The sequence below is a fragment of the Juglans microcarpa x Juglans regia genome, chromosome 2D (genome assembly GCF_004785595.1).
Source record: "Juglans microcarpa x Juglans regia isolate MS1-56 chromosome 2D, Jm3101_v1.0, whole genome shotgun sequence".
In the NCBI taxonomy this organism is placed as follows: Eukaryota; Viridiplantae; Streptophyta; class Magnoliopsida; order Fagales; family Juglandaceae; genus Juglans; species Juglans microcarpa x Juglans regia.
The window spans coordinates 26,588,274-26,660,362 of record NC_054596.1 but is presented as its reverse complement, the minus strand read 5'-3'; the positions used below and the strand labels follow the sequence as shown (position 1 = coordinate 26,660,362).

General features: G+C 39.3%; 2 protein-coding genes across 2 annotated transcripts; one reads left to right on the top strand and one right to left on the bottom strand.

The window, feature by feature from the left end:
- Nucleotides 1–38,221: 38,221 nt before the first annotated feature.
- On the top strand, nt 38,222–41,290 carry LOC121250410 (pentatricopeptide repeat-containing protein At4g21065-like). Its single transcript, XM_041149537.1, has one exon. The coding sequence runs from the start codon at nt 38,498–38,500 to the stop codon at nt 40,790–40,792; it is 2,295 nt and encodes a 764-aa protein (XP_041005471.1). The 5' UTR covers nt 38,222–38,497; the 3' UTR covers nt 40,793–41,290.
- A 10,790-nt stretch (nt 41,291–52,080) lies between these two features.
- Nucleotides 52,081–60,795, bottom strand: LOC121250411 (mitogen-activated protein kinase 20). The gene is made up of 10 exons (XM_041149538.1): nt 60,247–60,795; nt 58,100–58,508; nt 57,770–57,897; nt 57,548–57,607; nt 56,742–56,891; nt 56,461–56,616; nt 56,078–56,289; nt 55,879–55,980; nt 52,866–53,035; nt 52,081–52,769 (listed from the first exon to the last, which is right to left on the bottom strand). The coding sequence occupies exons 1-10, from the start codon at nt 60,268–60,270 to the stop codon at nt 52,318–52,320; spliced, it is 1,863 nt and encodes a 620-aa protein (XP_041005472.1). The 5' UTR covers nt 60,271–60,795; the 3' UTR covers nt 52,081–52,317.
- Nucleotides 60,796–72,089: the final 11,294 nt, after the last annotated feature.

Genomic DNA, 72,089 nt, shown 5'->3' with positions numbered 1-72,089 from the left:
TTCCTCCCCTCAATTTTCTCCCTCACGCCACACACTTCCCCTCTATGTTTTCTTCCCTTGGGTTTTATTTTCAATCCCTTTTCTCTTCCCACCCACTTCTCTTCCTTCATTTCTCTCCCTTGCGCCGCACACAGTCGTCTTTGTTTTCTCTTCCCTCCTCTTTTTGCCTCGCCCAGTTCAAAGAAAAGATGAAAAAACCTCCCCTCACATCTCTCCCTCGCGCCACACACAACCTCATAGCCCCCCTCTCTCTTTTTTCCCCTCCATTCTTTGCATCGCCAACCTCTGCTTTCTCTAGGGTTTTCTCATCTTTTCCTCTGTCCCTCCCTTGTGCTGCATATAACCTCACAACCCATCTCTCTCTCTTCTCTCCCCTCCCTTCTCTACCTCGCATAACCGAGAACCTCACAACCACCGTAGATCAGATGAAATATTAATGGAAAGACAAAGTTCGATGACGAACATCGTTGCTACAGAAGCAGACAGGTGTGAATAGGTGATGGATGGAACGGTAGGTTAACTCTATTTGTAGAAGATGGTTGGGGTTTCTAGGTGTGAATAGTGTCACAATCTCCGAATATTAAAGGACATGGACTATGGGCCTTGGGGCAGTTTCATTTACAATTTCAATTCAGCATGCATTTGGACTACAAGATAGTGGGCCTTGGGCCTTAGTTTTATTTTCCTATTTGTTTTAGTGTTAGCTTGGGCCCATATAGGGTTCACCTCCTTTATGTATGAGCCAAGGGCTCTAGGGTTTGATCATCCAGAAAGTTAATGCAAATGTTATTTCCTTTTCTCTTATCATCTTCTTCCTTTCTTCAATGGAGGTGCTCCCTTCAAAGTGAGCAATTTTTATGTATTTCTCCTTAAGTAACTTGAGGTGTGTTACAAGTGGTATCCAGAGCCAGTCTTTCCTTGGCATCGACTTTATCAATCAATGAGAATGGAAAACATCATCTCATCCTTGCTAAATATCAAAGAGTTAACAGAAGACAATCTTCAACTCTTCGATGTTGTTCAACAATATTTGAAGGATATGCGGGAGAGTCACAACAAAATGCACCAAGTATTTCAACAGTCCCTTGACGATTTTGCTAGCAACTTTCAGGAAAGCCTCAACCAATTAGAAGATCAAATCTGTGGAATACAAGAGGAAGATGTAGTTGCTGTGGAAAAAAAAGAGGCAGTCAATCCCGCTCATATTCCTCTTTCTCATATTTCCAGAAATCAAGTTAGTCATCAGAAATCAATTTCTTCATTCTCAGAACTCTCTCTCCAGCTATCGTTTCCTTCCTTTCCTTTAAAAATTTATTTTCCCTTTCCCTCATTTCTGTTGGTCGTTCCTAGCAACAAACACTTACTAATTGTAAGAATAGAAAGCCTAGCCATCATATGGAAATTTGATCCCGGTGGCGTCGATTTTCAGTTTCTCTACTCCTCATCTTTTCAAGCAATTTCCTCACGTATCTTCTTCTTTAACCTCTAATTCTATCGATTTCGCTTTATATCTAAAAACCCAACAATTTTTCTTCCACTCCTTACTCTCTTTCCCTTGTTTATTTCCTTTCTACCACTGTATTTCCAATAAAAAAAACCCCTCCTAGCACTGCCTATTCTCGGCAAGAAGTGGTCCACATCGGCTTGCAAACAGCATCTTTACCTCCTTGTCCGCTACAACTGGCTTGCTCAGCAAGCCCTCATATGGCCCTCTCTCTCTACTCATGTCACCGCTGTATTACTCAGCTCTATACAACGCCGTGTTGTCTCGGATGGAACTCAAGGCTATAATGGTGTAGGTGGATCTTCTAGAACTTTTGCGCTATCTTCCTCTTTTGTGTTGGAAGAAAAGGTCTTTGAAGTCCCCAAGGGAGTCAATGGTAGTGACGAAACTGTTGGTTCGGTTCCTATAAAATTGGGGAAAAAGAAGGTTGTGAAGAGGGAAAGGAGGGTGCTCACCATTGCCCATTCCGTGATTTGGCAAGGAGTATCACAAGTTGAAATCGGGGATCTACGTGCACCTCAAGATGTCGTGGCTGTTGTGGGTTACCCAATTGGGGAAGGCACAATTTCTGTCACAAGTGGCATTGTTTCACGATTAGAGATCTTATCTTATATCCATGGTTCCACTAAGCTCTTTGGTTTACAAATAGATGTTGTTATAAATTTTGGAAATTGTGGTGGGCCTGCTTGTAATGTTAAGGGAAATCTTGTGATGCATAGGAACTTTAAGCCTAAGCTCAATAATGGTAAAATCAAGTGGATATCTTGCTGCCTTGAGGAATTTGTTATCCCTAAAAGAAAACTCTTATGCAAGGAAGACTATGACAATGTTTGCAGGGAGATTTAGATGTGGGACGTGTTTGAAGGAAAAGGTTGCTTTGGGCCTAACTTGTTTGAAAAAAATGCCAAAGAAAATACCTGAAACTAATGCACGACTCACAGAGGCTACGAAAGTTGGAATGGGATCTCGAAGAGAGACTGGCTTCCTTCATTTCGCCAAGTACCGCATCCCTTGATATTTTATACTTTGTTTACCTTTGGAGCCCAAAATTAGTGAAGAGATGAGAAAAGGAAGCATTGGTGGCAGTGGAGTCGACAACCGTGACACATACTTGAAGCTATTTATTACTGTTTTTGCTACCTTATGTCGTGTGCTTGAAATTGCTTCTTTAGAAGATATGAATATGAAGATTTCACTAATACTAGAGATAATGTCGAAGGATTCATGCTTATCTGTGCTTGAAGAATGCTATGAATTTCTCTACCTAGTATCAACTACTCGTGAAGATGGAGCCTTGACATTGTATGAGTTTGGAGGCATGAAAGTGTTGGCTTCTCGAATATCTACCTTTTCAAATGATTCTAATCTAATGGAGATAGCTACAAAACTTGTGGTGTTGATACTAAGCAAGCTGTCTTTGGATGTCATTGCTAATGAATACTTATTTGAGCTCTCGGTGATTGTGTCAACAATGGCGAGGCCACTTGCAATATTGCAGAATTCCTTGAAATTTGAGTTGCTCCACCTACTCTGCACCTTCATATCTTTGAAATATTTGGCACCACTACAGGATGCCCTTTATGTAATGCCAAATGGAAGTTGGTCATATTATTTGCATGATGGAATTGCAGAGGGAAAAGCAGTTCTTAGGCTTGCTCTAGTGAAGGTGACAAGCTAGGCATATGCTATTTTGTATGCACATTCATCAACTTTCTTTACAAAGCAAGGGGCTACTATGAACAGAAAGGTTGCACCAAGCTTTGAGAGAATTGGAACAAGGATGGTTTTATCTGCAATTTCCATGAAAGTTGTAGCTGTAGTTGAGACAATTATGAAGGAAGTTGAGAATTTGTTAGCAAATGATGTTGGAAGGCTTCAAGAAGCATATACGATTGCCAAGTTTATGGAAGATGGCAAGGATGAGTCTGCAAAAGAGGTTTTTGACCAAATGTCCTCCCCATATGTTGTTTCTTTCAAGGCTAGTTGCATGGGCCTTGCAGGACATGGTGTAAAAGATGGAAATTATGATTGGATCACTGATGATGAGCTAGAAGTTAATAATTTCCAGTTACAAAGGAAGCGTGGCAGCCAAACCGCACCTTGTGGATAAGGTGCTTCTATGGGGGATGGTTTGTCACAATCCTCGAATATTGAAGGACATGGGCTATGGGCCTTGGGCTAGTTTATTTACAATTTCAATTCAACATGTATTTAGACTACAAGATAGCTAGTGAGCATTGGGCCTTAGTTTTATTTTCCTATTTTTTTTAGTGTTAGCCTGGGCCCATGTAGGGTTCATCTCCTTTATGTATGAGCCAAGGGCTCTACGGTTTGATCATCTAGAAAGTTGATGCAATGTTATTTCCTTTTCTCTTATCATCTTCTTCCTTTCTCTAATGGAGGTGCTCCCCTTGAAGTGAGCTATTTCTATGTATTTCTCCTTAAGTAACTTGAGGTGTGTTACAAATAGGCAACTTTAGGTGTGTTCATGAGATATTGAATGGGTTTTTGCACTCTATTTCGTTTAGTGTAAATGGCTATAAATGCCTTTGTGAATTTCTACAAATCTGAAGGGGTATTTGTTCGAATATGTGTTTGTAGGATTTTGTGCATTTCGAAAAATTTCATCTCATTTTTGGGTCTTTCATGAATGTTATATTATCTGTGTCCCTCTTGTAAAGTTTGCAGCCTGTGTCCCTTTTGTTAATTTTGCCATCCGATGGGTTCTTCTGATCTAATTTTTTCATTCTTTGGATGTATGCCTTTGAAGTAATCCAAAAACATAGAAATTGAACCTAGTCTCGGTTTGGTTGGTACAAAAATCTATAGGCCTAGTTACATAGTCCATAAATCATCCAAACGATAGAAAGAGTCACTTACCAAAATCCTAGCAACTGAAGAACACACAATGGTTTCACAGAGCAGAGGGAGAAGAATAGAAGGCAGAAACGTGATTTACAAAAAGTGACTAAGGCGGTGGAAGTCTTTGAACCTCCAGAAAGTAAGGCAATGGACGAAATTACTAAAACAACAAGGGTAAAACAAGAACAAAAAGAAAGGCGAAAAAATACTATTCTTTTTAACATTGACACTTTTAATATAGAATAGATATAACAAGGTTTCATTTTTAACATGAACCAAAGGAAAATATGAATATATATATATATATATATATATATTCATTCTTTATTTTTTATTTGAATAGATTTAAGTGTAAGGAATTCAAATACCCATGAAGGTCCTCCAACTCGTTTTGAGAGGAATGTGGATCTCGTATGTAATCCGCATTTGCATCAAAATTTCTTGAAATGGGAAAAGATATTTTTTAACTTTTTTAATCACATATACTCTATTTATATATAAATGTAGCATGGTGAGAGCCAAGCAAATAGCATGCCAGGTTTTTCCCCCACCAAAAGCATTTAGGCTATTCATTCGAGAAAGGCAAGAAAAGGCTAGGCTATGGGAGAAAGAACAATGAGCCGAGGAGGAACATCAACGCGAGATGGCCAAGATTGAGAGCCATCGCAACTATGACACACCGCTTAATTAACCATTAGATTAACCCCTAAGCACTCTAGATTAGACTTTTAATTTTGTGTTATTACTTACATTAATGTTGATAGTGAGGTTGGTCTTAATCTTGGCACTTAATACCATTAAGCTAAGGATTAGAGAAGCAAGCCCATTAGTGAATTTGGTGAGGCTTTTAGGACCTTAGAGCATTCATGGGCCTAACCCAAGAAGCCTTGAAACCAAGCCCATAGGGAATTCATGACTTGGTAGCTAGCCTTGCCCAAGCTTAAGGAAGACACATGATCTTTGGGCCAAACTTGGTGTAGAATGGACCCATTGCCCAATTAGGCCAAGTCAAACATTTTCAAGCCCATCTTAGTGGATCTTGAAATCTCTTTTCAATCCTAAAAATCTGGAAATGAGGCTATCATTCAAACCCAAGAGCCCATAAGCCATGAACCTACACACTTAACCCTTTTAAAGCCCTCAAGGCCCAAAACCATATTTGGGTTTATTTCACTATTCAAGACCAAAAGTCCAACACACCATACCATTGGTTTTCTTAAGCCCAAATCATTTCCTAAGTACCCAAATTAAGTTTTGAAAATTGGCTAAGACCATTAACCATCATACTTGAGGTTAGTGAACTTTAAGTCATGCTTTGAAACTTAATTTTGTTTAATCTTTTCTTAAACCTTTTAATTCGAATTTTCTTGAATTACTACTTCATTACATCATCATTAGACCTTTATAATACCCTAGCTAAACCTCCCCACATGTCATCAAGGAAAATGACACATTAAACCCCAACCTTAAATCAATCGGCTTTGTGTATTGTCCTTTTTATGCTTGGACTATTTTGCACTTAGGCCCAACATTTTTGTGGTTTTTCCCTAAGGTTAATATGGTCTTTAAACACCTCATAAGATCCCTTCAAACCCATTTTGAGCCTTGGAAGAAATTGGTTACGCAAACCAACTCAAATGACCAAACTGAGTGCACCTTGGTATAATTTGTATAGGAATCGATTGGGTTGGAATTTGACCAACCATCTGCCATAGTTGAGCCACCATCTCATGCCACCTCCTTCACCACCCAATCCCCAAGAAGTCACATGACCATCATGAAGAAATTGACTCAGTTTTTCCCACCCAAAACTATCCAAATCCAAAGTCCAAAATCTACCAAATAAAACTACCTGAATCCGCCAGTTTACAAGGGTGGTTTGAGTGATTTTCTACCACCTGAATGATGCCCCACAACTTGAATATCTCTACAGGACCAATGTAGCTACAGTGAAGATAGAATCATGGTGGTTTCAGGCCACTATTCCACCTGCACAAGGTGACATAAGCCCATGGAAGCAATCTGGAAAATTTCCAGACTTGTGCAGCTCCCACTTCACCCAATCACCTTGCACCAAGGCCAACATCTCCAACCCTCTTGAACCCTATAAATACCTCTCTCACCTCCTCATTTCCTCCATACCTCAACTCTGAGCTTCCTTTTGAGCCTTGAGAGCACTTCTCCCTCTTAGAGATCAAAAGAGTGAAACAGAGTGAATTCATGGTGAGTTCTTGAGTATTTTTGTGCAAGGCTGTCTTGAGTTCTTGGAAGGCCACAAAATTTGTAAGTTTTCTTACTTTTGATCTTAGTTAGCATGTTAAGTTTTGTTTCCAAGTGTTGGTACGAAATTTGGTTGAGTTTTGACAAGGTTATGATGCTTAGTTCAAAATTGGGTCAATTAAGAGATGATTTGAATGATTAAATAATTTTAAGTGAGAATTTAGCTATGGCATCTCTTAAGCATGATTTGATATGATTTACCATTGTCTTAACATGATTATGAAAGGTTTAAATTGTGGTTAGAAGCATGCCATGATGGATTTTAGATCTATCCTGTTTTGATCATCAAGTATGAATTGATTTTGAATAAATTGGAGATTAAGGATATCTTAGCCATGATTAAGTATTGGGATTGTTGAAGTCGTGTTTCGCAGCCCGAGTAGTTCCATAAAGCCCAAGTTTCACGTCGCCAGCAACTAGGAAGGAAGGGAGGCTTTGGTGACTTCCTGGGTCACTACGATGTCTAAGTTAGTGGGGCCAAGAAGAGAGAAATACAGAGCATGGTAAGATTATTAGACAGATTGAGTCGAGAGCCCCTAGTAGAAGGGTTCTTTCTTATTTATACCTGATTTGGGCTCTTCTGTTGAGGGATATTGTAGCGTGTCAGGCGTCAGGCCTACCACCACTCATTCTTTGTCACTCCAGTAGGTGTCAATTTGTGGCCTGGTGGGAGATCGTGTCGTGTCAGTCATGTTCGGTCTGTCTGACTGCCACTTCCCTGCCATGCCAGTGTGCGTCAGATCACAGGTGAACCATCCTTCGTTCGTGGGACGTGTCTTTTCATGCCGTCACCTCCCTACCACGCAGGTGTGCGCCAAATCGTGGGTGTGCTATCCTTTGTACGCGGAATGTGTTGTCGCGCGCCGGATTCTCTAACACTGGCATGGGTTCTTTCGTGCCTTGGGTCCGTGACCTTGGGACCGAGCGCGTGCTGCTGTCTATATGTAGGTGTGCATATGGCCCAACAATTGGCCTTGTTAATTCACCGACCCTCGGGACGTTCCCTTTGGCACTCCCGAGCCCTATGTTGACAAGCCACCCCATGTTGGTTTGCACTCGATTCCCGATCCTCTCGCCCCGAGTTCCCTACTTCCTCCCTTAGGCCGGTAATTCCGTATCTTGGCCCTTAAGGAACGTGTTGCGCGCTTGGTCTTTGATTCTGCGGCCCAGGATCTTTAGCTCCCTCTTTTCGGCCCGGGCTCCGTGGTTGGGCTTTCCTAGGTTTGGGCCCTTCCGGGATGGGTCTTCTTTCACAGTACCTCACAAATTCCTACAATGGTCACAGGGTGGGAATTCCATTCTTTCTCATTATGGTTCCGCCCCTTTGGCTTCCATCACTCTAGGTTTCTCGAAGCCCTCCTCCCCCACTTTTAATTCTCCCGCTTCGATTCCTGTCGGTTCGACTTCCTGAGGCTCCTCACCTGCTCAATAAATGCATTTTCTCGTTCCTAGCGATGGTCCCGTTTCTCAAATGATATGAACCCGCGAGAATGGAGTCCCTTGAACCCACAATCAATTTGAAAACTCACCCAAGAAAGTCAAAATCAAGTCAATGGATGGAGAACCTAGACCTATTGAGAACTCGTTTCAAGAACCTAGATTATATTAAAATCTAGACCCATTGAATAACTTGTCTCAAGAACCCAGATTACAAGGAGGAACACCACAAAAGTTGTGATTTACCTTTAATAAGTTCAAAGTTCAATCAAGAACAAGAGGGGTAAACTCAACTCACAATGAATAAATTCATCAAATTTCATAAACTTCTTAACATGAGACAACAAAGAGTATTTAAAGCAAAACCTAATCAAGCCCTAGCCAAAATAAATCCACATCTTCCAAAAATGCCCCTGGATGAACAGTGTCGCGGCTACAATACCTGTCCTAAAGTAACTTGCTACAGTACCTCTTTAAACCCTAGTTCCTAAAAGTAACTTTCCAAATATGCCCTTGGCCAAAATACAAGGCTTTCCCAAAAATTCTAGTTCGTAAGAAATAAGACATATGTGGGCCAAGCATACTCAAACCCAATTATTTTAGACTAATTCCTATAACTAATAAAATAAGCCCCTTTAATGAAATAAATAAGTTGAAAGCCTTCAAGTGCCCAAAGCCTTTAAATCGTGTTGTTGCCCTCTTCCATAACTTATCAAATGAATAAAAACTGGATCTTCATCCTTCAACTCATCTTGAATGTTGGGCTCTTGCTAAACTCGTCTCAAGTGGGTTGCATCAATTCTTACATTGCCTCACTGATCTTCTTGGCTCTTGATCTTGTAATTGACCCATCTGGAAGTTGCAAAGGATTTTTAAGACTAGGCTCACCATGGTTCCTATCATTCCCCCTCACCTCAAAAGGATTCGATCTCGAATCTCCACCTGGATCAAAGGGAAAATGGTTAGTAACATTGAAAATAGCATAAACATGATACTTACTTGGAAGATCCATTTGATATGCATTATCATTAATTTGTTCAAGAATTTGGAAAAGTCCATCCAAGCTACTCCTGTCATCAACAGGTAAAGGCATTAAATCTGAAGGAGTAAATGGATTAAGTCTATAAACAATTTCAAATTCTATAAATGGCAAACAACCCTCCCAAGTTTTTAAATTCTTATGAACAACAATGCGTAAAAGCTGAGTTAAAGTCCTATTAACTACTTCAGTCTGACCATCAGCCTGCGGATGACAAGTAGTGGAAAATAAGAGCTTAGTACCAATTTTCTCCACAACAACTTCCAAAAGAAGTTAAGGAATTTAAGATCCCTATCAGAAACAATACTCCTAGGTACACTATAGAGTTGCACTATCTCCCTGAAAAACAAGTCAGCTATGTTTTTGGCATCATTTGTTTTATGGCATGGAATGAAATGTGCCATCTTACTAAATCTATCTACAACCACAAAAATAGAATCTCTACCCCTTTTTGTCCTTGGCAGCCCCAAAACAAAGTCCATAGATATGTCTGCCCATAGCTCACTAGGAACGGGTAAGGGTGTATACAACCCATGTGGTAAAAGCTTAAATTTGGCCTTTCTGCATGTAATGCACCTACCACAAATGCGATTGACATCTCTATTCATCTTAGACCAAAAGAAAGGTTTATGCAAAATGTCTAAAGTTTTCTTCACACCAAAATGACCACTTCAATTATATGCAAATTCAATAAAAGGCAAATGATAGTCTCGCAAGCGTTCATGCAACAAGTCAATATATGGCAAATAATACTCCCACAAACGTTTATGTAACACGTTTAAAATCTTCTTTACACTAAAATAACCACTCCAATTATATGCAAACTCATTAAAAGGCAAATGATAGTCCTGTAAACGTTCATGCAACAAGTCAATGAATGGCAAATGATACTCCCACAAACGTTCATGCAACACGTCTAAAATCCTTTTTACACCATAATGACCCAACAAACCACATTCATGCACTAGCATCTCACGCATAACACTAGTAGGCTCACAAAGTTTATTCTCTTTAAACAAATACCAATCTAGTCTATAGAACTTACCAAACGACGCCTTCTCACATGCTCCATACACACTAGCAAAGTCATCATCATTAGTATGCAAATCCTTATCATATTCAAATCTCAATAATTTTGCATATAAAATGAAAATAAGGATATACCTTCTTGGTAAAATATCAACCACAAAATTTTCCTTACCTTGTGTGTATTTGATTACATGAGAGAAAGTCTCAATACAGTCCTCCCACTTAGCATGCATTCTAGTCAACAACTTACCTTGTCCCTTCAAGTGTGTCAAGGACTCTTGTTCTTCAAAGAAAGGTCGATTAAGAATTGTCGCACCTGGCACAAAATTAATGTAGTGCTCTATCTCCCTAATAGGTGGTAATCTACTAAATACACCGCTAGAAAACACGACCTCATATCCCTACAACAAAGAGACAACAATACTAGATAAAGATAGGTCAAGTTTGTTAGTATTAAGACTCGCCTTAGCATAAAAACTCACTTTTCTCTTTGTTTTTCTCTCACTTTCTTCACTCTCTCTTTTCTTTCCACTCACTTTTTTCTGTTTCACTCACTTTTTCCCTTTCACTCTCTTTTTTTCTATCACTCTTTTTTTCTTCATCTTTTTTTGTACTCTCAACCTCACAATTATTTTCCAAGTCATTCTCTCTTTTTCTTGAGGTCTCAGCCTCAGCCTCTTCTTTTTTCTCTGTCATTTTTTTCTTTTTCTCCTTTTCGACCTCACTATTTATATTTTTCTCAATCTCACCTTCACTCTTACTTTTAAGCTCAATCTCTTTTTCACTTTTTCTTTTTGATCACTCTCACTTTCACTCTTTCTTTTCTGATCACTCTCATTTTCACTCTTTCTTTTTTAAGCAACCTCACTTTTTAGTTTCAATTGGCCCCCATGGACTTGTGTTGGAGTTAAACGAGCAAGTTTGATTGTTTTTCCATCCTTTTCAAAACTGTATATGTTCCTTAACCCATCATGGATCACCTTCCTATCATACTGTCACGGTTTTCCCAACAAAATATGGCCAGTATGAATAGGCACTACATCACAAAGGACCATATCCTGGTATTTTTCAATTGAAAAAGAAACTAGCACTTGTTCATTTACCCTAACCTCCCCACAATTACTCAACGACTGCAACATGTATGGTCTAGCTTGTTTTAAGGTAGGTAAATTCAATTTCTCAACTAAAGTAGTGCTAGCCAAATTAATATAACTCCTCAAATCAATGATCATATTACATACCCTGTTGTTGATGTGGCATCTAGTATGAAAAATGTTCTCGCTTTGCTGCTCTGTATGGTCCATCTTAATTTGTGTATTGAGAGCACATCTGGCAATAAGAGACTCACCATACTCTTCATTCTTACACTTATGTTCAATACTAGGCTCACGCCTCCTCCTATCTCTTATGCCTTTTAGATTTCTAATTACCGCTTCTTGATGATCCATCATATCCCTCACTTCACCCAACACCAAGTTCAACTGCTCAAACTGTTGTTGCATGGCTTGCAAGACAAATGATGCGTTATCTGCCATCTCCTTTGGTGATGAGTCACAAATATGAGACATTGTAATGTGCTGCACAAAAAGAATGTTTGTGAAAAACCTCACACACTCCCTTACGTGTTTACACTCGAACAATGGCACTCCACTCGTGTTTCACTCTTAATTGATTTTTTTCCAGATAATAGTCTCACACTCTCTTACCTTTTACCTCAATAGTTTCCCCACTCAAGTTCTTTAAGAACTAGTTAAACTAAATCAAGACAATACAACCTTGTATTATTCCAACCAGCAGCAATAGGTTCAAGAAACAAGAATAAGAAACAATGAAGGAATAAAATGACACGAAACTCAAGAAATTTATATGAGGGAAAGAGTAATTATAAAACAAGACACAAACTAGAAAGATGAATTCAGCCCCTTAGATGATAAGGCTCAAGAAAAGTTTTGGTTTTTTTTCTTTTTTTTTTTTTTTTGGACAATTTGTTTTTCTTTTTTTCTGGACGATTTTCTTTTCTTGCCTTTTCACCAACTGATTTGATCACAATCAAGAATAAGCAATTGAGAAAACCCTAACAATAACTCAAAAATCTTAGCATAAGTGTGATATACGGCAGCTCCTAGAACAAGAGATTTCAGCCAACACAAACCCTAGAACAATGAAATTTGGCAGCCCTAAGAATAGTGTAGAAATTCAGCAGCCACCTCATCTTTTTTTTTTTTTTTGTAATCCTAGAACAGTGAAGCCCTAGAATCAAAATTAAAGATGCAAGAATAAAATGATAGAATCATACCTAATTGGAAACCTTGCTCTGAATACCAAATGATATGAACCTGCAGGAATGGAATCCTTTGAACGCACAATCAATTTGAAAACTCACCAAAGAAAGTCAAAATCAAGTCAATGGATGGAGAACCTAGACCGGTTGAGAACTCGTTTCAAGAACCTAGATTATATCAAATCTAGACTTCTTGAAGAACTTGTCTCAAGAACCCAGATTACAAGGACGAACGCCACAAAGGTTGTGATTTACATTTGATAAGTTCAAAGTTCAATCAAGAACAAGAACAGTAAACTCAACTCACGATAATAAATTCATCAACTTTCATAAACTTCTTAACATGAGCCAACAAAGAGTATTTAAAGCAAAACCTAATCAAACCCTAGCCAAAATAAATCCACATCTTCCAAAAATGCCCCTGGATGAACAATGTCTCGGCTACAGTACTGGTGCTACAATAACTCACTACAGTTCCTCTTTAAACCCTAGTTCCTAAAAGTAACTTTCCAAATACGCCCTTGGCCAAAATACAAGGTGTTCCCAAAAATTCTAGTTCATAAGAAATAAGACATATGTGGGCCAAACATCCTCAAACCCAATTATTCTAGACTAATTCTTATAACTAATAAAATAAGCTCCTTTAATGAAATAAACAAGTTGAAAGCCTTCAAGTGCCCAAAGTCTTTCAGTCGTGTTGTTGCCCTCTTTCGTAGCTTATCAAATGAATCAAAACTGGATCTTCATCTTTCAAGCCCATCTTGAATGTTGGGCTCTTGCTAAACTAGTCCTAAGTGGGTTGTATCAATTCTTGCATTGCCTCACTGATCTTTTTGGCTCTTGATCTTGTAATTGGCCCATCTGGAAGTTACAAAGGATCTTGTAATTGGCCCATCTGGCATTTCACTGGTGCGTGCCGCACATTCCTCCGTCTCAATGGCTGATATTCGTGCCGTTATTTTGGCTATTGGTGTCGCCTGGCACTCACTGATGTCACTGGCCCTAGCGTCGTTTCACTTCCCGAGCCTCCTCTTACCTCTTTCCTTTCCTATTTAAGTCATTCTCCTCCCTCTTTTTCTTCTTCCACCTTTTTCTGCCTTTCCTGACTATTATTCGTTTTTCCCAATTCTTTCTTCCTCTTTTACTTTTGTTCTCAATTTCCTAGCAACTATTTCCTTCCCCTTTTCTCTCATTCGACAGTTCTTCATTCACCCTTCGTTCTTTATCTCCTTCACCCTTTTTCATTTGCCATTTCTTCATCCTTTCTCGTTCGCCACTTCTTTACTCTTTTTCGTTCGCAACTTCTCCACCCTTTCGATGGCTCCCACCGACGTCGCTACTTAGTTCTTCGGGGGAAACGCTGGGTTTCCTTTGTCATTGGTGCCGACCTTAAAGTGTTTCGCTCCAAGTACAGGATTCCCCCCCCCCCTTGGTGATTCTGGAGATACCATAGAGCGAACACGCCGTGAGCCCTGACGGCACTGCAACGAGGGTCGCTCTCTTCCAGCTCATGTTCGCCAACGGTCTTCGCCTCCCGTTCTACCGCTCGGTTCGAAAAGTTTTGAATTACCATGGGTTGGCCTCCTCGTAGCTCCATCCTAACGCGTGGCGCCTCTTGATCTCCAGTTGTTTTATCTATAGGATGGTTCTGAGCAAGACCGCCGAAGAGTACCTAGATTTGATACCGCGGGAGTTCTTCTATGTGTATCGGCTCGTCTATCACTCAGGCAACATTGTCAACTTCCAGGCCCAGTCCTCTGCTCGCAAGATTGTTTTGCTCGAGCAGCGTCACTCGAGCATTAAAGAATGGTCCCACAAGTTCATCTTCATGTCCGGCCTAAGCTGGGAATACCTCGAAGGGGAGGCCCTCCATAAAGAGTTCCTCATTCAGGTGTGTTGGGGGTATCCTCCATTAGCTGAGAGTCTGGAGCTTACCCTCAACCTGAGGGAGGAGGCTCAACATGAGTTGGTCACGGCCTGGGTGCGGGCTCACCCTGGAAACTAGAACACCGACGTCATTCTCTCAGATGAAAATATTTGTGACTTTGACTGCTCCCGATCACTTGTACACCGTGGGAAGAACTTTCCTGGGCAGCGTCCCCCCTTTCGAGACCCGCTCCTCTAGTCGCAAGTGAGCGGCGCATCCTTTTAACAGTCAGGCTAAACGACCGAGGGTGCGTTATGACTCTCCCCCGCCGAGCGGTGTCTCCAAGGGCTCTACCCCTTCTGGGGGTCAGGTTGGAGAGTCCGGAAGTCACCCCCGATCATCTCACAGCTAGGTGTCCATTCACTCGGAGGTTCCAAGGGACATCCTTTCCGAGTGGTTCCGGTCCTACTGCTGGCCCTTCTGCTTCAACCAGTTCCCGACCCACCGAATCCTTCCAATGCTCGTTGCCTCCTTTCGAAGAAGAATTGGGAGCTTGCAATCTCTAGGCAGCATTTTTCACCTCGCTGGCGCACCCTTTCTCCTAGGACCCTAGCTTGTTCCCAACCTTCTCCTCATTTGACAACACTCTTCAGGAGGAGACCACCACCGGGTTCCCTTGGGCAAGTTCGCTGACCGGGCTCCAGAATGTTGAGCTACCACCCTTTCGAGATTCAACCCACAGAGAGACCAAAGATGAGCGAGGCAAGGTGATCCCAGGGTCCGGGTCTCAGAAGGAAGAGCGGAGCCCTTCCCTAGCCTCCGCTTCTGGGGATAGTGAGTCAACCCCTGCGCCAAGTCCCCCTCGAGTCCCTGCTCAGACAAACATTCCTAAGGGTGCAATGGGTGACGAAGGCAACTCAATTCCCAAACCCGAGCCACACGAGACAAAGCCTGGCCCCTCTAGGGCCAGAAGCCCAGAAGGGGGGCACATGGGTTCACCTTTCGGCGCGAGGAAGAATGGAGTACAAGAAGCGAGGGGCCAAGGATTCGACTCCCAATGCCTCTCCTATGCGGCGTAGAGCTTGGCGAATGACCCTCCCCATGTTATCTACCTGAGCAATGATGATGATTCCGGGGCTTCGACTCCCGTGGCGCATGTGCCATGTGACCAGACTTGGGAGTCTCTCCCCAAATTTTCTTGGCAATTGGTGAATGCTGGTCCTTCATCCTCCTCAGGGGTAGAGGGTGCACCGCCGCCAACCTCGACTCTGGATAAAGCCCAGGCCCATGCTTCCGAGTGCGTAGGCTACATGTTGAGACCCCTGTTCGCCCAGGTATGCTCACCCTTTCCAGACTTGCTTCTTTCTTGTTTGTGACTAATATTGTTACTGACCGAACCCCCCCTCTCTTTTCTCTCTTTCTGACCTTGTAGGCTACAGACCAACTGGTCGGGACAATAGAGAATGAATTGGGGGAGCTGGAGAAGGCCAACCAGGGGCTTGGTTCCTTGGGGCACTTTGGGTACTTTAAACTGAAGCAGGCGGCTCAGCAGATAAAGGACCTGAAGACCGATCAGAAGGAACTAGTGAAGGAGGTAATGTTCATGAAGGAGCAAAACCAAGATTTGGAGGTAGCTTCCGCGAGGCAAAAAGAGAAGAAGAAGAAGCTCAAAGGCCTTTTGAGTGATGCCGAGCAGGACCTATCCCGTCTGGCTTCGAAGAAGAAAGGGCTCAAGGAGGCTCGCATTTCCTCCGAGTGGAACTTGGTCACTCGGGAGGCTGAGTTGAGTGTCGCTCTTGCGTAGCTTGAGTTGGCCTAGGAGGAATTGTTGAAGTCCTGGGAGGAGATGAAATTCATCCGGAAGGAGATTGAAGAGTCTCGCCAGGGTTGTGCTTTAGCAGCGGGGCAAAGCTCGAAGATGTTATACGAGACCTTCAGGCATTCTCACGAAGCTCGACACTTAAGAGAACAGTTACAGCGGGCGGCCGTACACATTGGAGAGCTCTCGCAGTCGGGGATCCAGAAGAACCTCGATCTCCTGTCGCATGACCTGGAGATTGCCAACTTGAAGTCTCAACTGGGCAACGTTGACAATTTTGCCAAAGAGATCCAATCCCGGGTCGCGAATACTAACGCCATCTGGGACGCTGCTTGGTCATACGGCTATAGTGACGACCTGAAGAGGATGCAACAACACCTATTGCAACATCCCGAGCTGGACTTGCGGACCTTGTCCTTAGCATCCCTGCCTCCCAGTCCCGAGGAGCTGGCCTTTGTTAGAAACTTCAGGAAGCCTGGATATCATCCATTCCTTCCGAGCGCTCCTCCATCCTAGTGATAGGCCTTCTTTTTGTGCGCTTCTTGTAATTTTTGTGTTTATTTTTTTTATGGGCACAGCCCCTTGTACTTTGTATGTTTTGACAATGTAAATGAAAGAATGTTTCCGCTTCCTGTTGCGTTCCTTTGCCTTGTACTTTTTGTGCTTTCACAATTTGAATGAAAGCTTGTTTTTGTTTCCTACGCATTCCTGGCGGGGCTTAGGGCCAAACCTTGAGATACAGGATCCCACTTCGTTAGATTGGGGTTGGTTCAGAGACGTGGGACTGGAACTTTACCCTGCAGTGGGCAAAGAGACCCGACTTGGTTGGAGCAGGGGTAGATTCTGAGTCCAGGGACTGGGACCTGACCTCGCAGCAAGTCAAGGAATCCGTCTTCTTGTGAGTGTAGGGACTCGGCTTAGTTGGAGCAAGCATGGTTCCGAGTCTTGGGACTTGGACCTTACCTCACAGCGAGTCAAGGGATCCGTCTTGTTGCGAGAGTTAGGGCTCAACTTAGTTGGAGTAGGGGTCGGTTCTGAGTCCTGGGACTTGGAACTTACCCCGCAGTGATTCAAGGGACCCATCTTCTTGCGAGTGTTAGGACTCAACTTTTATCGAGTCAAGGGACCCGTCTTCCTGTGAGTGTTGGGACTCGACTTTTATCTAGTCAAGGGACCCGTCTTCTTATGAGTGTTGGGACTTGACTTAGTTGCATCAGGGGTCAGTTCTGAGTCCTGGGAACCATGCTTCTGCACCCTGGAAGGCTCGGCTCATATAGTACATGGGACGCTATCCTTCTCCCGTTTCATGGACCGGTGCAGCCGATACAACATGCGAGGACACTACCAAGTACACAGTCAAGATCTCTCTTTGTCTCGTCTGGCTCAACAGCAGGGGGTGACTGAGGTACGACTTTAGATCGGTGAAAGCCTTCTCACATGCCTCATCCCAACTTATGCCTTTCTTAGGACTTTGAAAAGGGTAGGCACCAATCGGTGGATCGGCGATGAGCCGGTTGAGGGCTGCCACCCGCCCAGCTAATCTCTGGACCTCATGGACACTACGTGGGGAAGGCATTGTCATCACTGCTTCTATTTTTTCAAAATTTACTTTGATCCCTCTCTCCAAGACCATGTATCCCAAAAATTTACCTGTCTCCACACCAAACGCACATTTCAACGGGTTAAGCCTCATTCGGTACTGCCGAAGGACAGAGAACGCTTTTCGTAGGTCTGCTAAATGCTTCTAGGTCTCTTTGCTTTTTACTAACAGGTCGTCCACGTACACTTCCATGTTGCAGCCAATCTGTTGTTTGAACATTCGGTTGACTAACCGTTGGTAGGTGGCACTTGCGTTTTTCAGACCGAAAAGCTTTGCTTTGTAGTAGTAAAGCCCTCGGTCGGTAACGAACGCTGTTTTTTTTTTTTTTTTTTTTTTGTCTGGATTCATCCTTATCTGGTTCTACTCGAAATAAGGGTCCATAAAGCTGATGAGGGAATGCCTTGTTGTTGAATCCACTATCAGGTCGATGTGTGGTAGGGAGAAGCTATCTTTCGGGTAGGCCTTGTTCAGGTCGGTGAAGTCCACACACATTCTCCACTTTCCGCTGGGCTTCTTTAGCAAGACTACATTTGAGAGCTATTCCGGGTACTGGACCTCTCGGATGAACCCCGCAACTAGGAGTCAATCTATTTCTTCGGCTATCTCCCCATACTTCTCAGCGCTGAAACTGCATCATTTCTGTTTGACTTTCCATGTTGTCGGGTAGACACAGAGCCGGTGCTCGATAATAGAGTTTTCAATCCTGGGCATGTCTTCGATAAGGAGAGATATCAGCGCTGCTCTCAAATCAGGGCCCAACCTAGTGCCAATCTAGACTTGTCGTCCCGGTTCCTGCTGGTATATTATCACGAGCTCCAGGGGTTCATTGGGCGCAGCCTGCTAAAGGGCCTGTTCGTCACAGACTTCCCCATCTCATTCGGTCAAGACTGGGGTGATCCAGGCTCGAGCATTTCTTCCAGTACTCCAATGGCGGCCACAACCTTGGCCTCATGCCTCATCTCCTTGTCATAGCATTCCAGAGCCAGAACCTGTTTGCCGACTCCCGAGTTGGTGGGAAACTTCACCTTATGATGAAAGGTAGACATCACCGCCTTTAAGCAGTTCAGGGTGGGGCATCCCAGTATGGCATTGTACGAGGACGAGGCCTTGATAACCAAGAAATTGGTCATAGTGGTTGCGGTTCTGAGCGCCCTTCCCACCAAGATTGAAAGAGTAATGACCCTCATTGGCTGAACGACATCCCCCGTGAAGCCCTTGAGGGGCATTGGGGCTGGGCGTAACCGATCTAGGTTGATGCCCATTTTGACAAAAGCATCCCAAAATAGGATATCGGCCGAACTGCTATTGTCGATCAGGATCCTCCAAGTCCTGAAGTTTGTCACTTGCATCGTTACAACCAATGCATCATCATGCGGGTGGAGGATGCCTTCTTCATCCCTTTCATCAAATGTTATCGCGGTGCCTCCAGCACGACGTTGCAGCCTGCTTATACCGTTTTCCACACTGAACACTTCCTTGTAACGTGCCCTCCGAGTGTGTGCCCTTCGGGCCGACGATGTGGCTCCACCTCCCGCATACCCTTCTGTGATCGTGCAGATTTCTATGAGTAGCCCATCCTCCATGGTGGGGTTTCTTCGCCTTCCGTCCCTAGCCCCTTGCCTTCTTAGGACTTCTCCCTACCTCCGGGCCGGTCCGTTTCATTCCCCAACAGACGCGTTCGATTCTTCTGTTCTTCTTCTTTAATTTTCTTCAGGGCATAGCAGTCGCATGTGTTGTGTCGGTTGTTCATGTGATACTCACAGTACGGGCGGCTCTCTACCTCCCGGGGATGTTCTCCTTTTGGACCCACGCGATGGTTCCCTTCCACTGCCAAGTTGGTGTGGGCGCGGCTCGCTCCCTGGGTCCAACTTAGTGCTTCTCTCTTTCTCTTCACATCCGATGCTCGCCCCTCTCTCCTCCACGATTCTCACAGTTGGGTCATTGCCCTAAAGCCTTTATACCGGCCCGCTTGACCTCAGACCGTCGCAGGGCTATCAGGGCTTCAGGGTGTCTTCTGCATTAATGAACTCATCTACCCGATCCATGAACTCTCTCAGCATGGTGGGGCTCTTCCGTGCTATTTTGGACATGAACAAATTCAGCAACCAGATACCTCCCAGGACGCTAACGTGATCTTCTCATCTTGATCGTTTGTGGTCATGCATTCCCGATTGAACTACGAGAGATACGACTTCAGATTTTCACTGTCTCATTGCTTGACCATTAAGAGGTACGCCACAGGGCGTATCCTCTTACTACTGGCCAGGAATTGCGTCATGAAGAGACGGGCGAGCTCCTCGAAGCTTCTTACTGTTCCTGATGACAACACCCCAAACTAGCTCTGTGCCGCTCTCTTCAGAGTTAGTGGGAAAGCTCGACAGGAGACCTCTCCCGGGAAGCTATGTAAGGTCATGTGGGGTTTGAATGTTTCCAGATGCTCAAGTGGGTCTTTGGACCCGTCGTACGCTTCCATCTGGGGAATTTTGAACTTGGGAGGAAGGGGCATAGCCAAGATTCCTTCACTATATGGGAGGTCAGAGCTGACGAGCAGCTGGTCTACAGTTGAGGGGCTGTCTATCTTCTTCTCCATTTCTGCACATTTGTCCCCCAGCTCTCGGATTTTGAGGTGCATTTTGCGCCTTTCTTCTTCAGCCGCAGTACCTGCTGGAACCTTCTGAGAATCCTCCTGCTCGTTGCCGCGTAGTTCTACCCCTCCCGCCAACTCCCCGTTTGCAAACTTGAGGGCAGCATTCTCCTGGCGGAGCGTCCCCGCCTCCTCCGTCAGTTTTCTGATGGTCTCCTCCATGCTTGCTAGTCGCTGTTCCATCGTTTCTTCCCTTCTCGTAGCCTGGGACCGCATCGCTACCGGCATGTGAAGTACACGCTTTTATAGAAACATAAATCTCACAGATGGCGCCACTGTTGATGTCATGTTTCGTAGCCCAAGCAGTTTCGCAAAGCCCAAGTTCCACGTTGCCTACAACAAAGAAGGAAGGGAGGCTCTGGTGACTTCCGGGGTCACTCTGATACCTAAGTTAATGGGTTATTCTCTAGCCAAGAAGAGAGAAATATAGAGCATGGTAAGATTATTAGACAGATTGAGTCAAGAGCCCCAAGTAGAAGGGTTCTCCCTTATTTATACCTGATTCAGGTTCTTCTGTTGAGGGAGATCGTAGCGTGTTAGGCGTCAGGCCTGCCACCACTCATTCTTTGTCGCTCCAGTAGGTGTCAATCTATGGCTTGGCAGGATATCGTGTCGTGTCAGTCGTGAACAAGTAGGGAAAACTTTTGTCCAACCGAGTCATGAACGCCCATTACGTGTCCAATTTCCAATGTCAAAATAATCCTTACTCAAACACATTCAATCTCGGATGGAGATATCACCCTAATTGTTCATGGAGCAAAAACCAAGTGCCGGCTAGACCACCTTAACAATTTCCACAACAAGAGAAGACATCGACACTTGAGGATATGTTTATGCAGTACATACAAAAGACTGATATGGCAATGCAAAAGGCTGATATGGTGATCCAAAACAACTCGGCTTCAATCTACAATCTTGAGGCACAATTCGGTCAGTTCTCCAACATGCTTATCAAGAGGACAACAAGGATCTTACCATGCAACACTGTGACCAATCCGAAGGAAAATGTCAAGGCCATAATGTTGAGAAGTAGGTGGACATATGACCAACCATAGTCGGTAAATACCAAGGAGATGAAGAAGCTACCAAAAATGTGGAGTCCGAGAAGAAGGAAACCGAGTACGAGATTCACGAGACCGATTGGGAGGCGACCGACCAATAAGCTGAGAAGACTAGAGAGAATAAAAGGGCTGCAAAATCCAAAAAATCTAGAGAGTTTATTTCTGAAACTTATTCTCCTTCAATTTATGATTCACCAATTCATTTTCCGCAAAGATTAAAGAAAAATAAGATTGATAATCAGTTCATTAAATTTCTGAACATATTTAAGCAACTGCATATCAATATTCTCAAAGCTACCACTAGAGGTATGTCTTACTCACTCTACGTCTATTGAATTCGAAGGTGAAAAGGTTAAGGAAAGTGAGAGATATTTAGAAGCTACACATTCCCTTTCTCATTCAATAAAACCGAAAGTGGAAGAGCTAAACTCATCTCAGCCGACGTCGTCCAAGCTTGAACTCAAACCGCTTCCATCAAATTTGAGGTACGCTTTCTTAGGTTAGGACTCTACTTTTCCAGTCATTATCAACAGTTCTTTGAGTGAAGTAGAGGAAGAGAAGCTGCTGAGAGACTTGCGGAAACACAAGATGGCCTTGGGCTGGGCCATCTCGGATATTAGAGGAATTAGTCCTTCAATTTGCATACACAAGATTTTAATGGAGGATAATTTTAAACTGATCATCCAACCCCCGAGGAGATCGAATCCATCAATGAAAAAAGTGGTGCATAAAGAGGTATTGAAGTTGTTAGATGCCGGGATCATTTATCCAATCTCAGATAGTGCATGGGTAAGTCCAGTGCAAGTCGTCCTAAGGAAATGAGGGATAACCGTGATCAAGAATGACAACAATGAACTCATACCAACGAGGACGGTCACGGGATGGCAAGTATCTATAGACTATCAAAGACTGGATTATACAACTTGGAAAGACCAGTTTCCCTTATCGTTTATTGATCAAATGCAAGAAAGACTTGCCAGCCACGCCTACTACTATTTTTTAGATGAATATTCCGATTACAATCAAATAGTCATTGCACTCGAGGATTAAGAGAATACCACTTTCGCCTGTCTTTAATGCACTTGTGCATATAGGAGAATGCCTTTTGGCTTTTGCAATGCGCCAACTACTTTTCAGAGATGCATGATTTCCACCTTCTCGGACATGGTGGAAAAAATTTTAGAAGTCTTCACTTCTCGCTTTTTTGGTCATTCTTTTGATAACTGCTTATCTAATTTATCTTTGGTTTTGCAGATATGCAAGGAGACAATTCTTGTTTTAAATTGGAAAAAATGCCACTTCAAGGTCAAGGAGGGAATAGTATTCAGCCACCACATTACCTTCAAGGGAATTGAGGTCGACTGAGCAAAGATCGAAGTTATTGACAAACTCCCACCACCGACCAATGTGAAAGGCGTGAGGAGCTTCTTAGGTCACGTTGGGTTCTATCATTGGTTTATAAAGGATTTTTTTCAAATTATTAAACCTCTCTGCACTCTGTTGATTAAAGACACTCGGTTTGAATTTTTTGATGAATGCTTGCATGCTTTTGAAACATTGAAAAAGAAATTAATTTCAGCACCTATCATTGTGTCATCGGATTGGAATTTACCTTTTGAATTAATGTGTGATGCCAGTGATTATACTATAGGGGCTGTTTTGGGGCAAAGAAAAGATAAAAAATTTCATGTTATTTATTATGCAAGTCTGACCTTAATAGGAGCTCAACTTAATTATGCTACTACTAAAAAAAATTGTTAGCAGTTGTGTTTGTTTTTGACAAATTTCGCTCTTATATGATAGGCTTGAAGGTGGTTGTCTACATTGATCACTCAACTCTTAAATACTTAATGTCGAGGAGGGATGCCAAACCAAGACTGTTAAGATGGATTCTACTACTACAAGAGTTCGATCTTGAAATAAGAGATAAGAAAGGTACCGAGAATGTAGTGGCCGGCCACTTATCTCGCCTTGAGCTTAAAGAGGCGGCTAGAGAGGAGAATTTTCTAATTAATGAGACCATCTCGGACGAGCAATTAATAACTATACAAGTTGTTCCATGGTATGCCGACATAGTAAATTATTTGGTATCCAAAATTCCACTGGCCGAAATGACAAATCAACAAAAGAAGAAGTTCTTCTCCGACTTGAAATATTATATTTTGGAGGAACCTTTTCTAACTAGCACTACGCAGACTAGATAATTAGGAGATGTGTGCATGAGGAGGAGATGGAGAGCATACTCAGACATTGCCACTAATTGGAAGCGGGTGGTTACTTTTGTGGAGCAAAAACAGCAGCGAAAGTTTTACAATGGGGCTTTTATTGGCCGACTATTTTCAAAAACTCTTTTAATTTTTTTAATTTATGTGATCATTGTCAAAGGGTTGGCAACATTTATAGGAAACATGAGATGCCTTTAAACAATATTTTAGTGATTCAATTATTTGATGTTTGGGGTATAGATTTCATGGGTCCTTTTACATCCTCATATTCTAACAAATTTATTTTGGTTGCTGTAAATTATGTCTCCAAATGAGTGGAAGCGGTTGCCTAGCCAACCAATGATGCGATGGTAATAGTGAATTTCCTGCAGAAAAACATTTTTTCTCGATTCGACACTCCGAGGGCCATAAACAATGACGACGGAAATCATTTTTGTAATCGTCAATTTGGAGTGCTTCTGACTAAGTATGGAGTTACCTATCACGTGGTGACACCATACCATCCTCAAACGAGCGGTCAGGTTGAGATGTTCAATTGAGAGCTAAAGCGCATACTGGAGAAGACCGTGGGTGTCTCTCGGACAGACTGATCGAGAAGGTTAGGTGATGTGCTTCGGGCCTACCGGACAACATTCAAAACACCGATCGGGATGTCACCTTATCAGCTCATTTATGCAAAAGCCTGCCATCTACCCATGGAGCTAGACCACATAGCCTATTGGGTGACGAGAACACTAAACTTTGATCTACAAGAAGCTGGCGAGAAGAGAATACTGCAGATCAACGAGATGGATGAGTTCATGATGCTTATGCGAATGCTCGGATTTACAAAGATAAAACGAAAATATGGCACGATAAGCATATTATGATAAGGGAATTCGATGTCGGGCAGAAAGTTCTATTATTCAACTCAAGATTTCGACTCTTCCAGAGAAAGTTACGCTCTCGATGGTCGGGATCGTTTGTGGTGACCCATGTCTTTCCCTATAGGGCGGTTGAAGTCCATCATGAGACAAAAGGCACATTTAAAGTAAATGGACAGAGATTAAAACCCTATATGGATGGAGACTTTAACTCAGAAAAGTGTTCCATCCATCTCTCACCAGTAATAAATGATGAGAAATGTCTAGCTACAGACTTTAAATAAAGTGCTTTTAGGAGGCAATCCAAATTTTTTTTTTATTAATTTTTATTTTTGCTTATATTATTCATTTTCTTTCATCTTACAGGAACGAAAAGGCAAGGAGATCACCAAGGAGTACATGGCTGCATCTTCAAAGGAAATATTTAATTGGAAGACCAGGAAAAAAAAATCCAGGGGAGCATCTCTTACCTTCTCTCATTCTTTATTTTAGTTTTTCTTCCTTTTTCTCATTGAGGACAATGTGATATTTAAGTTTGTGGGGAAATGATATTATTTTATTCAAAATAATAATAATAATAATAATAATAATAATAATAATAATAATAATAATGACAAAAATAGTATGGTTTGATGAATAAAAAGCTTATGATAAGAATATGATTGAAATTGTTTATAATTTTTAGGACAAATTCTGATTGCTTAAGTCTAGTTGTTAATTCATTACTTGATCTTACTTAATTTGATATTTCATATGTTCAATAAATGCCTCGTATGATCATTTATTATTTTGAGTACCTAGAGAAATTTTATGTGAATTTTGTGAATTTGTATGGTCTCAACTTACTCTAGAACTTGTTTGATTATACTCGAGGCAAAATCCTAGACAGAATATTACTGAGGAAATGATTAAGGCATTCTTTGGATCGATTAAGCCTTTCAACCTTACCTGTTTATTATCTTTATCTCTAGTCGCCCCTCTGAGTTTTATAGAAATATATCTTGGCCTTATATTTTTTTTCCTGTTAAATGTCGTATTCCCTACCCTATTTGAGCCTAGACACTGATATTCTTACCTTTGAAGAGAACTAAGTTTTCACAAAGTCACAGACTCACAAGAGCATGAAAGGCAAGAGAGGTAGAAGGTCTACAAGTAATGTAATTATAACAATATTATCAAAATCATAAGTTTGGGGGTGTGAAAAGTCAACTTGTCTACTACGTGGCCAACAACAAAAAACGAGAGTCATCCATAAAGGCAGTCAAAAAGGTATGGAATATTTTCTAAAAAGAAAAAATCCAATCTACCGAATAGAGGGGTAAAGAGAGAGATACTTAAAGTACAATAAAGAGAGGTATGTTGACAGATTTACAATGATTGAGAAGAGATGTTTGTGTTAAGTGAGAATGCTCTATTTATTCTGTTGATGTTCAAACTTAAGTTATCTTGCTTTGTTTGAATTCTATATTTTTTTTGTAGCCCTCACCCTAGCCTACACTACAAGCTTGAAAAAGACCTATTGATCCCTGGTGATAGTTTATGTTCTACATTAGTGGAGAGTGATTAGAAAAGTAAGCCTATAGAGATTTTAGAGATCCATTATTTATTTACTTATTTGCATAAAACTATCCGGGGAGCTAATGATGAAGTGAGAATGATGGGTATGCATGAATGTGTGATGGATAATGTGGTGAAATTCAGTTTTAAATTAACTTTTGGATCTAATTGATCTTGAATGATTTCTTTAAATTATAGACTTTAGACAATCTTTAAGACTATAAATTTTATGAATCAAATCAATACTTGTTTTAATTCTTTCTTCTTTGCTCGAGGGCGAGCAAAGCTTAAGTTTGGGGGTATTTGATAAGTGTTATTTTTATGTGATTTTTATCACTATTTTATTTTTGAAAAATATCATTTTCCCTTCAATACTATTGGTTTTATTTTATTTCTACATATTTTTATTTATTTTATTGGGTTTAAAGGAATGAGAAGATTTAATGCAAAAGAATAGCATTTTGGTGCAAAAGAATAGGCTATGAATCTAGACCGATGAGAGGCAGCGAGATCTGAAAAAAGCCGATGAGATTTAGGTGAGGAGCCTTGTCCTGTGGGCAGCAAAGAGATTTCTCTTGCCCAAAGGAGAGAAGACTTACCTCTCGCTAGGCGAGGAGACTCACGACCAAAAGATGAGAAGACTTGGCGACAAGGCTCTTGGTGATTAGATTGGGTGACTAGTCTAAACGACCAACTTAAAAGACCAACCTAAACGACATCGAGGGCAACAACTAGAAAAGGCGAGAGAAGTCTTTCTTCTCAATCGGAAGTCTTTCCACTCGGCAGGCGAGGAAAGGCCCGTTCCTTTATGACCTCCACACCTGTTCATTTGTGACCTCCATGCCCGCCAGTTATATTCAGCGCACACGGCATCTACTCGCATCTACCCTTCTGAGTTCTGCAATCAATTTATTGGCAACCAAATCCTCCCGAACTCCGTAAATCAAGCTACATATCACTGAATCTTCCATTTTAGATAATTCCGATATTCTTAGGATAATTACCTTTTATATTAACATCTATATTTAGAAACTGATTTTCCAGATTTTTAGCCGCATTTATTTTGTTTTCAGATTTGAGTTTTGACATCTATTTAATATCGTCTTGTGGGATGAATAGGGAGTCTTTGGTTTTGGAGTTTTTAGTTTTGAGTTTTAGAGAGTCTGAGTTTTGGTTTTGATAGTTCAAAGTTTATTTTTTGAGTTTCTTTCAAGGAGGCAGATCTAGGGGAGTAGAGACGAGAGCCGCATGTTTCATCAACTGACTCAACCGAAGAACATCGGTTTTATTCTTTTTCTTTTTAATTTCATTATGAACTAATTTTATTTTCTAAAATTTTGATGTGGCCAAGCATTGAACACACAATTTGTATTAAATTATTATTTTTTCAATATTTCCGTGATTGAGTGTTTATTCCTTGTTCTTAATGCTTACAATTTTCTAGCTAACTATTGTTCGATCTTTTGGATTGCATTGAGACCGAGAGATGATTTCTAATTAAAACTCTAGGATTAAACACCATTAGTTGAGCGAAAGCAGAGATGCTTTACTGCGGCTAATGTGATTCTCAAGAAAAATCCAAAGAACTTAATGAGTCTCCAATTGGTTAAATTCATATAGAGATATGAAGTTATTAGTTGGAGATATTTTTGGTATTATTTGAGAGAAAATATTGAGTAGTTAAGGGATTTTTATCATCAACTTGCGATAATTGGGATTTGGGATTTGTTAGGTGAAGTCAAATGCTCTAGATCTATTTTTATTATGTTTTAAATCTTAATTTTAATGTTCTTTTCATCAGTTTAATTTAGATAAACTATTCTTCAAATTTCAGTTTTTAAAATAATAATTAATTTAGTCAATTTCAATACTCAATAGCATAATTATTTCCTGTGGGTTCGATAATAGTTTTCTTTAAAATACTTTACTACTTGTTTCGATTATGTGCACTTGCAGATATATTTTTACGTGAGCACCAAGATCTATCCATTAACTTGGTCAAAAAGTTCAAAATACAACATATTATCTAGTTTATCTCCAAGAACGGCCTTTCCATGATTAAAAAAACTTTTGGCAGATCAAATGTCTATGAAATCAAACACAAAAGGTGCCAAAAGAAATCAAACTCAAAGAAAAACAACTTTCATGAGGAAGTGTTGTGAGATAATACTTACAAAGTCTTCAGAAATTATGACCAAGAAAGCTCAGAAAACTGCTCGAGAGAAAACTCTAAATGTTCTCTCCGACAACGTGAGTGAAAGGGATGAAATGAGAAAGGGAATGGTTTGCAGTCTTCTTACACAAATTGAAGGGTGAAGTGAGGTCTTGAGTGACACTTGATTGATGGAAGTCTTGGCCAAAACAATGGGCAAACTACCCATGGCAAGGGCTTCCTTGAGGTGTCGTGTAGGTGGTTGTGGTGAGGTGGCCTTTGTTTTCCCATCAAGGACTATTTAAGGGTTGTTTTGAATAGTATTTGGTCAAACTTGGGTGGGAAACTTCCTCAAGAAGCATTGCAAAGGTGGCCAAGATTCTTGGGCCTAATGGGCCTTAACCGAATGGGCTTCATTTTGGGGTTTAAATAGGGTTTAGTTAGGGTTTGAGCCGCTATTAAACCCAAATTTAATTTTTATTGGCCCAATCAATTTTACAAGGTTTAAAGGGTTGAATAATGATATCATAACATGAATTTGAGAGATTAATAGCATGTGAAAGTGATTTAATCAAGTGATTAAACACAATACTAAAAATCAAATCTATTAGGGTTTTGAAATCAAGTTTGGGATTTGGTGTAACCGTTTAGGGTTTCAGTTTCCTTCATACTTTTTAAGGTTTCAATTGGATTCTAAGTATTTAGGATTTCACTAGGCTTGAAACCCTCTTTGGTTTGGCCCAAAATGGATGATTGGATGGAATAGAGTTTTGCTTAGGTGGCATGATTTCACACCTTGATTCCCTTCATATTCCCATCTCATGGTTCCTCTTGGTGCCAAGTGTCTAATACTATTCACTTAGTGTGGCTAAGATCTTGCCAAGTGTCCAAAGAAAATTTCTCCAACCTAGTTTCGACATTCCACACTCTAATTTTAAAAACACTGCACTTGGTGCTACTATTGTTCGCATAAGAATATCTGCAAGTGTACAGAATCGTAACAAGTAGTAAAGTATTTTAAAGAAAATGAATATCGAATTCACAGGGAATAATTATGCTATTGAGTATTGAAATTGACTAAATTAATTACTATTTGGAAAATTGAAATTTGAAGAATGGATTATCTAAATTAAACTGAGGACAATAACATTAAAATTAAGATTTTAAAGATAATAAGAATAGATCTAGAGCGTTTGATTTCATTTAGCAAATCCCACACAATTTATTCTTCCTTGTTATAGAATTCCAATTATTCCAAGTTGATGATAAAAATTCCTTAATTATTCAATATTTTCTCTCGAACAATACCAAAAATATCTCCAACTAATAACTCCATATCTCTATATAAATTTAACTAATTGGCGACTCATTAAGTTCTTTGGATTTTTCTTGAAAATCACACTAATCGTGGTAAAGTATTTCTACTTTCGCTCAACTAATGGTGTTTAATCCTAAAGCTTTAATCACAATCATCTCTTGGTCTCATTGCAATTCAATAGATCGAACAATAATTAGCTAGAAAATTGCAAGCATTAAGGACAAGAAATAAACAATCAATCATGGAAATATTGAAATAAAATAACTTAGAATAAAAATTGTGTGTTCAATGCTAGACTACATTAAAGCTCTAGAAAATAGAATTAGTTCATAATGAAACTGAAAAGAAAAACAATAAAACTAGTGTTCTTCGTTGGAGTCAATTGATGAAGCATGTAACTCTCGCCTCTGCTCCCCCAGATATGCCTCCTTGAAAGAAACGTAAATAATAAACTCTGGAATATTTCTACTCTAAAACTCTGACTCTCAAAACTAACTCCCCTATTCATCCCACAAGATGGGATTAAATAGATGTCAAAACTCAAATTCGGAAACAAGATAATTGCGGCTACAATCTAGCCTAAAGATCTGGAAAATAGTTTCTAAAGATCAAAGTTAACATAAAAGAAATTATCCCAAGAATAACGGAATTATCTAAAATGGAAGATTCAATAATAAGCGGCTTGATTTACGGAGTTCGGGAAGATTTAGTGGTTAGTAGATTGATTGTAGAACTCGGAAGGGCCCCACCAAGTAGATACCGTGTGCTCTGAATATAACTAGTCTCCTCTCCTATCGAGAGGAAAGACTCCCGACCGAGATGATAGAACCCACTCACCAACCTACCGACCGATAAAGCTACTCATATTTTCCAGTTGTTACCCACGATGTCGTTTAGGTTGGTCTCTTAAGTTGGCAGTTTAGATTGGTCACCCAATCTAGTCGCCTGAAGCCTTGCACCAAGTCTTCTCGCCCAGTCTTTGCGCCAAGTCTTCTCGCCCAGTATTCGTGCCAAGTCTTCGCTCCCAGAAGGTAAGATATCTCGCTTATCACCCAACCCTTGTCGCCAATTCTGGTCGCGCCTTCTGGTCACAGTTGGGTCTTCTCGCCTACCGAGAGGAAAGACTATTCACCTATTGAGGGGTAAGTCTTATTGCCTTTTCAGATCTCGTCACTTCTCGTTGGTCTAGCTCCACAATCTCTTCTTTTGTACCAAAATGCTCTCATTTTGCACTAAATCTTCTCATTCCTTCAAATCCAAGAAAATAAAGAAAAATATATAAAAATAAAATGAAATCAATAGAATTAAAGGAAAACTAACACTTTCCATATAGAAAAGAGTAATAAAAATCACATAAAAATAACACTTATCAACTATCAAGGTTACTATTCACTCTAGAAAAAATAAAATAATCTTTGTCCTATAAAATCCTTATATACACTAACCTAATAGTGCAAATCATTTATCGAAATTCAAAGACAAGAAATTCGACCAGCTAATCAAAAACAACAATTGTCAGACCTGTGAGAGACAGGACTATCTATATAAGAGATACTTCGCTGTCAAACTTCATCTCGGGTTTCAAGATTTCCAAGAAGTCAGAATCTCTCACTCTCTCTCTCTCTCTCTCTAAACTTCAAGGTGGAGGTGGAAGCTCTAACTCCATAGGCTACACTCATATTCTCACGATCTTAAATACCGAGGTCTTCATCAAACAAGGAGGCTAACACCATCGGTACTACACTCAGTGAAAACTCACTACTAAGGTAGGTTTTTTTTTTTTTTTTTTTTAACTACTAAGGTAGGTTCTTTCCTACGACTACACTAGTAATGTTGGATAATATTTATGGGTAGGTTGGATATTCATCTTCTACATCTCTGTCCCTTTCTCTTATGCTTTTTCGAATGGGCATATTTTCCCTACTGCGATTTATTGGTTGTTTTGCTAAAGGACTAATGTTATACTTTAAAAGAACTTACTTTCCAGTTTAAGAGGAGTTTATGGGTGCGTGAGTGGATCATGACCCCAATTCGAGATGGGACATTATCTCGGTGTAACTTCTCTGGTTAGTCAAAAGCATCTAAGAATTCAGTAATGTCCCTTGGGTTGTCTCTGGGTGACAACTAGATTGGGTGAGATAGTAACCCTCTTGGGTCAACATTGTTGCCTCTCTGTTGGAGGAAGCAAGAGACGTTGCGATCATGAACACTCCAGGCGTGGAGCTGGGTGTCAATTGTTACAAAGTCATACGTGCGGTTGTTACCATAGTGTGGCAAAGGGAGCCAGGGTGTATGTAGGACTAGTTTATGGGGAGAATGTAATGCACATGTTAATAAATGGATATGGTTGGTGAAATGGTTTTCACATGTTGAATGGACTTAGGGTTTAGAAAATGATATGAATATGTGATGATTTGGGCACTAGGTGCACGGTAATGTTTACGGTGAATCGTGATTACTTTATTTGCTCAGAGATTGGAATTTATATTGATAAATGTGATTTTTCATCACCATCTCTTACATTAATAGTTATTGTCTCTGGTTTTAACAAATTGAGATTTTCTCAAAATTTGGAAGTCCCACTTCAATTTCACTCCTTGAAACTATAGGCTTTGATGCAAATGTAGGAATTGAGGCAAGATAGCCGATGCAACCTAAGTAGTAGTTGTAACGTTTTGTTATTATTTGATTTGGGCAATGAGCAAGATGGGATTGTAATATTTCTTTGATAGTATGAATTAATGTGACTTATGGATATTTAATTGCGAGAATTTAGTTTTACATCTCTAGTACTAATATTTGAGTTATTTACTTGTTCATTTATGCTAAGACTTTTGTACACATGTATGCTTAGCATACGAACACACAAACATTGCGTAAGGGTTGCAACCTATGCGACATGCATCCTACACATCATGGTTTCTCGCCAAATCACAACCTTGGGGGGGGGGGGGGGGTAAGGACAACGACAAATGCTGAATCTGCATACATGCCTCCCATTGTCCGGAATTATGCAACGAGGGATGCCAAATCTACACACTACTTTCTTCCACAAGAACCGGATGATGTTGCTTTCCGTTATCATTGCCAGTGCTTGTGAAGTAGTCGATATCGATGACTATGAACTTCACGCTTCCTTTGCCCGAAGGTAGCGGGCTAACTGGATCAACTCCCCACAGCTCAAAAGGCCCCGGTGACATGATCAACATCAGCTCCTTCGGTGGGCAGTGAGGTATTGGGGCATATTCCTGACACTTTTGGCACTTTTGGACAAACTCTTCTACGTCTTTGAGGCTGTGTGGCCAGTACTATCCCACCCTCGCTACTTTTCCTACCAATGCTTTTCTACCTATGTGGTTGCTGCACACTCCTTTGTGTATCTCCACCAGAATGTACTGTGCTTATTCGGCATAAATGCATCTCAAGAGAGGTGTGGAGTAACTCTACCGGTACAAGACTTCGTCCACAAGGGTGAAGCTTACTGCCCTATTCTTGATCTTCCTTGCCTCACACTTCTCGTCAGGCAGCTTCTTGGCATCCAGGTATTTGATTATCTCTGTTGCCCATTTGGACCCTCGTCCTTACTTTTGAGATTTCAGCCCCTACTAAGGGCGCATGCTCTGCATCTACTGTTCTAATCACCATCTGCTTCTACAAAGGGGTGTCCTCCTACCTAGACACGGCTCGTGCCAACCGTCGGCCTTCTGGTTATTAGTTGGGGCACCTACTAAATTTGAAAATACCGGGAGAGGTTGTGTCTTTCCCCACAAGCATCAAGTATTTTTTTAGCCCCCCCTCCCCCGGGACTTGGTTGACGGACCACTTGGGAATCGGCTCTTACTTCCATTTTGTCGGCTCCCAGTGACTTGGCGACTGCTAACCTAGCTAGCATTGGTTCGTGCTCTACTCCGTTGGTGGTGGTTTTAAATGCCAGCCTGATGGTATAGTTGTGTTCACTCCGGCTTCGTAAAAATTTGCACCCCCACTCCTCCTCTAGCCCGGCAGGATGAGCCATCGATAAAGACCTGCCAGGGCTTCACGGGAGGTGCATCTCATACTTCTTCTGGGAAGCCGATGAACTCTACGACGAATTCTGCCAGCACTTACCCTTTCACATTTTTCCTGGGATCTACTCGATGTCAAATTTGCTCAGCTCTATTGCCTAGTTCATTAGCCAGCCTGAGACACAATAGATCTTCTTCAGGGGGTTTCGGTCAGAACCCGTATCGAGTGCACTGGAAGTACGGTTTGAGTCATTGCTTAGTTATCACAGGCTGAAGGCCAATTGGTCCATTATGGGGTATCTCGCCTCGACTCCTTGAAAAGCACGACTGGTGTAGTATATTGGCTTCCAGGTGCCCTTCAAGTCTCGTACCAAGGCTGCAAAGACTGCGTGCCGGGAGATGGACAGATACAGGCTCAAGGCTTCTCCTAGTTTAGCCTGACTAAGCAGTGGTGGGCTGGCGAGGTACTGCTTGAGGGACTCAAATGCCTGGTCGAACTTGTCATCCCAAGTCTTCACCTTCCACAGCACCTTGAAAAATGGTAAGCACTTGTCCATTGAATCACGAACCGATTGAGTGTCGTCACTTGCTTGGCGAGCCTTTGTACGTCATTAATGTTCTGAGGTGGGGCCATGTTGAGTATGGTGTCCACCTTCTCTGAGTTAGGTTCAGAGAACATGAAACCAAGAAACTTCCTGGACTCAACACCGAATGCACATTTTGCCAGATTGAGCTTCATATGGTAGCGTCGCAGCACCGCGAAGGCCTCGCATAGGTCGGCTAGGTGTTGTTCAAGGGTTCTTAACGAGCAGATCATCCACATAAACCTTCATGTTCCATCCTATTTAATCCTTGAACATGCGATTGACCAGCTGTTAGTAAGTGGCCCCCGCATTTTTCAAGTCAAAAGGCATGGCCATGCAGCAGTATAGTCCCCTATCCATGCTGAATAAAGTTTTCTCCTTGTATTCGGGGTTCATGCAAATCTAGTTGTACCCTGAATAAGCATCCATGAAGCTTAGCATACGGTGGCCCCCGATGGAGTCTACTATCAATTCGATCCCGGGTAGCAGGAAGCTATCTTTTGGTAGGTTTTATTCAAATCGGTGAAGTCGACACACATTCTCTATTTGTCGTTGGCCTTATTCACCAGCACGACATTCGATAATCAGTCTGGGTAGTGTGCCTCATGTATAAACCCTGTCATTAAGTGGTGGTCAACCTCCTCAGTACTGCATTTCTTATCACTAAAACTCTGATGCTTTTGCTTGACCCTCTTGGCCTCGAGGTCCATGCACAAGTGGTGTTTGATTATGTCAGGATTGAACTCGGGCATGTCCTCGTGGCCCCAGGCAAACACATCTTGTTGCTCTGTGAGAAGCTGCTTCATGGCTTGCCGTATATCAGGTCCCATACTACTGCTGATTTTGACCATTGTCTTGGGGTGACTTGGATCCAGGGGAGCTAACTCCAGTGGATCGTTTGGCTCCACTTGTATGAGAGCCTACTTGTCCCTAATCTTTTCTTCTCTAGTGCAAACTCCGTGGGAGGTGGCAGGATGTTGTCGCATCCCAGAGCTTCCACCACGTGGACCTCCCCCTTTGCCGGTTTCAGCTCCTACACATAGCACTTGCATGCCAATACTTGTTTGCCTCGGATCTCCCCCACTCCTGTGGCTGTTGGGAACTTCACTTTCAAGTGGTAAGTTAAAGTTACTACCTTCAAGTTGTTGAGGGTAGGCCACCCCAATATGGCATTGTATGATGAGGGGGCCTTCACCACTATGCAGTCTACAATTGTGGAGGCCATGTGAGGGGTTTTGCCAGCTAGGACTGATAGGGTGATGGTTCCCATTAGTTGAACCATGTTCCCCAAAAACCCTTTCAACGACATGGGCTCCTGCTGCTGTTGGGTGAGATCAATCCTCATCTGAGTGAAGGCATCCCAGAAGTGAATGTACGCTAAGCTACCGTTGTCGATAAGGATTCTCCTAGTTGTGATGTTGGCCACAAGCATGGTCACTACCAGGGCGTCATTGTGGGGGTAGAGGATTCCTTCTTTGTCAACTTCCCCAAATGAGATGACTGGTGTGTTTACGCTTCTTCTTTGTTTGGTCAGGTAGTGCTGAGCTAGGTACACTTCCTCATACCGCGCCTTCTTGGCATGTGCTATCCTACTGGAGGAGGTCAAACTGCCATCGGCAAACCCCCCGACAATAGTTCTGATCTCACCCAGGGGCTGTTTCTGTGGGTCGACGTTTGAGGGCGGTTTTGTGGAGGTTCTCTCTCCACCCACCGTCTCCTCGGGCTTTCACTCCTTCTTAGACAGTCGAACCTTCCTCGGCTTCGTTCTCGTTCCCTTCCTTGGATGATATGTCTCTGGGGGGCTATATGCTCTACCTCTCCCCCCCCCCCTCTTGCTCTAAGTGAGATGCAGTACGCGGTATTGTAAGATGTGGTCCGATGATAGGTGCAGTAGCGACAACCTCTGCCCTAATTGTCAACTTCTCGGGTAGTTGGTTTGCTTTCATCCTGTACAGACAATGTGACTCTGTTATATCAGAGTCTTAGACCTACGAGGGGGCGCCTCTTCTTGGGGGCCTTGGCTTTGCCCAAAGCCTTGGCCTTCCTATCGGCCTGTTCTAGTTCTGTCTTTTTTAGCTTAGTCAAGGCTCAGAGCGTGTCTTCAATGTTAATCAAGCCATCGGTCTAGTCCATTAATTCCCTCGGTGTAGTTGGAGTTCTTCTTGCCAACTCTACCATGAACAGGTTCCGGGGCCATATGCCTCCCAGGAGTGCCTCTAGGATATTTTTTCATCCTAGTCGTCCATCGTCATGCGCACTTTGTTAAACCTGGCCAAATATGTTTTCAAACTTTCATCCTTTGTTTGATGGTTAAGAGGTACATGATGAAGCGCCTTCTCCTCCTGTTGATCATGAACTGTGTGAGGAACAGACTGACTAACTCTCCTCAGCTATCGATTGACCCAGGTACCAACGACCTGAACCATCCCCTAACGGGCCCCCTTCAAGGTTAGTGGGAAGGCCCTACAAACAATTTTCCCTAGAAAACGTGTAGGGTCATATAAGCCTTGAATGTTTCCAGGTGCTCAAGGGAGTCCCTGGCCCCGTTGTGCATTTCTATTTGGGGATGCTGAATTTTGGTAGTAGCAGGGAATCACCTTAGTACTAGGTAAGCCTGTGTTGGTGAGCAGTTGATCCACCAACGTGGAGGCGCCCATCTTCCTCACCATCTCCTCATATTTGTCGATGAGGCTACACAACTCATGATGCATCTTCTTTCTTTCTTCTTCACTGGCATCTACCCTGCCAATGCTCCGAGATTCTTCTTGTTCATTCCTACTCGACCCTACCTCATCTTGCAGCTCAGTGTTGTTTCTCCTTAAAGCTTTGTTTTCTCGATGAAGATTCTCGACTTCTTCCGCATGCATTCTTCCATTTCTACAAACCATCCTTCCATGTTTGTTGATGTTGCTTCTTGTCCGTTGGTTGTTTGTGAACATATAGTAGCTGGCATACGAAGGACATGTTGCGTCTATAGAGATCCCACATACGGTGCCACTGTTGACGACGTGTTTCGTACACCTAGGCTAAGCTCCCACAACTTGGGGCAGGATCTTTCTACTTGCAATTAAAGAGACGAAAGTGAGCTCAGTGGTGGTCCAAGGAGCCTCCGATGCCAAAGTTAGTACTTCTTCGTCTTGGAGAATTGCATGTTAATTCAAGAGTTTAGAGAGAGTTATTCATACCTAGAGTTTGGCTTTTATACGAGGCATCGGGGGGACATCCAATACCCTATGTTAGAGGTCTGCGTCATGCCCACAATTGCCAAAGTCATGGCTTTTAATGCGGTGCGGCTTTTGAGGTGGCTCCATTAATGCAACGTAGTTCCCCGGGTGGCGTCTCGATGGTAGGTGGTAGGAGTGGTCACTTCTCGTCCCCATCGTCAAAGAATGCAGAGTTGTTCATATTCTGTGTTCACTTGCCGGTGTAGATCTTTTAATACTAGGTGTCACAGGTAAGTGTCAGGGTCGGCACGTCTTGTCTGTCCCCCCCCCCCAACTATTTTTCACGCAATGTTGCCCCTTTCTTCTAATGCAGCTTGTGGTTTGGGTTCTACTCGTGATTCTTAGGCCATAGGAGAGGAGCTATCTATGCCTATATGGGTTTCAAAGTCTTGCCCAGGCCCAATCCAGTGGGCCAGGAGGGGAATATCCACTCCACCACTTCAACCATTATGTGTCAGACTGCAAGCCTTGACAAAAGTATCATTAGAATAAAGATGTTGTTTGAAGTTCTAGGTTAGCAAAATTCGTTGTTTCTGCTAGCCTTCTAGAAATGTTAATTCTTAGGTTTGTAAGATTTTTTGTTTTTGTTAATTTCATGCCCTTTGGTTTTGGAGATGTTGAGATCACTTGAGAGAGAGATTAGGGAATTTGATAGTGAAATGAAATAAGATAGTTTTAGATGAAAATTGAATAAAATATTAGAATATTATTTTTTTAATATTATTATTATTTTAAGATTTGAAAAAGTTGAATTATTTATTATATTTTATGTAAAAATTTAAAAAAATTATAAAAAAGAGAGCGATGCACGGGGGATTGGATTAAATGAGACCGGTTGTATTTTAAGCTTCCTAAAATTGTGACGTGTCGTCCGACTATTAGAGGGCGTAAATCCTCTCTTTTAACACAGCGTCCAATTCCTAATCTCTTTCTTATTTTTTCTCACTTCCCAACTAATCCGAAGTGTTGATCCGGACCAAGCAGTTAATTATTTGCGCATCCTCTGTTTTGGTTTATCACTGTAGTTCAGAATACATTTTTTTAAATATTTTTTAAGTCCGATGTCTTTTCCCATTTTTTTTGTAGGGGACTTTTTCTTGGTTTTAGAGTACTTGATGAAGCTTGATTGTTTGCTAAAGGGTAAAAAATGAGACGGTGGTGTCTCAGCTTATGCTTTATCCCAACTAGATTTTCTAAACGAGCCCACTTTCTCTCTCTGGATTGTTTAACTACAAACACCATGAACACCACCAAGTTTGAGTTTCGTCGATTCCAATCCTTTTGGTACCACTCTTCACCAGTACATTATTTAACGGCTGAGTCAGCAGTCGGCATCCATCATGCTAAGGTGGTAAAGAGCGGCTCTTTCCAAAATTTGAATGTGGCTAATCATTTTCTAAATGTTTCTGTGAAATCTCAAGATTTAAATTATGCACAGAAGTTGTTCAACGAAATTTCTGATAGAGATGTCCGTACGTGGACAATTCTTATGTCGGGCTATGCTCGAATTGGGGTATCTACAATGGTGTTGGACCTCCTTAGGGAGATGCGAATTGAGGGTGTCCATCCAAACCAATTTTCGTTATCTATTGTTTTTAAGTGTTGTTCTAGTACAAGTGATCTTCGAATGGGTATGGGAATTCACGGGTGGATATTGAGAAGTGGAATTAATTTGGATGTCGTGCTGGATAACTCTATTCTTGACTTTTATGTGAAATGTGGGTCCTTTGATTATGCAAAAACATTATTTTCAGTGATGGTTGAGAGAGACACAGTGTCATGGAATATAATGGTTGGTGCATATTTGCACCTTGGGGACATAGAGAAGTCTCTTGCTATGTTCAATAGTATGCCCTCTAAAGATGTTGCGAGTTGGAATACAATCTTAGATGGTCTAATGAGAAATGGTTACGAAAGAACTGCACTGGAGCTACTATATGAGATGGTGAACAATGGTCATGTGCTGAATAAAGTTACTTTTTCCATAGCATTGGTTTTGGCTTCGTCTTTATCCATAATGGAACTAGGGAGACAAATTCATGGCCATGCTCTGAAGTTTGGTTTCGAGAAAGATGGGTTTGTAAGGACTTCACTTATAGATATGTATTGCAAGTGTGGGAAAATGGAGAAGGCATCAGTAATCTTCAGAAAAAGGCCTCTAGACTGTGTTGGAACACAAAACTCCAAGATCACTTTTGGTGAACCAACAGCAGAAATTGTTTCATGGAGTTCAATGGTGTCTGGGTATGTTCAGAATGGCGAGTTCAAAGATGCTTTAAAAATGTTTATCTCTATGGTCCATGAACAAGTTGAGGTGGACAGGTTTACTATCACAAGCATTGTTTCTGCATGTGCTGATGCTGGAATTTTGGAACTTGGCCGTCAGATCCATGCATACATTCAGAAGGTTGGGTACACTTTAGATGTTTACCTCAGTTCCTCGTCAGTTTACATGTATGCTAAATGTGGAAGCTTGGATGATGCTTGGACAATTTTCAAGCAAACTGTCCATCCTAATGTTGTATTGTGGACTGCAATGATTACTGGCAGTGCTTTACATGGTCAAGGGAAGAAAGCCATCTGGCTTTTTGAGCAAATGGTGCATGAGGGGATAAAACCAAACGAGGTTACTTTTGTAGGGGTTTTAACTGCATGCAGCCATGCCAGGCTTCTTGAAGAAGGCTCCAAATATTTCAGGTTGATGAAAGAAGTTTATGGCATCAAACCTGGAGTTGAACACTTCACATGTATGGCTGATCTTTATGGTCGAGCTGGTCACTTGGATAAGGTAGAGGCGTTCATTCATGAAAATGCTATCTCTGACTTGAGTGGGGTTTGGAGATCATTTCTATCTTCTTGCACACTTCACAAAAATATTGAGATGGGAAAGTGGGTTTCTGAAAAACTTCTTCAGCTTGAACCATTAGAAGCTGGACCTTATATTTTGTTATCAAATATGTGCTCTACTAATGATAGATGGGTAGAGGCAGCTAATGTGAGGAGCTTGATGCGACGGAGAATGGTTAAGAAAGTCCCTGGTCAGTCTTGGATCCAACTGAAGAATCAAGTCCACACTTTTGTCATGGGAGATAGGTCGCATCCACAAGACACAGATATATATTCATACTTGGATGAGCTGACTGGAAGATTGAAGGAAATCGGATACTCATCTGATGTGAACCTGGTGATGCAGGATGTAGAAGAAGAACAAAGAGAAGTGCTTCTTGGTTATCATAGTGAAAAACTTGCACTTGTTTATGGAATCATTAGCACTACTTCTGAGATGCCAATTCGGATAATGAAGAACCTCCGGGTTTGTATTGACTGTCATAGTTTTGTGAAGTATACTTCTCAGCTTTTGCATAGGGAAATAATTGTGAGGGATATTCATCGATTCCACCACTTTAAGAGCGGGCACTGCACTTGTGGAGATTACTGGTGAGCAAAGCCTTAGTGTCTCATACATCTAATCTTACAAGTCATAAATGGGATGATGCACTTCACTTTATACTTATTTAAACCCTGGAAAGCAGCTGAGCAGCAATTTAGCAGAGAAAGAACGGAGCCCAAATGGTCAAGCTTCCTAGTCCTCTCCTAAATGTTGCTGTCCAGGAGGATACTAGAGTTAAAAAGGGGGTGGGCAACGCGCAGACGAGTGAATCACAACAGGAATGAAGCCCATTGGCAGACGAAGACCAACTAAATCAGGTAGACTCGGGGTTAAAACTAAAAGCGAAGGCCAAATAGCGGACAATGCTGTTCTTGACAGAGACCCGTTAGTGCCAGAAAACGTCGACCTTGAGGGTGCTTTCGTGGTTTTTTGTTCAAAATAGGGTACAAGAGGCACTAGATGATTTTTGGACGATCTAGCAAATTGCTAATCCACAAATTGTAGCAATATGGAGAGATGAATCCAATATGTTTGTTGTGGTGTATTTGAAGAGAGATGCGATGGATTTCAGTGTTCACGTGTTTCTTGCTTCAGCTATATAATCTTTACTTGGGTGTTTCTCTCATGTAAATCATGCGTATTTGGACTACGCCTGCTACTTTATTACTAAAATTTCTGATTAGTTATTAAAAAAAAATTATAAAAAACTTGAATTAAATAGACTAAGAAACCATATATTTGATTATTTAAAATTAAAGAAACCCAAATTGTTTAGAAATCAAATGTTAAATTTGAAAGAGATACTTTAACCACAAAAGTAATATTCAAATTAATGTGGGTTAATGTGAGTCGTTAGATTGTAAAGTTACTGTTATTGTAAAGTTGATCTAGCAGATCATATGATGTCACGTCAATTTATGAAATTACTTTTGTATAATCTTTTTGTGGTGGTAGCAGTTTTTAATTTAAAAAAGATTAAGGTTGTGTTTGGATGTTGAAGTGAGTTGAGTTGAGTTGAGTTGAGATGATAAAATATTGTTAGAATATTATTTTTTAGTATTATTATTATTTTAAAATTTGAAAAAATTGAATTGTTTATTATATTTTGTATTAAAATTTGAAAAAATTGTAATGATGAGTTGAGATAAGTTGGCCACATCGCCAAACCTAACCGTGCACGTGAGGGGTGTTGTATGGTTCTATGAAGGGCCGGCCACGGCACCCATAATTGGCCAGCCGGTAGTGGCTCACAAGGGCCACCTTGTGGAGGCCCAATTTGAACAATCATGATGGTGACTTTCAAGGGCTACCACAAACATGGCCTTCTCGATCCACCTCAGGGGTGGTTGGCCTTAGATTTCTTTATTAATCTTAATTATTCTGATTTTAACATAAAATTCATTTTTAATAACTTTTTATTTTGAAAATATAGGATTTTATTTTTAGTTTTCTAATACAAGTCACATGTAACCTGTCAAACGACAGATGTGGAATCATATTTTTTTCTTTTAGTAAAAGATTTTATTCAGAATGGCAAAAGTAGATGTAGCCTAAATACACAAGATAAAATACCTAGTTAAGATGAAGAAATAGATACAAGGAAATTATGAAAATCTAGCCCACCAAAGTCAATATCTTTAGTCCATAGAAATAATGTATTAAAAGAAACAATCTAATCTCCTTCAGTGAGCGTTCCCTATCTTCTAATTCTTCGATCATTTCGTTTTGTCTGTATGCACCATAGAATACAAATAGAAACCATCTTTCACCTAGTTGCAATTTGTAGAATACCGCAAATGCTTCTCCGGTTGGCTAGAAGATTGACCACTTTTGTAGGCATCACCCAAGCTGGCTTCATTCTTTCAAAGAAATCAAACCATAATACTTTGGCAACCACATAATGGAGTAACAGATGACACGTTGTTTCATCACTTTTTTTGTACATACAACACCGCTCAATAATAATCATCCGATATTTTCATAACATGTTCATGGTTAAGATCTTTCCCAAAGAAGTTGTTCATGCCAAAAATACTATCTTTAAGGTGCCTTATATCTCGAACATCCCAAGTGGAAAGAATTCCTAGAAGATCTTCACCATATCATCCATCACAATTTCCCAATAAGATTGAAAGAAACCTATAGTGAAATCATTCGATCCTGGTGTTTTATCTTTTACCATCTTTGAAACTACTTCAGAAATCTTTTTTTTTTTTTTTTTAAGGCCTCCCAAACCATGTAGCACTTTGATGATCAATGGCCTCAAAGCTAAACTATCGAGCTTTGCTGCTATTTGTTCAATGAGAAAATGCTTTTAAAATCCAGCAACATGCTCTTTCATTTCAATACATCCAAAGAAACATCTCCACTAATATTAAACATTTAAATGACATTGGTCCTCTTATGTGAGTTGTGCTTGTACTCCTAAATGCATTGGCTACTCGATGAAAGAATTTCGTATATCTATCCCCCCCCCCCCCCCCTCTCAACCACAACACCCTAGATTTTTGTCACCATGAATCTCCTCCACCAAGGTGACCCTGTCAAGTTCTAAACTTAATTGTGTCTTCTGAAAAAGCTGCCTTTTTGTTCTCTATCTCCTAAAGCTCCATCATTAACAATAAGGGAGATTAGTCAAAGATTAATTTAGTAATACCAGAGAAGCATACAATTACTTCATCATTAACAGAATATCCATATTTCACTATCACTTTGTCCCATATTTAGTTATAGACCATCATAAATTCATCACTTACATACAAAAGTATTGAACCATAGAGTGTTCATCGCCTAATTACAATAAACATCTTAAATTATAAATTAACAAGGACATACTAATTACAGTCCTAACAGATTTTGTCGCTTCCTCTAACCTCTACCTTGCTTGAATGAGAGATTTCATATCTCAATCGTCCATTTGTCCTCTAGAGTGGAAGAATGGTAGAGACCAAGTGATTGATGGAACAAAGTGCGCACGTCTCTCCAACTTTCCTTGAGACCAAACCCGCATTCCTTCCCATTATGAGATTCTCCCCCTTGATGTTAGGCCATACTTCTGGATAAGATGATATGGCTTGCAGGTCCGTATCTCATTTTTCTATACATACTACTACTGTGACGCTCCTAATGGAGCATGGGCTTTGGGTACAACACATGTTGCCTTCTAAGCTCCTTTGTGTTAATCTTGAAGTGCTCCTAGCTTTTCACCAGGCTTGTCCTCGCCCGTTGCTCACCCTTCATACAGCCAGTACACACTTTGGTTGTCTGGTATAGGGCTAAACCTTCCTTTATCACCCTGTGATGTCCCACATCTACCAAGCTTTGTATAACATGCTACTCGCCTTACTTCAACCTTGGCCGCACTTTGCTTGCCCAACTGCCTACTTGTCGTCAGTATTTTATCCGTGTGAAGGAATTTTTTCGCTCATTATGGCACAATCCTTACACTTTGAACTTACCAGGATTTGAGCCTACTTACAGATGATAACTAAGTTGAAGTACCACTCCAAAGCATTAAAACAAGAGTGTAAGAAAGGAAGTTTGTTGTAGCCTAAAGTGAGAAAAGAGAGGAGAAATATTTTCTAAAGTAAAGAGATCTTGCTGATTCGGGTATGAGCCTGAGAAATTATTCTCTACAAATGGATCTCAGATGAAGATCAGGTATGAGTTTAATACTACTCATGTATGCCAAGATAATGTCTGTTTTAAAATTCCTTTTGTGCTTGTTAAAAATATGACCGATAAAGTCATATTAGGAATTCCTTTTATTTCTTCTTTGTATTCATTTCTTTCTAAAAATGATGATATTACTACTGATCCTTTTAGACAAAAATTAAGTTTAAATTTGCTTCAAAATTTGAAATTGATACAAACAAGTTTGAAATCTTTGCTTTCTGCAAAAACAAAGTATTTGAGTTTCCTACAAGAAATCAAATTCAAAAAGATTTCAGAACAACTCTCTAATACTTCGCTTCAGTAAAAAATCAGTGATTTTCCCATAAAACTGGTTAATAATGTTTGTTCTGATCTTCCAAATGTCTTTTGGCATAGGAAGAAATATGTTGTTTCTTTACCTTATATTAAAGATTTTTTGAAAAAAAAATTCCGACTAAAACTCAATCTATTCAAATGAATAGTGAGACTTTGAAATTTTGCAAAAATGAAATCAATTATTTGCTTGCTAAACAAATTATTAGGCCCGGTAAGTCTCAATAGTCTTGTGCTGCTTTTTATGTCCAAAAAAATGTAGAAATTGAGAGAGGGACACCCCGACTAGTTATTAATTACAAACCTTTGAACAAAGTTTTAGAATGCATTAGGTATCCTATCCCCAACAAGAATGACTTAATTAATAGGTTATGTGATGCAATTGTCTTCTCCAAGTTCAACTTAAAGTCGGGATTTTGGCAAATCCAAATTATTGAATCCGATAGGTATAAGAGTGCTTTTACTACCCCTTTTGGACACTTCGAGTGGAATGTAATGTCTTTTGATCTAAACAATATCCCTAGTGAATTCCAAAATATTATGAATGACATCTTCAATTCATTCACCCATTTCATCATTGTTTACATTGATGATGTTCTTATATTTTCCAAATCTATTGATGAACACTAGAAATATTTGCAATCATTTCTAGATATCATTATGTTGAATGGTATTGTTGTCTCTGTTAAAAATATGAAATTGTTTCAAACCAAGATCAGATTCATTGGTTGTGATATTTATGAAAACAAAATTAGACCCTTCAACAGGGCTATCAAATTTGCTGACAAATTTCCTGATGTTATTCTTGATAAAACTTAGTTACAAAGATTCCTTGGTTTTCTTAATTATGTTGCCGAATTCTACCAAAATATGAGAAAACAATGTCGCCCACTATTTTAAAGGCTACACAACAATTCTCCTTCTTGGTCTGAAATTCATACTACTCTTGTTAAACAAATCAAGACACATGTCAAGACTCTTCCGTGTCTTGGTATCCCTACTTCTGGTTCTTTTAAAATTGTTGAAGCAGATGCCTCTGACATTGGTTATAGTGGCATCCTGAAACAAATTATTTCACCAGGCTCATCCAAACAGATTATTCGATTCCATTCTAGAGTCTAAAATAGTGCACAACTTAATTATAGTACTATCAAGAAAGAAATTTTATCTATAGTATTATGCATTTCAAAATTTCAAAGTGATTTGTTAGACAAAAAATTCTTACTACGCATAGATTGCAAAAGTGTTAAATATGTTTTAAAAAAAAATGTTGAAAACATTTCATCAAAATATATTTTTGACAGATGGCAAGCTATATTAAGTGTTTTTTACTTTGATATTAAATATATTAAAGGTATTGATAATTCCATTCTTAATTTTTTTATCCATGAATTCTTGCAGCAACCATGAGCAAGAAGAGAGATAAAGGAAAAAAGATTGATCCACCTCCACCAATTCCTAATCTCAAGCTCATTAAAAATGAATAAAAAAGAATTGATTTATTGTTAAAGAAGTCCCCTGAAGACGATAATTCTAACGAATTCGATAACAAGTCAGAAGCATTTTCAAAAGTTTCAGTTGCTGACCCATACAACAATATATTTGGACATGATTCAAAAGATACCCCAAGGTTATCTGAAGATGAATAATCCATTGACACAAACCGACAAGAACTATTGAAGGCTACCATCCTAAAGACTGATTGGTCTCCTCACTTAATTCAACATAGGCAGAAGACAGATAGACTATCGTCCTCCCAAGACCAATTAGTCTCCCCCAAGACCAATTAGTCTCCAACTGCCAGATTCCTGATTTCACTATTTGTTCCAGTACTACTACTGTTAGATTCCTGATTTCACTATTTGCTCCAGTACTACTTTCACTATTTACTTTAATAATTGTAGTTGGTGCTCCATTCATCTATAAAAGAGAAACTTTGCTTCAGAGGAAGGCATCACTTTCATTTTAGAAAACATTTCCTTCCGAATATTTTCTCCTTCTCTCTCCCTTTTATACTTCTCGGATTTCTCCAGAACTAATTTTGTTAAAATTATCTTTGTAAGTTATTTCACCATGAATAAATATTGTTTCTCTTATTAAGTGTTTTCAATTTATTTTCATTATTACCAAATTCCAGTTATCTGGTCTGTCCAGTAATCTGGTCCTGCTTTTAGTTTATTTTCATTATCATCAGTTCTAGTTATCTGGTCCTGTTATTTTCATTACTTCCAGTTCCAATAATCTAGTCTTACATTACTTTCATTACCATTACATCTAATTACCTAGTCCTATCCAGTAATCTGGGCCCCCTTATTATTTGTGCTTAATTATTTGTGCATCTCCTTTCGCCCCTCATTGGTATTCAGAATGCTATTAAGTATGATGATGAAGAGTTGCCAGTTTTTTATGAAACCATAGGAATGAGAATTCCTGATGGTGTTAATACTTTGATCTACACTATTGTTAAACATTTTGAACTCCCTCTAACATTACTAACCGTATTAGTGATTATTTGAATAATTTGAGATGTCGTCAAATGTCTGGTTATAGATGGTATCAAGATGTTTTCATGTCCAGAGTAATGCTTAGAGATGATAGTCATAAGCCTTACTGGAAAGAAAAATTTATTGATGGATTACCTCATTTATTTGCTCACAAAGTTAAGGATGAACTTACTAATATCGAACTTACTGATATCTCAAGACTCCTTAATTCTAATGATTACACCTATGATGATATCTTCAGTACAATTAAGAAGCTTGGTATTAGTATGTGTAATGATCAAAGAATGTTTCGTCAACAGTTGAAGAATAGTAAGAAAGCCAAATATGAAATGAGAAATTTATGTGAACAATTTGGCCTCTTTTTCTTAGTAGAAGGTTTTTTAAAAGATTTTTTGTAAAAATCATCACGGTTCCTCCTTCTTTTCTCACCATGAGGTTTGATAAATTTACTAGAATATTTTTATTTTTGTCTAGATGGACCAATAAGAGGAAGACCAAATTGTTTACAGAGATATCTCATTTCATATTTAGCTTTTATCAGATTTAATAGTTGTAGAAAAGGAAGCAGAAACTTTTTCCCTCTGTTTATTGTGTGTGTTGGGGGGGGTGTTGCTTGTAGCATGAACTGAACAAAAGAGATTTTTCTGAAATGAAATCTTATCTATGGGGTAGGAGTTTTAACTCCTCACTTCTGGTACTTGTATATAAATAAATAAATAAATATATATATATATATATATATGTATATATATACACACACAAACGTTTGTGTGGCTGGGAAGGGATGAAGTAAATAAGACATTTTCAATCTTTTTGTCATCTTTTGAGTGGAGGAGATTAAGGCCGTTTGATATAGAAATAGTTTCATCTCATCTCATCTCATTTTATCTCATCTAATTATTATAATTTTTTTAAAATCCTACACAAAATGTAATAAATAATTTAACTTTTTCAAATTCCAAAACAATAATAATATTAAAAAATAATATTTTAACAATATTTTATTTAACTTTCATTTAAAACTATCTCATCTCATCTCATTATCTAAACGGGGCCTAAAAGAAAACAAAAGAGAATTAAAATAAAAACTAATAATACAAGAGGAAGAATCAATAACACAATGCCCCATTTAAACATAAAAATATATCTGGAGCTTTTAAAATTGTGGTGCCCTTATTCCTCGGTAACGTTCCAGTGAGGGTCCATGGTGCTAGGGGTGCCAACCGAACGGCAGAACCCCAGATTTTACTTGGGGCTAAGCTTGCATTCACTAATTCAGTACACACCAAAGGAAATATATATGTGTATAAATCGTAGTGGAATAAGTAAAGGGATTACTTAAAGACTGCTACTAAATATATGAGAGGTTTGTGCAAGGAAATTATCCTTCATTAATGATATCCATATGTTATCGTCACTTCTTCTCAAATAATATTATACACCGTCATTAGATCATCACTTACATCAAAATAGAATGGACCGTACATGGTTCGTCACCTAACTAAAATAAATATCTTAACAAATACAAATAACTACTAATCAAAGACAGACCTATGTATCTACACCTTGGACCGGGCTGATCCTTCCTCCTTGAAAAAATTTACCTGGGTTAAATTGCATGGCTTCAGTAAACGAAACTGCATGTGGGACGACCATAGTGATACTTCTAAGAAATTCTAGTAGGTTAAAACCTATGACAGAACTATTAATGAGAGATAATGAAAATGAATATACATGCATTGTTTCATGTAAATAAATATGTAAACACATATATTTATACATGGTGAGGAATCACTATCTGGGCAGAAACACATGTATTCATAGTTATGACAAAGCATCACCCTCAAAATAAATCTCAAGTATATAAGCATGACAAATAATCACCCTCTAAGAAAATCTCATATATGCATAGTCATTACTGTGGCGAAGAGCCACCCTCTTATTAATTCACAAAAGGTCTACAATATCTAATCATAAGTACCAACGGGAAATTGCTCCACCCATTCGACACAGGGAATCACTCTACGCAACCAATATGTGAGCTCATTCACCAAATCCAAACCATTCGACTCAGGGAATCACTTTACTTGATCAACACACACAAGGACGCCACACATTATCAACCTAGGGACTCTCTACTCATGTTATTGAGTGAAGCCATAATGAAGACGTTCCACCTCGATTATCATGAAAAATCACTCTACATGTACGTGGTAACATGTCGTATGAATGGTGGTGGACTCCTCAACCCATCCATGACTATAGTCACATGGTAAGACTCAATAGTTGGAAATCACATCATTCAAACTCATTATCTCAAAATCATAGCGTAAAGATAACCAATAAACATAATGAAGAATAAAGTATGTTCATGTAAGAAGGAAGTGACTTACAAAATATGCAAATCATGAACTTACAATATACTCACAAACATTTACTCCACATTTTCAGTATGGTCATATGAGGTAACCTACCTGAATAGTACTTCGAATATTACATTTACGCCAATGTTGATCCTCCCGTCGCAGGCTTTGAAGTCCCTTACTTTCTTGAAGACTCTGACCGGAAGAGAGAGTAAAACTCTTTTCACTCTCAAAAGCGAGATTTTGGCTTTTGTCCAATTCCTGTTTATACCGTGTGACTGTCAGTCATAGTTCTAACATCCATTTGACTCCATATGTGCTTCAATGAGAGACCTTCGATCTCAACAGTCCATTTGCCCTCTGACCATAGAGAATGGCGGAGACTGAGTGACTGATAGGGACAAGACATGCACGTCCCTACATCATACCTTGGATCTAGTCCTGCAATCTTTTCCCTAATAAGGGTCACCTCACGTGGCGTTGGGTCATACTTCTGAGATCAAACGATATGGCTTGCATGCCTATAATATTTTTTCCGCAGGCTCATTCCAGAAGTGACATCTCTTACGGAGTATGGGCATATGTGTATGACACCCACTGCCCTCTGAGAACCTCTGTGTTATCTCAAAGAGCATATCATTTGCTCGCTTGGTGTAGGGCAAAAATTCCTTTATCGTCCGATGCTAAACCGTGTATGTCAGGCTTTCTACATAGTTGTACTCACCCTTCTCCTGGACTATCTACACTTTGCTTACTCGACTATCTCCTTGTCGCCCACCTTTTGTCCTTGGGAGGGGTCTCTTCCCTTGCTTCGATGAAGCCCTCACAAAAATAATTTTCAAGATGACATAAAATCATTTTAGGAATAAAAGGACGGTAGAGTCTTGATAATGAAAGACTCCTAACTAAAATAATTATACATGGAGAAAGAGATTAGTCTAGGGGGTTGTTTGGGAATAGAGATGGTTTATCTCATTTCATCTCATCTAAAACATTGTTATCTTATTTGCTTCCCAAACATCACTCAAATACATATTTTTCAATTTCAAATCTTCAACTTTTTCATCTAATTATTAAAACTTTTCCAAATTTCAAAAATAAAAAAATAATTGATTTTTTTTAAATCTAAAAATGAACATAATATTAACAAATCATATTAAAATAATATTTTAATTTATAATATTTTTATTCAACTTTTTCTCTTTCATTTCTCAAAAATCAATAAAATATCTCAACTCAAACTATTTCATTACTATTCACAAACTATTTCACTATTATTTACAGATTTCTCATCTCATCCTCTAATCATCTTATAGATAATTTGTTTGACATAGAATTTTCCCTAATACGTTTGGGTATTACAATTTCAATTATGAGAACTACTAAATCAACAAAGAGATTCACAAAATCCTACCTCACAAAGTGATGTGACATGATGCAATACATCATATTTGCTTTATAATAGTTATAAGTGAATCATTTTCCTTATAAATAAAGAAAGTTTTATAATCTAAAGTACAATAGCGACATCCATTTGTGAAAGTAGTTTTATCTGAACCTCTTTTGTGGACTAATTATTTTCTTTCAATTATTTATCAACCAATAAGTGCAAATGTAGAAAGTAGATCTTTTTTTTTCATGTATTCTAACAAGTTAAAGCATATGATAATTATTTTAAATAGATTGATTGAAGTGTACGTAAGAATATCAACACTAAAAAGACTAGATTAAATCTGAATAATTGTCACCCCATAAATAATTAGTCCACGAGTAATTAGTTAACAAGTAATGTTACGTACAAATCTTAAATAGAGAAGTCTCGCGTAAACATTTTGTAAAAATTTAGTTCTCGCTAAAAATGCTAGGTACAAGAGGCCCGGAAGAAATCAAATATCCATGCTTGTCTTTCCACATCAGCATACCTCATATTCAGATTGGAGCAATGCTACAGCCACCGAATTTGTGTCTCAAAGAAATATCCTGAATAGTGCATTTTACTTTTTTATTTTTATTTTCTTTTTTTCATATATTTTTTAATCATCATAAATATTTTTAAAAAAATAAAAAATTAACAACATTAAAAAACATTTTCTTAATCATTAAGTTAAAAAAATATATATAAAAAAAAAAGGTCGCATTTCTGATTCAGATTGTTACACCGAATTGGAGCGTTAAACGAGGTGGAACTGGAGAAACTCACAATAACTCTATAAAAATGTTGTGTACTTTTTGTTTCCTCATTCCGACTGGAAAAAATTACAGACAACAGGAATAAGAATTGTTATATAAAAGCTAATAATCAAACAAGAAAACTCGGATGGAGAAAAACTGAATGGAGATACAGGTAAGGGAATTTACTTAACCCCAAGGCGAAAACCAGTCTATTTTTATACAAATGAGAAACAGACATTGTACAAATGATCCATCTGTCCAGTTATATGGCCTACTAAGCCCAGTTATCACTATTTAAATTGATAAGGAGGGGGAAGGAAGAAGTTTCTATGAATTTGAAAAATGTAATTTAACTAAAATATTGTTTCCCGTGACAAACACTAAGCGTCTAACATAGAGAAAGCGGGCTCTTTCGCGGAAATTAGTAGTCCATCTCCTCATTCTTTGTAGTTTGTACTCGCTCGACCCTGAATAACCATCACATTCCCAAGAAAGCCTTCCTCAGCATGTATTACTTCATTTTGCCGAAATAGCTGTGACAACTTTTTCCTTAGTACATCCTTGTCATACCATACTGAAGAGACCCAACCTTTCTTTGAGAACCGGCCGCAGCAGCAGAACCAGCACTAATCCCACCATACTGAGCCTTTGCCTGCAGTAAATTTGTGTCTATAGCTATTCGATCATCAATGTGTTCTACCTTGGTCACTCCAGCCCGTGTCATAAAAAATGGGTTGTTGTCGATGTTGATAGCTATATCTGGCGCTAATTTTGCAGCCGTTACACATTGAGGGGATTGTTTTGCTTGAAAGGATAAATCCCTCTGAGTTTCAGTAGCAGATCTTTCTTGATTTCCAGAACTAGATTTGCGATAATAATATGCAGGAGGGGCACCCTGCGGAGGTAGGACTGCACTTCTCATAGCCGTTCTTTGATCATAGCTATCCTTGACGTTTCCATTATTATATGGTACAACTGGGCCAACAACTTTTCCAGGTTTGGCTGGATAAAAAAAAAGAAAAAGAAACAAATTTAGTTAAAATATGCTATTGAAAAAAAAACCGACTTCATCAGCACAGTTGCAACAGAAGGGGGTACCCAGTGGAATCCTCTGTGATGTCTGCATGGTTCTCCCAACATTCATTGGAACTCCATCTTTATCTCTGGAGTTTTTGTTGTATCCCACCTCTGCCGTTTGTATATCTTTGGAGGAAGCAATATTTGATTGCTCTTTTGGAGGGATTGTACTTGAATGTACAATTGTAGACCTGTGAATATCATTGAAATGGAAAGTTGAATTTCACAACCACGCAGTGTGTAAAAGTAAAATGAGCATGGAGTGCGTCCGGTTTGAACATGAAATCTATGCCCAGGTAATTCAGTTGTAAGCCATAATGGCAATGAGAAACAAAATCCCACCCATGTCTCATGACGTGTTGCCAGAGGAAATAGGGGGATGGATGTTGAAGTCAATTAACTCAGTTTAATGTACACAAGTGTGCAGACAACTGGATGCATATATTTGCGATACCTCCATCACACACTGAAATTTCAAACCCAAAAAAATAGACATCTTCACCATATGCTCTTTCCATTTTTCTCTTAAATGAGCTTTCAAGTTTTGCACATTGTGAAACTCAAACCCTTCCGTTTCTATTCCTGTAGCTACAACAATATTACATGTAAAGAGTTTAAATTCCATTTACACCCTGGAAAAGAAAGGGAGGTTCACTATCAAATCCTTCAAACAGAAAAACAGACTAAATGGCTGGTATTATAATAGGTCTCACAATGAATAAGGGCTTATCGAGGGGACTACATGTAACCAAACAAGGGAACAGGCTGCGGAACAAGCAACGGTCAATTGTATCTCACACCTTAACATTTTAGTTTTGCAACCAATATAAGCACACAATTGGTATAAGATAATATCCAATACCTTATTTCCCTTTTTAACAAGAATTTTAGAAATTTTGAGCTACCGCTTCCATGATCATTAAAGAGTTGGTTGTAGTGAGTCAAGTCACTGATACTGATAGTCTGGGATATCAAATACCTTGGCCTTTCATTGGGAGCCACGTTTGGGGCAAAGGTAATGTGAGCTGGGTTATTGAGAAGATTGAGCAATGGCTGGCTGATTGGAAAAGGATGTATTTATCCGAAGGTAGTAGGATTACTTTATTCAAGAAAATTTTCTATTTGCCTTCTTATTTCATGTCTCTATTTCTGCTTCCATCAAGTGTGGCTAACCACCTAGATAATGCTACAACGGAAATTCCTTTGGGGAGGGTTAGGAGAAGAGGTCAAATTTCATATCATTAGGCCAAAGTATGTTCTCCGATCTCTGAGGATGGGTTAAGAGTTCGGAACTTGATCTTTAATTGTGCACTATTTGGGAAGAAGCTTTAGTGCTATCAGAATGAGAGAGGCATTCTGGAGAGTAATTGTAGAAGCTAAATACGGATGTTCTTGGAGTGGGCGGTTTTATAATGAGGTCCGAGGAACTTATGGGGTGGGATTTTTTTATAGATAAAACAAGATTTTCTTAATGGAAGAGAGTAGGCGTGGCCCAAGTACATATGCAAGATAATGGAAGAGTGTAAGAACATATTGGGAGAAGTTTTCTAATCATATTAGATTTGAAGTGAAACTGTGGAAGATGGTACCGATATTAGATTCTTGCATGATTTGTGGAGTGGTAGTAGAGCTCTTAAGGAAGTTTTCCCATGTGTACAGAGTGCCTTGTGATAAGAATGCTTTTGTGGATGACCTTTCCAAGAGATATAATGAGTTCCCTCGATGGAATGTAAGTTCAACTAGAGCAGCTTGTGACTGGGAGGTTGATACATTTGCTGCATTATTTAACCTATTGGATTCCACTAGTTTGAGAAGAGGATTTTAAGAAAAGCTTTTTCTTTTTTTCTTTTTTTTTATATGTGAAGATGTTAAGACAATCTTCTTACCAATATTTAATATTCAATCACAGCTCGGAGATATTTTATATTCCTTATTCCTCACGAAAGCAACACCTTTGGGAGAGGATTGGGGGTAGTTGACAAATTGTAGTAGTGTCAAACTGGTTCCCTGCCTCATATGATATATTTGGAGAGAAAGAAATGAGAGAAAACTTGAGGATCAAATAAACGACGGAGCACAAGACTTCTTTTCATTATACTCTCTTCCTTTGGACAGCTTCCAGAGACTTTACATGATTTTTTTGTATCTTTTCCCCTTTATAAAGAGGTGTCTCTCTTCTTTGCTTCAAATGTACATGGATAGCAACTTTTTCTGCATTTTATTGAAGTTTTTATTTATTACTTATAAAAAAAACTACAACTAGTCTGCAAGCAACAACACAGCTAAATACATGAGATTAGGGCTGGGCTCCAACTCCGACGGAGTCGGAGTGCTCGTTTTCGACCTCCGACTCCGACAAGAGTCGGAGCCAAATTGGAGCTCCGACTCTGACTCCGAATTGGAGTCGGAGTCCGACTCCGATCAGAGGTCGGAGCTCTGACATAAGATCGGAGCTCGACATGCCCTCGACGTGGCGCTCGAGCGGAACTCTTTCAGAGAGGTTCACTCGACTTCCACTCGACATGTCGCTTGAGCGAACCTCTCTGGAAGAAGTTTGCTCGACTTCCGCTCGACATGTCGCTCGAGCGGAACTCTTCCAGAGAGGTTCGCTCGACTTCCGCTCAACATGTCGCTCGAGCGAACCTCTCTGGAAGAGATTCGCTCGACTTCCGCTCGACATGTCGCTCGAGCCAATGTTCAATACAACGTGTGCTCGACTTGCGCTCGACACCTCGCTCGAGCGCAAGTGTACAGTAAAAAAAATTTCGGAGTCGGAATCGGAGCTTCTTGGAGCTCCGACTCCGAATAGATATTCGGAGCTACTCTGAATTCCGACTCTGAATTCTGATGACTCCGACGTCAGAGTCGAAGTTGGAGCGGAAGTCGGACGGAGTCAAAATTTTCGGAATTTTGCACACCCCTACATGAGTTGTTAACAAATTCTAACTCTGTCATGATCATGTTGTGTATATATAGAAAACTATAACAGAAGCTGCAGAAAGACTATGGAAGCGCAGCAAAAGAATGCATTTACCTTGGAAGAGACACATGCTTTCTTTCAAGTGGAAGTACTGGTCCACTCTTATTACCGTTTTCCTCAAGATACGCGAACTGCTTTCGGAATTGATCCACGGCACTGTAAATAATGTATACCAAAATTAGGAGAAATAGAGAGAGATCCTTAACCCATTTCCATATGACGAAGAAAGTCAAATTGCAACTATAGCTAGAACCTTGGATAGAGAAAATTAGTCCTCTCAGTTCCATTCATGTAGTCTTTTAGTAGTTGAGGATGATACTCAAGTATCTCACGGAAAATTAGCTCTCGTATGTCCTCCTTTGTGACCTTTCGCCTCTCAAATTCAAACTCCATCTTTGTAATAGGTTGGCAGGAAGGTTCTCTCTCAACTTTAGCCAGTCCCTTGAAGTAAGGATCGGCAAGCGCCTGATATAACACCAAACCATAAATTTCAACTGACAAGCAATAGTTAAAGTAAATAAAGAAATCAAGGCAGCATATGCTATATAAATTACATATGTAATTCCAGGCTTTCAGTAGCAAAAGAATAGCATTAAATAAGGCACCCATGGCAATGCACAATACAATAAGACGAACCTCTTCAGCAGTAGGCCTGTCTTTTGGATCAAAGGCAAGCAACCTTTCCAATAGTCGAAGTGCTAAAGGATCGACATTCGGGAACTTCTGTTCAAATGGCACAGGCTGCTTTTTCCTCATACTTGTTAAGTATCTCCTTGCTTTCTCATTACGAACCTGCATCAAACACAGAAGAAAGTATATATTTCAAGCAATAGAGTTTACAGTTCAAGCATACTTTAAGCACAGAATTTGAATTGAGTGAAATGATCGATGTTACACAGGAGAAACAGATTGCCTACCCGAGAAATGGTATCTAATGAAGGCGTCCCAAGTAAATCAGTCATCAAATCCAGCTGATGCACGACATTTTTTCCAGGAAAAAGTGGTTTCCCAGTTAATACCTCAGCAAATATGCAGCCTATACTCCAGATATCAATTGCTGGGGTATACTGCATCGAAAGCCATATAACTTGAGTGTGAGAATAATAAGTCAAAATTATGCAAGAACTAGAGCTAGGTTTTTTATATGCTACCAGAAAATTATTCTGACACATAATACATTGCACAAACTATTTTTTTATGTCAATTTGATGTTTCAAAGATTCAGGGATCTCACATCGAGCAACGCTAGATACGGTCCGGAGTTGTGCAAGCGCCACGCACTCCTTTTGAAAAAGAGTGGGGTCCACTATTAAAAAATCAATTTTTCCATGTGGGTCCCATATTTACTCACTTTTTTCAAAATGAGTGCATAGCGCTTGCGCACTCTATAACTGTAGATATCATTTCTCTAAAACTTATTGAACATAAACCACTAGTAAGGCCATAAGTTTCAAAGACCATGTAAAATCACGGCATCTCTTGCTCACAATTACTTTTCAGTCATGCAGAGAAAATGACTGCAGTTACATAAGCCAAAGCTGGACAAAAAATTATGAGCATATAGCATTTGGTGTGAAGATCTATAATTGTTGAAAAAATAATTGCAGGCACCACATGCCTGTTTCACAGAACATAAAGGAAATGATCCACAAATAGAAACATCAATCAAGAATTAAAATCCGCAACATTACCCTCTAAAATGCAATAAAATATTTAGTCATACCTTTGAAAAAAATGATCCACAAAGCTCTGGAGCTCTATACCATCTTGTAGCAACATAATCCTGCAAATGTGAGAAAATAATTCCTTGAAGCATAACACTCTACTTTCAATGGATGTGGAAAGTAAAAATGATATCATGCACTCTACAAAAATATTATAGAGATTAAAATATTAAATAAATTAAACAAACAACATATATATCTAACATCTGTGAATGGCATACCGTCCAAAATATTGTTGTAGGCGTATCACTGAATGCAACTCTGGCTAAACCAAAATCGCAAATTTTAAGTTTACAGTTTGCGTTTGCCAATATATTCTTCGGTTTTAAATCTCGATGGTAGACATTTGCTGCACCCATGTAGTCAAATATTAGATATGAACACCTTACAGAAAGCCCTAAGCTTCCTCGTAAACAACCTCCCCAACCCTAGGACCCACATGATTCAGGTGGGGGAAAAAAGAAAAGTGAATAAAAATACAGTATGAAAATTCAAGAAGCAACATCAAGGTCAAGGGTAAAGCTACAGAGTAATTAGGTTGAAACAAGTACCGGTGTGAATATACTTCAACGCACGAAGTAGCTGGTACAGGAAGAACTGATAGTGTTCTCGTGTCAGGTCATCATTGGCTTTGATGACTTGATGAAGATCTGACTCCATGAGCTCAAAAACAACATATATATCTTTGAAGTCCCTTCTTGATGGTGGAAGCATAATGTGTTTTATTTCGACTATATCGGGATGTCGTAGAAGTCTAAGCAGCTTTATCTCGCGAAGAATGCGCGCAGCATCCGATATGTGCTCAAATATATCATGTATTTTCTTTATTGCCACTTTTTCACCAGTATGAGTGTCAATTGCTGAGCAAACAACACCATAACTTCCTTTCCCAATAACTTCCTGAATCTTGTATCTATTGGCATCGCCATATTCGGAGAAAAAGTCCATCTCAGATGAATTCTGTGAAAAAAAAGGAAAAAAAAAAAAGCAAATAAGAAACAAATATTCAAAAGCAGAAAAAGGTGATATATAAAAATCAAATATATGCTTTTAGAAAGAAAATGAAAGAACCCATAAAAGATTGGATACATATTGTGACAGGATAAGATAGACTCCAACAAATACGGACAAGACAACTGAGAAAGGTCTGAAAGAAAGAGAAGAGAGATGAAGCAAGCATGCCAACAAAAAGTGTATTAGTAGTGCTGGACACAGACAAAGCATGTCCAATGGCTACAACAGGAAACGATGTGAAATAACATCAGTTCTAATAAGAAATTATTCCCATTCTGCTAGAAGTAACCTGACTGATTAGCACAAACTTCATTAAAAATTTATCCAAGTTGCAAGCTATATCCACAAATAAAGAATTTTTTTTCTTTATTTTATTAAATTACAGAAGATTTAGCATTTTATAAAAACATAAGATAATCTGTTTAATAGGCAAAGAGCAACAAAACATGAATCAATATAAATGTTGATATTATTTAGCCTTTGTATTTGCATTATTGATTTCCCCTATAATTAATGTGCTGATGCTTGATTCTTTTAACATAACAAATTTTGCATCCATGGGCGAAATGCAAACTCTGGAGGTAATATATTATTATGTAAGAACACGAGAAAAGATAAATATCATTTTTATTCAACTCATATCATGTTTCTACAAATTTGACTCAGCCTTACCAAAGCCAGTTTATATCCCGTATCATACAGCATGTACAGTGCTCTCAGACTAATATTATTCCCTATCTCCCCTTTATCTGATTCAAAAAGATAATGAGATATCAAATAAATAAATCAGCATACCTATTTAAGATTCTTGAGCACGAATCATTGTAGATGATCGCTTCTAATTTTCAAGAAAAATTTAGATTCTTAAAAAACCAGCAAAAAACTCGAACTTCCTACTTCTAGAACTGCTCCTCCATCCATCTTAAAAGACAGAATATGGTCCATGATTTCCAACATTCAAAAAACAATTACAACCCAAGAAAACCCTTAGAGAAATGTGTCTGAGAGGGAGAGAGAGGCAAGAAATGAGACCAAAGAGAAACGTAAACATTAAATCCAACGGATAGCATTCCAGAATAAGAACGAAACCCACTTCTTTCAAAAGTAAATTTCGCGTTAACGATTGCCGTTCTCAATTGGCATCATAACGCAAAATAGAACTAAAACCTGATTGCATTAAAAATTTCAAGCTAAAAGCTAAAAGCATTCAAATAAAAAGCCGGCATCAGTCAACCGAAGACAAAAATATCATTAGCATCCCCTACAGAGCCAACAATCAAATCCAATAACTGTCACATCGACAGCCAGCAGAACCCAATAAATCCCACATACACCATAAGGAAAAAATTCCCGTAATTTAAACACCAGAACCTAGGCCCTAATTTTCACCAATACAAACACTGCCCCAATCATCATACACCATAAAAAATAAAAATAAAAAATAAAAAAACTCCCTTCATTTCAAACACCAAAACCTAGATCTTAATTTTCACATAAAAACCCTGCTCCTATCATCATTTTCTCAAGACATGAATAATGAATGGTACTGTTAAATTCCCTTCTAAAACACCAAAATTCAGTCTTAATATCAAATAATAGATTTACATATAAATAGACACAAAAATCCAATGCCAATCATTGTATATTACTCGCCGAAGAATGAATCTTTATTTAGAAAGAAAACCTTTTTTCTCTGATCTTGCTGCATTTTTAGCCAAGCCCAGAAACCAGTTTCCAACGAGTCAGGTTAACCTGTTCCCAAATTGCGATCAGGCAGAAACACAGAAAACGCGGGCCTCGAATTCGCTCAAAATGTCAAACTCAGCCACATTTGCCCCACCTACCCCTGCTACGGATCACAAGCCCACAGTCCCTCCTTATTCTTCTTCCTCCAAATCCCTTCACGAAACATAGAAGAATGCAATCCAAAAGCAACAGATCCCTCATGCACACCTTGCCCTCCAATCCCAAATATTTCCCACACCAAGCAGCAAACTATGATACACAAGTGCTATAATATAGCACTCAATCTCATAATTGAAAGCCGAGAGAAAGAAACATAGAGAGAGAGGGAGGGAGGGAGGCTTGGTAGCTGAGAGATCTGTAACACCGACAAAATTAGAGAGAGAAAAAGAGAGGATAAAAAGGGTAGGGGAGAAGACAGGTATGAGGAATCAATCTAGGGGCTTAGCTGTGTAAGAACGGTGTGGGGGTAGTATTGGTATTTGAGCGTTTCTTCTGTTTATCCGAAATGTATGGATACTGATATGGTTGTCGGATATGGAAGTGTCAGCTTCTGTATTATGCGGAGACGCAGGAGCGATTACGTACAGATTACATTTTAAAAACAAAAAATACTAATTGCCTCCTGCCAATTTTACTATATTTACAAGTAATCCAGAATTTCCACGAGCATCTCAATACACTTTATCTCGGTATACTTAAAAGCGTCTTTCGTCTAATGAATATTAATTATATTTGACACTTTGTTTTCTTCACTTATATTCTTCTATACATCCTTACAACAATTATATTTATCACAAAATACTAATCATCACAAAATCACTACACAACAAAGCAAGAGAGCTACATTGTGGTCGCTAAAGGCGGCATACAGCGACGTCGTGGTGGTTCTACGGTAGTAGATTTGAGATCCCGTGAAGAGAGAGGCCATAAGAAGAGCTAGAGCTTCGGTTGGAGGAAAAGAGGAAGGGGAGGAGTCATCAGCGAATGAGGAGGCTGCTGGTGGTGGTACGGTGGCGTGGGGGTGGCTAACGGCGGCGCTACGGGGAGAAGCTACAGGTGGTGGCTTCCATAGAAGTGCTCCACGGCGTGAGGGGAACTCGATGGTGGTGCTTGGTAGAGCAAGAGCTGAGCTACTGTGGCACAAGGGTGAGAACCCGTGCGTTGAGACCCATTTCGGGTTGCTCGCGTGAGGTTGAGGGAAGAGCTGCCAAGGGGCTTCGACAATAGGGTTTGGTTGCATGCGTGAGAAGAAGCCAGTGAGGTAGTCGATTACACCGCAGGGTAGCGCATGGCGGCATTGGGCTGCTTGAGGGAGGAGATTGGTTGAGAGAGAGAGAGAAGACGCACGGGAAGGAGAGAGAGGGAGGTAGGGAAAGTGAGGGGAAAAAGCTAGGTTTGCAGTTTTAAATCACAACCCTTCATCTTGAATCCCCAGATTTGATCCAACGGTAAAAGTTTAAACACTGATTTAAACTAACTTAAAATAAATAATTAAAATATAAATATTATATCATACACTTAAAATCAATTTTAATTTATAAAATATTAATCTTTCATCATTAAATAAATTATGAGGTTTTGTTAAATATTTTTAAGAAAATAAAACCATCTAATTAATTAGAATTTTCAACATAATTTAAATCTCATAATAAATGATAAACATGAATGAACAATAATTTTGTTTGACACTTCATTCTTTCACTTATGTCCCTCTGTACACATAATTAAATGATGAAGTTTTACTAAATATTTTTAAGAAAGTAAAACCATATAAATAATTGGAGTTATTAATATAATTTAAATCTTATAATATTTTTAATCAACTTAAAAAAAAAGGAGAGCAGGAACAGGAATGGTGGATTTGCTTCATACGAACTCACTACATCTTCTGCATGGTTGGGTAACATGACATGCATGCATTGATCTCTACCTTCAAATATGGTTAATTTGTAGAACTGAAACTTCCATGCAGAGCTTTAACACATGATCGTGATTGATTTTTCATGTACAGATGATCAACCCAAAGGAAATGTTTGGAGATATTGTGATTTGAACAAACTGTTATTATTAAAGTAGAGAAAGATGAAATTTTATAAATGCATGTAAGGAGTCACACTTTATTTTTTCTTTCAATTAGGAAAATGTGGCAAATGTGCTTTGCACGTCTAACCACTGCTATTGTGTGTGTGTATATATATATATATATATATATGAAAATGATACTAGTTCCCTGAGTTTGCTCTCTTAGATCCGTTTAAAACTTGAATTGAATTGAGATTAACTCAGTTCAGTCTAATTTTAAACTAGGCTACGTTTGGTTGCAAGACTCAGTTGAGGTTAGTCTAATTTTAAGCCGAGTCTAACATCCAAACACCCAACTCTCAAATTACTAAACTTATCTCAACTCAAAACCTTCTTATATGTGGGACCCACAACTTTTTTCAACTTAATACATATTTATACGTAGGACTCCCAACCCTTTTTAACTTCCCATAAAAAGTACTAAACTAATATTAACATCCAAACACACTTTAAACTCAGTTTAGATTTAGATAAGCCTCACATAACTCTCTCCACTACTCAACTCACTATTATTTATAAAGAACTGAGCTCAGCTGAACATCCAAACTCAGCCTGAGTCTAATATCCAAACACTCAATTCTCAAATCACTAAACTCATCTCAACTCAAAACCTTTTTACACGTGGGATCCATAATATTTTACAACTCAACACATCTTTACATGCGGGACCCACAACATTTTTCAACTTTTCATAAATACATCTAAATTCATCTTAACATCCAAATACATCTAAACTCATCTTAGGTGAGTCCAACAAAACTCATTCCACCATTTCAACTCACTATTATTCATAAAGAACTCAAATTATCTCAATTCATCTCAACTCAACTCAACATCCAAACGAAGCCTTAATTTGACCACTCTTATATTTTATTTTATTTTTAATATTTTTTTACCACTCCTATATTTTATTTTATTTTTAATATTTTTCTTACTTAATAATGACTATTAATATATTGGTTTTTTTATTTTTTTTTAAATGTTTAAACATATTTAAAAAATGTTTGAAAAAAAAAAGAAAAAAAAAAGAACAGTGCAATTTGCACTAGAGGGCACACCAAATGAGCAAATTTAGATGGCATAGTAGCTAGGCCTGTACAGAAAACTGCAAAACCCGACCCGCCCAATAGGCCCAATTCGACCTGTCCGATAAAATCGGGTTAAAACTAGATGCGGGTTGGATGGGTTGTTTAGTGAGCAAGACCGTAACCCGCATCCATCCCTGATTGTCCAACTCCCTTCTTCATAAAAAAAGCCCTAGTCCCCCTCTCTCTCTCTCACAGACAGCGGCATGGTCTTTATCCTCTCTCTCTCTCTCTCTCAGATGGTGGTTCGCTTTGCTCTTATTCATCATCAGCAGAACATGGCTTTTGATGTAAGCAACAGTGAAGCTTACTTGATCAACCAACACGTAGGCCCCAGTTTCAGGCATCTGATCTAGTAGACATGGATATCTACACGACGACAACCCTGAAGAGATGATGACGACAACAACCCATCTCACTGCCCGCAAGATCTCTGTTTTCTTCCCCTGCGACGACTTCGTCGTCTATGATCCACATGGCGAGCTTTTGTTACGGCACGATTCCTACGACCCCGATTCTAGACCCAAAGATCAGATCCAAAGCGCTTCTCTCTATTTACAACTCCACCCACTTCCGCCTCCTCTCACTCCTCATCCCTCATTTTTCTCCCTTTTCACCAAGATGAAAAATTAAAAGAAGAAGAAGAAGACGATGTAGAATCACCAGAATTTTCTTACCATCCAAGAAAGAATTTAGGGATGTTCATGTTTATAATCTAGCAATTTCCAAACTTTTGTGCAGTTAAAGGTATGAGATTCTTGGTACTCCGCTGTAGTTACTTGCGGTTATTGAAATGTCATTTGTTAGGCAATAATATAATTCAAATGGTTCTTTTCATCCTAGGTTGTGTGTATTTTATCTGCTTGACCAACTTTACTTGATTTGATTCATCTATACGATTGGAGGGATTTTGTGTTTGGGAAAAGAAGCTTGGAGATGGTACAATCCTAATATTGATACACTACTTTAGTGATTGAAGGGATTTGGTTTATTGATTGAATCTGCAATTTCAGTCGAATGAAAACCATGCTTTTATGCAGACGTTTTTTTTTAAATGGAAAAAAAAAAAACCAAAAGAATCGACTACTTTTAACCTGACTCTAATGGGTCGGGTCAGGTCAGGTCATTTTCAGCATGCATGATCTGCAGACCGGGTCGAGTCGGATCCAAAAGTGGCTTGGACAGGTCATGTTGCAGGTCTAATAGTAGCACTACCCCAATACATGTAATCCAACTATACGGGATAAATTTCAAAAAAAAAAAAAAAGTACGGAATATATTCAAGATGAACACTTTAATAAGAACTAAAAACAATTAGGATTAAATGCAAATTTAGTATTTAGATTATTACCGAGACTCGAAAAAATTATTTGATTCAAGACAATTCAATCAATTTAAATTGATTTGATAAAAAGAAAAGGGAATCCATTTTAGTGTATTTTTCTAATCCCTCACTGAACCATTTCAATAGATCGATTCTATCCTATTTCAAACCAATTTAAATCGATTCTAATTAATTCAAAATTATGTTTGATAAATAAAATTTTTTATTTTTTGTACAAAAATATGATAGAACTAAACATATGTTATTATTTTCATCATTGTATTCAATAAAAATATAGTATTTTTTATTTTTTAGTGGAACACAAAAATAAGAGATAAATGAGTTTTTTGTATTAAATTTGTGGTTGTGCACGCAATACTATCATTGTGATATATTTATACTTAATGGTATTTATCTTATTCTTATATGAGAATACCTGAGGTAGAAATCGTAGACAATTGGGATATAATACATAAATTATATTCTTATTTAAATTCATATCATATTCTTAATTTAAACTAGTCAATAAGTACACTGTCCAGCACCCTTTAATTTTATTTTATTTTAAATGACACAGTACACATGACAATAACAGCACGTATCATCAACCAACAAAAAACGGAAATTGTCGCCTTACATACACATCAGCTAATATATTTAAAGAATCATAATAAAAAATTAAAAATATATTTTAAAATCTAAAAACTATGACATAAATAAAAATAATAAGTGAGAGTGATCTTCTCTCCCCTTTGAAATCCCTCTCCATTCATAGGGAGGTGCTAATTCGATGGTGAGGTGCCAAAATTCAATCGCATGGTGGCTAACGGCCACTACGCGACAAGATCAGTACGTATGAAGTGGGCGGAATATACTCGCGTCGTGGCTCGTGGCTATCCTGCATGGAGGAGGAGGCCTAATGGGGAGGAAAAGTCTTTCTTAACTCAATTTTTTAACTCTTTTTTTTGTTTTTACCAAATGTATTATTTTAATAATTTCTTAGATTTTAAAATATATTTCTCTTTTTCAGTATAATTTTTTTAATATATGAGCTCATGCTTAAGTATGGTGACACATTTTAATTTTTTATTGACTGACACGTGTCATTGTTGCCCCGTAACTTATTGTGCCGATAACAATCTAACGAGCGTTGGACGAAGCTATTGCTAGTTGTTTCTTGTAACCCAAGATTAATTCCATGATTATTCAAAATTGATATACCTCTTTACAAACTAGTGAAAATCAAGTACTAAATTTGCACTGAACCCAACATGTATCAAAAAACAATGAAAGCTCGTCTTATTAAAGTCTTTTACGGTTGTAAGAAAAACAACGTAAATTCATTGCGAAAAACCTTCTCTAAAGGGACTTTTTTTTTTTTTTTAAAAAAAAAAAATTCTCTTAGAGGTGCCTTACTCCACTATAACTAAAAGAGTTACTATTTTATAAGATATGATAAAAAGAAAAAGATAAAAAAAAAAGCATAATGTATGAGTATAAGAAATTGAAAAATCTTGTGATGACATTAATTTATCAATATTGAGTCGTCCTAGAAAAAATAGCGTTCCACTAAGAAGAATCACTTGATAAATCCAATAGATTAGCCACTGCAACATCTTATTTCCACTCCATAAGTCATACCAAAATTCGATCTTCAAGCAAGTTTTGAACTCAATGATGCATTTGAATGTTATATTAAGTTGAGTTCTTTATGAATAATAGTAAGTTGAGATGGTAAAGTGAATTTTGTGAAGTCCACTTAAAATAAGTTTAAATGTATTTAGATGTTAAGATGAGTTTAGATGTATTTTATAAGAAGTTGAAAATGGTTATGAGTCCCACGTGTAAATAAGTGTTGAATTGAAAGAAGTTGTAGGTCCCGCATGTAAAGAAATTTTGAGTTGAGATGAATTTAATAATTTGAGAGTTAGGTATTTGGATGTTAGACTTAACTTAAAATTAGACTGAACTGAATTGAACTTAGATGAGATTAACAACTAAACAGGGCTACTACCCTTGAAAATCAGAGAACACCTTAATTCAATTTAATAGGAAAATTATGAACTATTCATAACTTGGTCTGTAAAAGTGCTCCGATTGCTTCTCCATGTGATTAGCCACAATAGTCGGTAGATAAAATAGGGACAAGAAATATGTAAGCAAATTGAAGATCACGCCCTTAGGTGATCCTATAACCTTTTAAACTTACGAAGAGATACAAGAAAATAAGTTTTTAAAAACTACAAAACTAATTTTTCTAAAATGACTGATAAAGAAGGGGTGGTAATCATTATAAACTAGAGAATGGTTGATCATGCGAGCTACTACTCCCATGCAACCCTTTGGTAAGATGCAAGCCGTCATTACCAAAAAGTTTATTTTGTAGGGGTGACTCAATGGCCAGTTGATAGAGAAATACAAATAATGTACCGTGATGAAATAAGAGATGGTTGCATGAGCCAACACAACCAAATGGGTGGCTCATGTGGTCATCTCAAATTGACCACAACTTGGTAGTTGGTCTCTAATACCTATGGGTTGAGACACATGACAAAACAAAGAGTGATTGCTCATAATGGTGGCTCCCACAATCATTCCATATTTAATTAGTCTTTAGCCTTTGGGACTAGCCACAACCACTCTTAATGGCTCCACAAGTGGTCAAGCCTCTACCAATAGAGGATTGTGAGATGCCTAACCATCTCATCCAACCCCTTGAGGGTAGCTATAACATCCTAATAGAAGGTCTAAATTACATAACTTATACTCTAAAAAGACTAGTTAATGATGCAATTGGAGCCCCATTAGAATCTTATAAAGAGCAAGAACTTCTCATTCCCAAGTAATATGAGATCTCATATACCATCTACCTTTATCCATATCATATGAGGTATCACAATCTACTCTCCTTAAATTCTCGACGTCTTCGTCGGGCCTGTCCATTGTAGGTGGCACGGCTCAAGTCCCACATTTCTGGTTGGGATAGGCTCTGATACCATTTGTAATACCCCAATGAAAGGCCCAAACCACATGGTCTATACTCTAAAAAGACTAGTCAATGATGCAATTGGAACCTCATTGGAACATTATAAAGAGTAAGAACTTCTCATTCCCAAGTAATGTGGGATCCCATACATCACCTACCCTTATCCATATCATATTAGGTATCACAGTGGCCAACTACCCTTCAAGAGCTATTTATTTCTTTAAAGGGATAGTTCTAAATTTGTAGTGTTTTATGTTTTGATTTTAAACTTAATTGTCAATATCAATTTAGTAGTTAACATAATAAGAGCCACATAGATGTAAAATCTACAATATTGATAGGAACACTTTTTTCTTTTTGTAATGGCGTATTTGAGATTTTTTTTTGTGATAAAATTTTAGTTGATAAACAATATGTCTTCTTTATTGGCAAATATGATATATCATTAGATGAAAGTACAAAACGCAAGAAGAGGAAGGAGATTGTTGGTCCATAGGCTCAAGTGGTGGTCCATAAAATATCATACAGTAGAATCTAATACAAAGGGAATTTTTTTCCTTAGTACAATATACAAAATCATACTAATTTAAAGGCGATCCAATTGGAGGATGCCTCCCATTTAGAAAAAGGTAGATGGTTTATCTCTGATTGAGATAGTCAAACATCCCTTTACCTTGGCCAAGAAAAATGTCTCTTTATTATGAATTTGGATTGGATACATGGATGTGAATCCATTAGAGCATCCTTTGGCAGGTTCGAGGGATTCTTAGAACTTAGAGCAATCTCGGGGGAGCGAGAGAGAGCTCAAGGCAACCCCAAACTTATTCCTTAAGGCCCTCGAGTAAGTCTTCTAAGGGAATTTGGGGCAAGACTTGCCTTTGGCAGATGTTGAGGGATTCTTGGGTTGAACTTTGAGTAGTCTATGGGGAGTTTGAAGAAGCTTGAGGCTATCGCCACCACTTTATTCGTGAAGGCCCCGGGAGCAGTCTCCCAAGGGAACTCGAGGTGATTTTCGCCTTTAGTGGGCATTGAGCAATTCTTTGAAGGACCCAAAGTAATTCTGAGGGAGCTCAAGGAAGCTCAATGATATACTCCAATTTTATTTGCTAAAGAACTAGGAAAAGTCTCTAGAGGAAATTTTGGGAGAGCTTCACCTTTAGTGGGCTTTCAGGGATTTTTGGGTGGAACCCAATGCAATTTCAAGGGAACTTGAGGAAGCTTGAGGGTACCTCCATTTCTATGTTAACATAGTTATTGGAAGTAGTTCCAAAGTTGCCACACTTTCTTGAGATATTGTTTTAATCACTCCTCTTTGGAGGTGTAGCTCCCTCCTATCTGACACATGACTAGTTGTGAGTCAATGTAAACATACACAGTAACCGCCTCCATCACATGGGGTATCATCAGCCAAACAATTACAACATTGTATTTCGCCTCATTGTTCGGTACCTTGAAAGACGAATGGAGCTTGACTTACAATTTCCAAGCCTAGCACAAAGCGAAGGGATTGAATTTCACCTATGGTCAAATCAATGATTAACTGGTTCTATCGATGCCTTCCTTCCCTCCATGTTTGCAGGGCTTCACTCTCTTTGTGCGTGGACTTCTGCATTGAGCTAAGATGGATTGGGTTGTAGGCACAAAGAAAGTTTGCTTGGGGAAGGAATAACAATAAGCGAAGTTCAATTTTATATTAAAATGAGTTTTTGTCTTTTCTAATGCTATGATGTGCACCCTTGATCCCCTGTCGTGATTGATATACAACTCGTCAACTTGAATTTCCCACACCTGACTGTGACTTCTAGTGACACCTCTTCTCCTTGTTTGGTGAAGTCATAGACTAAGTCTGCAAGCACTTGCCTTTTCATAGACACTCGGGGGACATGTTCAATGTCAAACTCGCTGAGCTCTATCAATTAATTTACAAGTCTTCAAGACGTACCAGAGCAATGCAATACCTTCTTCATTGGGCTCTCCATTACCCATTTAATTGCGTAGGACTAGAAATAGGGGCTCAGCTTACTTGCTTTTACTACCAGAGCAAACGAAAATCGTTCCATCTCTAGGTGTCTCATTTATGCGCCTTTTAATGATCAGCTCATGTAATAAAGGTTTCTACCCAGTTTCATCTTCTTTCACAGGGGCTGCACTTATTGCCAAAGGTGAGACCATTAGATACAACCTAAGAGGCTCTATGGGTTTGTTTGACTATTGCTTCAACTTTTTGAACACCTCGGTGCACTCTTCATCTCATACCCTAACCTTCCTTCAAATTTGGAGGAAAATGAGGCATTTGTCCATTGCTTGTGAAAGGAATTGGTTCAGTGCTCCGACTCTCCCAATCAATTTCTGCAACGTTTTTTGGGGGTGACATGTCCAAGATTGACCACATCTTCTCAAGATTTGCCTCAATTTCTCTCTCCAATACCAAATGTACACTTCAACAAGTTCAAATAGACGACACACCTTCTCTAGATGCAGAGGCATATTCCAAATCCACTACATGAGTTGCCACTTCCATGTTTTTCTCTAGCAAGACATCCATATAAGCCTTCATACTTCGTCTATCTAATTCTTGAACATTCAATTGACCAACCCTTGATAGTTCTCCATGGTGTTCTTAAGTCCAAATGACATGACTTTATGACAACATAACCCCATATCAATGATGAATGACATCTTCTCATGGTCCTTTGGACAAGCTTTGTTTATCTCGATGAAACCTAAGCACATCATTATTTTCTCGTTTGATTTCTTCACCAACACCACATTAGATAATACCATAGATCTATGTAGAGCCGATGCTTTATAATACCGAAGTCTATTTGTGACATGTCCTCGTTGTCTCGGGAAAACAATTCCTAGTGTCACCAAAGCACTCATATTAGTTCCTTTATCTAGTTATGATCGATTATTGTTCCTACTCTCATTGTCCTATAAGGGCTTTATGGGTTCAATGTCGCCAGTTCTAGTGCCTCAGCAGGCTTCCCTTACTATAATGGTTTCTCATCTACGACCTTCGTTGTCCTCTTCCCCATTGTTCATGGTAGTTACTTTGACTTCAGCCAACTTGAGGGGCTGTATCTAACATTCTCTAGTCAGCACATGCTCTTCTTAGACTTTCCCTATATCCCCCTCTATCGTTGAGAATTTCGTTTTCAAGTGATAAGTTGAGATCGGTGCTTGTATCTTATTCAGTACCGAGCACCCTGTGATAGTGTTATATGTCGATGGCCCGTTTTCTACTAGGAACATGGTCATGGTTAAGATCGTGTGAGCTCCGATCTTTATTCATACTATAAGAGCCACCCTTGTGATAATGTGAAATGTTTTGCCAGGGAACCCCCTTAAGTGGTGGGGGAGCTAGTTCTAGTTGTTTCAACTTAATTTTTTAAAAAGCCCCCAAGTACAAGATGTCCACCGAACTCCCAATATCCCCACAAGTATCCGTCAGGTTGTGCAGTTCGCCACCAGCATTATGATTATTAGTGGGTTGTCATGGAGATAGTTGATGCCCTCACTATCTTTTTCGCTGAAGCTGATGACTGGTCCCTAACTTCTAGCTATTTTTTTGGGGGTGTGGCATTGCGTATACTTCTTCATATCATGCCTTTCTTGCATGTGACTTTTTCTTCGATGGGTGGGCCCTTTCCCCCGCAAACCCCTAAGATGGTGCTTATCTCTCCCAAAGGCAAGTCATAGGTGTTAGCTTGGTCTCTTTAAGGCGAGCAACCTTCCTTACTTATCCCTTGACCCTGTCTTCCACGACCTTTTTCTATTGCCCTCGGTCCTGCTCGCCTGTCGCACATTCCCCACCTTTCCACTTGTCATCCCTCCAAACGTTGCCATTCTCCCCCTTTCCCCTCGAACTTCTTGCTTAGTCATGGTTCCAACCCCCTCCTCGTTAGACTATATCCTCGATTCATTCTCTTGAAACTTCTCAATTCTCAATGTTAGGCCCTTGTGTCTGGTGAAGCTCGCAAAACTTGTTCTTTGAGAGCTCTCTTGCTAGTCGTCTATACCAACCCTTATTTGCTGAAGCATGCCATATAATCCTTTAGTGTCTCCATTTCTCTGTGCTTGAAAATGAGAAAATAAGCCAGAAGTCTTCTCCTCATCCTACTAGCAATGAATTGGGTGAGGAACTGTCATCCCAATTCCTCGGAGCACGATATCGAGTTTGGTTTCAACTCACCAAACTACCTCCTTGTGATTCCCTTTGGAGTCAAGGGGAAAGCTCGGCAAGCTATCTCGCCTGGGAAGTCATGAAGGGATATGTGCACCTTGTATGTCTCCAAGTGCTT

Excerpts from the sequence above, each read along its gene's own strand:
- LOC121250410 (XM_041149537.1), top strand. The coding sequence starts at position 38,498 with ATGAGACGGTGGTGTCTCAGCTTATGCTTTATCCCAACTAGATTTTCT.
- LOC121250411 (XM_041149538.1), bottom strand. The coding sequence starts at position 60,270 with ATGCAGCAAGATCAGAGAAAAAAG. Across the intron at positions 55,981-56,077 it reads ACTAATTTTCTCTATCCAAG|TGCCGTGGATCAATTCCGAA; the intron begins GTTCTAGCTATA and ends CATTATTTACAG. Across the intron at positions 52,770-52,865 it reads ATCACAGAGGATTCCACTGG|CCAAACCTGGAAAAGTTGTT; the intron begins GTACCCCCTTCT and ends TTTTTTATCCAG.